Raw genomic sequence first — 69,249 nt, forward strand, 5'->3', positions numbered from 1 at the left:
GAGCCAGCAGCACTGTGCGTCTTCCATCCTGCTCCGAGACTGTGTCCTGACGTCTGGTGCCCAGAGCTGCGTGTGTCCTCATGCAGGACAAGCCTGGCCAGACGCAGCACGCTCCGGTGGTCGGGCTCAAGTCACCTGCGGGCTCCGTCCGCCTCCCCGACCCCACCCCAGGAAGCAGCTGTGTCGCCTCAGCCTGCTTCTCAGTCCCTGTTCTGTGCCACCTCCAGCCCCAGGGGACCTGAGACCCTCACGCACTTGGGGACACGCCCTGACCCTGTCCCTCAAGGGGACTCCATGTCCTGGTGGGGAGAGGGGCCGAGCCTCTGTGCAGCTCAACGGATGCCGTAATAGGATGGCCAGCATAATGCTGGGGCCCTGAGTGATGGGCTCTGCTCGGGTTTGCAAAAGGTCAAGGGGAAGTGAGAGGAGGCATCGTCTGGGCCTGGCAAATTAAGGGAGACACGGAGGTGACACCCTCAGACCCACCCAGCAGGGCTGGGCTGCGGAGGGAGAGGGGAGGGGCAGCTCATTTGCATAAGTTCATCTAAGGCCTTGTTCCCTCCTCCCCACAGATGGCTCTGAGCACCCTTTTTGTGCCAGGCATCCTGTTAGGTGGGGGAAACAACACTGAACCCTTCTTGCCTCGAAGGAGCTCACAGGTTGGTGAGTGGATAAACCACAGCTTCCTATAGGCCCTGGTCCCACAGTAGGGGAAGTGTCTTCAGGAGACATTCCCTAGACCCCAGGCCAGCATCCTGCTCGCCCCAGGCCACACAGCACCAAGCCCTGGGTCCATCTTGCAGTCCGGCGTCTGTCCCATCTTAGGGCTTGAAGAGGGCCTTTCAGTCCTCCGTGACCTGGAAGCTGGAGAATTTTCCTGCCCGAAGGCTGGAGACTGCACCTGCTCACCTCCTCTGCTCCGTAAATCCGGAGCGGGGAGGGGCACCCGAGGAAGCCCCTGCACAGGCCTTCGCCCCTCCCGGAGCCTCAGGGAGGGCGGGGGCGAAGACTCCCAGGCGGCCGAGCTGCACCTGCTCTCCTGCTCCTTAGAAGAGGTGACAGGGCTGGTCCCCCTCGGAGGACACACGCAGGGGCTGGGCGGTTCACAGAGAAGCCTGGGGTAGAATCCGTGGAGTGACAGCCCCGGTGGTGCTCGGAGGACACAGGCCGGGGCAGGTCAGCTCTGATCTACAGCTTTTACTGAGAGTCCCCCAGGGGGGCCTGGTGCTCCTGTGGGGAGCTGGCAGGGGACGGAAGACTCGTGAGAGAGGTAACCACCCTAGGGATGGGACGGGCGCCAGCAGAGCCCAGAAGTGGGCAGGAGCCAGGGAGATCAGAGAGGGGCGGCCAGTGCAGAGGTCACAGAATCCTGACCTCTGGGCCCCACGGGGGCTGGGTCTGCCTCTTGTGATGAGGAGGTCAGGGGTTGCGGGGTGTCTGGAAGGCACCCTCCGGCTCCCAGGCCCGCATCCTCCACCGGGTGAGTGGCCACTCCTCCCCCAGACATCTCACACGCAGGGAGGGGAGAAGCCAGACACACGTGCCAGCTCTGTCTCCTTCTTTCTTGTTTAAAAATGTAATAGTTTTCCAGTGTCATTGGCCAGGACTGTCACATCATCGCTGGAGCAATCGGGAGCCTGGAAAAGCAACAGCTCTGGAGGACGCCTTGGTCTCCACCTCCCAGACAACATCAGGTCCTGCAAACGAGGAAGCAGGACGGGACGAAGGGTGGGCAGCACGCGGCGAGTTGGGGCCCTGCAGAGCCAGCAGGACAGGCTCGGTGCCACGCAGGTGCGGAGCCTCCAGGGGGCCTGGGCCATGTGTGTCTGGGCAGCCCCACGCAGTCCCCTTCTGCAGGGGCTTCGGAGGGCAGGTGGGAGTGTTTCACGGCCGGGGGCTGGGGAACTGCCCCCCTTGTGCAAACACACGCCCTGCAGTCAGTGCCAGGGCAGAAATGCACGGCCTGGGGGAAGCTCACGTGCAGCTGGGAAAGGAGATGGCGACTGCACTTCAGAGAGGGGAAGCCTGGCCGTGACCGCCCTCGGACAGGCGCCTGCTGGGCTGGGCCCTCGGACAGACCCCGCCCCGCCCCGCCACAAAGATGACCTCCCTCACGTGCACCGAAGCCTGATGAGGGAATTGACGGGTAAGAATAACACAACAGGGTGGGCATTGTGGCAGAGCGGGTGAAGCCGGTGGTGTCGCACATACAGGCGCCGGCTCCACGTCTGATCCAGCTTTCGGCTAATGGCCTGGGAAAAGCAGTGGGGGATGGCCCAAGTGTTTAGGCCCCTGCTACCCAGGTGGAAGACCAGGATGAAGCTCTTGCCTCTTGGTGTGGGACCGGCACAGCCCTGGCCATTGTGGCCATTCAGGGAGTGAACCAGCGAATGGAAGAGCTCTCTTGTCTCTCTCTGTAGCTCTGACTTCCAAATCAATAAATTTTAAGACAAAAAACGGAACAGGTTTACAGAGGCATAAACCGTCATAAATCATTGCCCAAACGCAAAGGCCGGCTTTTAGTCCTCCTCTGTCTCCGTTTCGGCCTCCTCTCCCCCACCCCCGAGTCTTCCCCAAGCCACTCCAGAAAACTGGCTGAAAAAGAACCAAGATTGATGAGAGGCATGGGGGACAAGAGGGAGGGGGAGCCTTCCAGATTCCCCCCCACCCCGGCTGGGCAGCTGGCTCCCATGAGGGTTAATTTGTGAGCGGCCCTCCTAGTCATGTGCAAAGCTGCTTGTTAGGGAAATCTGAATTTTCTCAGAAATTATCCCCTGGAAAAATCTCTCCCCCATGCGCAGTGAACCAGGAGTGCTTTCACAGGAGAAGGCAGTTAGTGTCAGGCCTAGGGGGGTGCCCATCAGTCCCAGAACGTGGCACCATGGGCGGTGGTTGTGCCTGGCCTCCAGTGTGTCCCTCCACTCCTATCCTCTTGAGTCAGGGACTTCAGAATCAATGGGCCGTTGTGTCTCGGGGGCTTCCGGGCTTGACTGTCCCTGCGGTCTTAGCTAAATGCCAGTCAAGCTCTGGCCATGGACAGAGGCAGGTATTGGAGGGCAGGAGAACTGGGGGGACACAGGGAGCTGGGGAGAGGCACCCGCAGGAAGGCGGCTCCGTCATGCCTACTGTCCAAGGTTGCCATCGCAGCTGCGGGGCTGGGGACAGGGACGGTGGAAAGGTCAGAGGAGGGGCTGAAGGGGGCGGCTGTCTCCCTGGAACAGAAGCAGTGGGGGGGGGGGGGGGGTGCCGAGGGCCGGAGCACGGCACGCAGAGAGCTATGCGGAGCCACAGGGCAAGCCACGTTCTCCTGTGACCGGGGGCTCAGGGGATGTGACAGTGGTTTGGAAAGAAGTCAGATGGTAAAGTGACGGGACTGGTGCCGGCCAGTCCCCGAAGGGACTTTGAACAGGCTTCTCCAGTCCCAGGTCTCAGGCTCAGTGAGCACTGGACTTGGGAGAAGGGAACCAGGTCAGTTGTGACCAATGCCCTTTGGTCTAGGCAGAGTCAGGCTGTGTCCCTGGCCCCACCTTGCCCCAAGCCCACCCCTGCCTCCGCCCCCCTCCCCACCAGGAGGTAAATGAATGACAGAGGCACCGTCATGCTGTGTCTGTGACATCACCTGACCCCTCCCTCCCTCATCAAAATCAAAGGAAACTGGCAAGCGGCTGCATCTAACATGGGTAAATGTCACTCCCTGAACTTGAATTCAAAAACCCAACGGCTTGAGCAGACTGATGAAGGCAGGGCTTAGAGTGGCTGTGGGGTCTCAGGGGACGGTGGGACCCCAGGAGGCGGCGGAAGTGCCCTTGGCCCTCTGGCTATCTGAATGATGAGGCTGCGGGTGCAGGGTGGATGCCAACCTGCCGTCCCCATTTCGCAGAAGAAGAAAGTGAAGCTCTGAGTCGTGTAAGTAGCTTGCCCAAGATCCCGTGGCTAGGGAGCGGCGGAGCCGGAAGTAACCTGGACCCAGAGACCCTGAAGGCTTAGGAAGGGGAGTGTGGGATTTAGGACAGGGGGGCAACGGCCACTCCCCACCCTGTGCTCTAAAGAATCCCCCCTCAGGGGTCTCCCGTGGTGTGCCAGGTCTTCATGAGAGGCCAAATGGAGCGTACTCAAAAGCGGGCGCTTTGGGAGGTCGAGGCAAGGCAGCTCCTCCTTCTCCGACCTTGTCCATCCTCACAGACGCGGGTGCTCCAACATGGGGAGCCACCCTCGGTGCCACCTGCAGCTCCATGGCCCACAGCCACCGTCACTGTCCCACCACGCTCCACGGTGGAGAGCTCTCCTGCAGGTGGCGCTCCCAGGCCCTTCCCGCCACCTCCAATGCACATCTTAGCTTGCCCTGCCTCCCCCCACCCCGTGGCCTCACCCCTGCTCTAAGGCACCAGCGTCTCTCCCCCCACCGCTGCGGCCGCTCCTGACTACTCTCTTACCAAGTCACCCTGCCCCTGACGGCCCGGGAAGTCCCTCTCAACCAAATGGCTTGTGCCACACTGCTTCTCAAAGCCCTCCATCCCCACACTGTGCTGGGAATTCGCCCCAGGCCCTAAATCTGGCCCTCCCCACCTCTCTGGCCCCCTCCCTCAGAGCCCATGTCTGGGCCCCAGCCTCCTCCGGTGCCAGCCACCTGTCATGTTCCCGCCGACCTGAGGGCTCTGAGATAGGTGGTCCCGTGTCTGGAACGGCCTTCCCCAGTCACCAGCTCGTGGGTTCCCCCCGTAGCTCCTCCTGTCGTCTGTCCTGTTCTCTGACACAGCAGCCAGCACATTAGAAATCACGAATGCATTTCCACATTTACTGCAATTCTGTGTGCACAGGAGCCGTTCTGTTTTACTCACAGGGAAACCCAAGGCCAAGCGCTCAGACACATGCTACGTATTCAGCAAACATTTGTTGAGCAAATGAAAGTCTGGGAGAAGAGGACGCAGAGCCCAGGATGGCCCTGGCACCTGAGAGATGAGCTGTTGCCTGTGTGATGCCGGGTGGCGTCAGAGCTGGGAGGAATTCAGTATGCCAACACCAACATGACTCTCATTAGGCCCCGGCACTGCTCTAAGCACTTCTGGGACTGCCGGCGCTGTGGCTTCCAATCCAACCCACCACGGTGGAAAATAATCAGGAAAAAAAAACTCAGTCTGGGGGCTGGCGCTGTGGCACCGTTGGTCCATCAGTTGTCTGCGGTGCCGTTACCCATTCGGGCACCCCTTCATGTCCCGGCTGCTCCGCTTCTGATCCAGCTCCCTGCTAATGGCCTGAGAAAGCAGCAGTGGAAGATGGCCCAAATGTTTGGGCCCCCGCACCCATGTGGGAGACCCGGATGAAGCTCCTGACTCCTGGCTTCAGCCTGGCCCCAGCTGTTGCAGCCATGTGGGGAGTGAACCAGTGGATGGACGATTTCTCTCTGTATATACATAACTGCCTTTCAAATAAATCTTTTTTAAAAAATGGTCTGCCCTGAACATGTACAGACTTATTTTTCTCATCTATGTTCCCCAAACAGCACAACATAACACTACTTACACAGCTTTACACGGGGTCGGGTGCTGCAAGTACTCTGCAGGTGGATGTGCACAGCTTAACTGCAAATACTGCACAGATTTCGGGATCTGAGAGGGGTCCTGGAACCCATGCCCGCTGGATGCTGGAGACATTGTTCTATTGTTACCTCTGCTTTCTGGACGGGAAGCTGAGACCCAGAGAACTGTGGTCCTTTGCCCAAGCCAATGCTGGAAGCTTTGGAGAGCATCCTGCTAGGCCACGGGCAGGCTCCAGCGGCCTGGGGAGCCAAGGTGATAGGAAGGGTTTAGGACTGGACACAGTTGACTCCATGGTCCCTATGGCCCGTCCCTCACGGTAAGCCCTGTCTGGGACTGCTGGGGCATAAACAGGATGAATGGAAATGAAGCTGCCTGGCAGGGTCTTATCCTGCTCCCTGCCCGCAGTCTCCTTGCTGATCCCCCGGCTGGCAGGGACTGGAATACCAACGAGGCCCCCTAGACGAGCTGAAGGTCAAGGCCAGGCAGGCAGGAAGATGGTTCACTCCAGACCAACCGGCTGCCTCCCTTGCAGCCCTGCCTCCCCCACTTGGAAATTCCTCCCCAGCTCCAGGGGTGAGAGAGGGGAGCCAGCAGGGCTGAGAGGGAGCAAGGAGCCAGCGGCACCAGAAAGGATGAAGGCTCGAGACAACAACCGAATCCTTTCCTGATTTACGAGATTCCAGCCGTGCCGGGCGTCTGTGGATTCAAGCGGAATCCACTGGCCCACCCTGCGGTGGCTGGGCACCGGGTTTGTTTTCCAGAGAGATTGCTGCGGCCTGCTCTGGAATTCTTCTGGCAGAGGCCAGTGCAGCCCAGGAGAGGGGCCTGGGGTGAGGCGGGCTGGAGCGCCCCTCCACGGGTAGCGGGGAGGGCACTTGTCAGAGGAGCTAAGAGGCTACCTGAACTCTGCTTCCTCCCACCTCTGCTTCTCGAGGCAGGCAGGCAGCAGGCTCAGGTGGCGGGTGGGAGCACTCCCGGTTGGTCTCCAGCCCACCCAAGACTGCGGCAGGACAGTGGGGTGGAGGGCAGAGGTCAGCGGCCCCCAGAGCAGCACTGAGCCGGGCTGAGATGCCTGGGTCGGGATGAGACGGCTGTGGGAGGGGCTGTGTGTGGACAACATCAGCCACCTGCCCCTCTAAAGATGGAAGACGTGTGGATGTTTGCTGCGGTGGTTAAGACACTGGGACGCCCGCGTCCCATACCGGAGTGCGTGAGTTCAAGCCCCTGCTCTGCTCCTGATTCCAGCTCCCTGCTAACATACATCCCAGGAGGCTGGTGAGGCTCAAGTACCCAGGTCCCTGTCACTCAGGTGGAGGACCTGGGCTAAGTTCCTGATGCCTGGCACTTGGGGCGTGAACCAGGGGATGGAAAATCTCTCTTTCCCTCTGTCTCTCTCTTTCTCCCTTTGAAATAAAATGGAAATAAATAAATTAAAATCTATTTTAAAAAGAGACAAAAATGGTAACAGGAGGAAGGGTGGAGGTGGTTATGAAAGCCCTGGGGAAGGAGAAAAGGGGGAGGAATTAGGATCCTAGAAGGAAAAATAGGCACGTGGGAAAAGGAAACACAGAAGAAGGAAAAGGAAGGGAGAAGGGGAAGTTTGCGTCCTGGAAGGCAAAGCGGAGGAAATGCTCCGTCGCTGAACGCAGTGGGACGTGCTGGGCGGATCGGGGGAGGAAGGGAGACCCTGCTCTCCTCCTGTGCACCTGCACTTCAGAGCTCACGGGGCGCAGAGGGAGCTCTGGAGAGGAGGCGGGCTAGGACCTGAACAAACACGGGGGCAGAACGGAGGGGCCCCTGTGAGGCCTTTCTAAGTGGACGATTGGCTGCCTGGAAGGCACCAGGGTGAGGACAGAGAAGCAAGACTGAGTCTCAGGCCTGGGAGGAAGGGGGCAGATGTCAAGGCCTGCAGGAGTCAGCGCCGCGCACCCTGCACACACGGGCTCTGAGCACCCGGGAACCCTTACCCCGGCCCTCCTGGTAGCGGCCGAGTTTCTGGCACAAGCGAGTCACTTGAGAGCCGCTCAAGACCCTCTCGACTGAATGGCCATGAAGCAGCCACATCGGGACTTGAACTCCGTTCTGATACAAATGCCTGAGAGCTTCCCACCAGGCCACAGCTTGGGGAACAGCAGTGGGAGGAGGACGAGGCTGTGGCAGGGTGGACAGAACACCAAACCTCCAAGACCAATGTCAAAGCCGTCCGTGACCTTGACAAATAATCTTCACACGGAAGCCTCAGCTTTCCATGTCACAAAGCGAGGGTGTGGGCTAGGGGCCAGGAGCCTTTCCACCCCTAAGCACGTAAGGTTCATTTGTGTTTGCTACTGCTGTGTAGCCTGGGCAGGAACTCCACGGTGAGTACCCCCTGCCTGCAGCCCGTTCAAGACTGAGGCCAGGGACCAGGTCTTAACAATCACATTGTCTCCAAAAGAGCCTGATCAATTAATGCTTCATTAACCAAACGAAGAAGCAATTTCTTATTAAGCCTGCAGTGGTGTTTGACTGACTGTGCGAAGGAGAACGTGACTGATCGCAGCCGCCGGGAGCTTGCGCGCTCGCACAGGGTGCTTGCCAAGCGCGATCCAAAATCACTAATGCTTCCTGGAAGAGCTGTGTGGGCCATGCCCGCTGCAGCCCAGCCTCCTCCCCAGAGAGGACGCAACGGGAGGTTGAGGTGCTCTGTGTGGTGTCTGCTCTGCTGGAAGCTGGCTGCCTCGACACGTTGCTGAGGTCGTCTCTGACTGCGGTTGGCCAGCCTTGGGGTGTGTGAGTGTGAGTGTGTGAGTGTGAGTGTGTGTGTGAGTGTGTGTGAGCGTGAGTGTGTGTGAGTGTGTGAGTGCGTGTGAGTGTGTGTGAGTGAGTGTGTGAGAGTGTGAGTGTGAGTGTGTGTGAGTGTGTATGTGTGTGAGTGTGAGTGTGTGTGGATGTGTGTGAGTGTGAGTGAGTGTGTGAGTGTGAGTGTATGTGTGTGAGATCTGGTGGGGCTTGTGTGTGCCTGGTGTTACGAGGAGGTGGGTCAGGAATAGTGTTCATGGTGCTGACGGGGACCGGGGTGTGGCCACACTGAGAAGAGGCAGCCGAGCCAGCCGCAGGAAGAAGGACCCTCGGAGGAAGAGATGCTGCTCCCAGGAGCGGGAGCGACGGGCGGAGGGGATGAGGGCCACGGGCCGGGAGGAGAGGGCGCCGGGGCTCACTGCAGGGACCGCTGAGAAATAACCTGAGCAGCTGCCAGGCACCCGAGCTGCAGGTGCGAGCCTGTCCCGACGTGGTGAGAAGGGTCTTGTGGGAGACGCTAGGGCTCCTGGCTGTATTCAGAGAGTAAGGGAGGAGCCGTGCCTCCCTCCCGCCCGTGTCCCCAACAGCCCTTCTGGGGACATTCCCCTCTCACCCAGCTTTCCAGGGCTCCCAGTGCCTGGGACAGACTTCCTGCTGCTCCTCCTGCAGTGCCCTGCTCAGACTCCCTTTCTTCCAGGAAGCCTTCCAGGACAAACTCATTCAGCCCCAGGAAATCGAAACCCCTGGCCCCCAGCCCCGGCCGACACCTACCGCTTCCCCCAGCTCTCCCCAGTCCCAGTGCAGCTCCTCTGTGGAGAAGAGAGGGCAGCTCCGGCTGAACCTTTGGCCCCAGGATGCTGAAAGAGGACGGAGAGAGAGGGACAGGGAGGGGAGGAAGCGCCGGGCTGGTCGCCAGCCCCGGATACCTGGGGCCGGGCTGGGGCTCGTGGTCCTCTCTGTTCTGGAATGTGGCAGGGGCTTGCCAGGGCGTCTTGGAGCGGCTCCTCCCCAAGCCGCTCACTCCTCACCCTGGACAGAGCCACGCTGGCAGCTCCTCCTGGGCCTTCCTCACGGTGCACGGGTGCCCCACGGTGGACGGAGCTCTGAGGCTCCCGTCCCGTTCACCGTGAGGGCTCAGAAGCCGCACCCCCATGTGTGTTCCTTTGCATGGGGCCCTTTGCACGGGCAGGGTGGGCCCTGGGTGTGCCCTGAGACCCCTTGCTGGAGCCATTGTTCTCTGTGGAGCCTCGGGCTGCTTGGCCTTCTGGGGTCCTGCCTGCTGGCGCAGTGCACTCCTCGTCAGGGGACACGGACCCCCAAGCCACGTCAGCCCTGGTCTCCCGTGTCCTCCTCCTGGGGGGCACATCCCAGTGCGATCTTGAGGAGACAAATGGGCTCTTCTGAGCCCAGTCTAAATGTCCAGGGTGGATCTGGGCCCCCTTCAAAAGGGAGCATGCCAACAGGAACCAAGGCCTGAGCCCACCCCAGCTCCTGGTCCCCAGACCCAGGGTCTCTGCCCCAGCACAGGGCATGGAGACCGAGACCCTGCACGGAGGCTGGGGCAGAGCCCTGGAATACTGTGCAATGGAGGAGCGTCTGTTTACTTTTATTTTTATTATATTTTTTCCCCAAATAACAGCCTGTGCACAGCTGCTGGAAGGAGACCCGCGGAACACTTGGGAAACCCCCGGGGAGGGAAGCGCCGTCCCTTAGGGCTCACCGTGGGCTCTTGGCTAAGGGGGCTAGACTGGCGGTCAGGAGAGAAGTGCAGCAGGGCAGTGAGGGTGCCCTAACCCTCCATCTACAGGATTCGAGAAACAGCTCCAGCATTCTAGAAACGGGACTAACATCAGGCGCCGGCACACCAACTCTGCCTCCGGAGGAAACCGGGCAGCAGCCAGAACAATGTCACGTCTTAACCAGGCAGCCGGTGAACTCGGAGAGGAAGTCAGACCACCACCCAGCCTCCCTGCCCCCTCGCTCCCCAAACTGAGTCACGGAGCAATTACACCATCAGAACTGGGCTAACCCTGAAGAGAGAGCACCAGCCAGAGCTGGTCCCTGCCCTCCAGGAACTCGCAACCCCTTGGGAAATTCCAGGAAACTGAGGCAGCTCTTCACACACCCTTCTCTCTCAGCTCAGCTTCTCCCTTCCTGTCTCTGCTCCTCACTCCGAAGTTCATTGCCAGGCCCAGCAAACCCGCTTCTCCCAGCAGCCCCTGCTCTCTCCTGCCAAGCACAGGAGCAGACAGCAGACAGTGACAAACACACATGCCTCTAAGAGCCCCGAGGCGTGGGGTTCCTGTCTGCATCTGGACACAGCCGGGCAGGGGCAGCCCAAATTCCCCAGGTCATAAGTCACGCTGACCTCCAGCCCTGGAACAAATGGACAATTCCTTGGCTTCCAGCCGCTGACCCAACTGTCTCAGAGGCCTAGGATGACTGTCCACACTGCAGTCCCCTGTGCTGTGTCTTGCAGAGCAACACGCAGAGGGCAGAGGCTCTGGCTGCAGTCTCAGAGCCATTGCCATCAAAGAAACTCAGTCCAGCAAAATCGCAGAAGCCATCTGTCTGCAAAGTGTCCCGAGCTCTCTCTTTGTGTGCTTCCTCCAGTTCTGTAAAGAGGGTGGGGGATACCAGAACAGCAAAATCCTGTCCACCGCCACGTCCGATCCTCCACACACCTACTCCTACCTTCCTCTTCCGGCCTGTCTGCATATCCTCCCTCCCTCCCTCCCTCCTCCTTTCCTCCCTTCCTCCTCCCTTCCTTTCTCCCTTCCTCCCTTCCTTCCTTCCTTCCTTCCTTCCTTCCTTCCTTCCTCCCTCCCTCCCTTCCTTACTCCCTTCCTTCCTTCTTCCTTCCTTCCTTTTTAAAGATTTATTTATTTACTTGAAAGTCAGAGTTACACAGAGAGAGGAGAGGTAGAGAGAGAGGGGAGGAGAAAGAGAGAGAGAGAGAGGTCTTCCATCCGCTGGTTCACTCCCCAATTGGCCACAATGGCCAAAGCTGCGCCAATCCGAAGTCAGGAGCCAGGAGCTTCCTCCAGGTCTCCCACACACTTGGGCCATCTTCTACTGCTTTCCCAGGCCACAGCAGAGAGCTGGATTGGAAGTGGAGCAGCTGGGTCTCAAACCGACGCCCATATGGGATACCAGCACCGCAGGCTAGGGCTTTATCCGCTATGCCACAGTGCCGCCCTCTGTCTACATACTTTTTCTCCTTCCTCTTCTCCACTCTTTCCTCTTGCTTCTGCACACAAAACTCCGGACACGCAGGCCAGAAAACATCAAATGCTCCCTGGAGGCAGAAAGAAGATGAGGAGGAAGCAGCCTTGTGGCCTAGCAGTGAAGCGCACGGATGGGACCCTGGCACCCCGGGTTGGAGAAGTTTCCTGGGTTCAATACCTGATCCATCCCGATCCCAGCCTCCTGCTCAAGCACACCCTAGGAGGCAACGGTGACGGCTCGGGGAGTTGGGTCCCTGCCTCCAAATGTGAGACCTGGGTTGTGTTCCTGGCTCTTGGCTCCCACCAAGCTCAGCCCTGGCCGTTGCAAGCATCTGGGGAGTAAACCAGAAGATAGGAGCTCCCTGTTTGTCTCTGCCTCTCTCTTTCAAATAAAACAAAATATTTAAAGTTTTTTTTTTTTTTTTTAAAGAATAAGGGACAACATCTTCTTTCCTGGGCAGAGGAGAGGGGAGAGCCTGTTGCCCATCACAACAGCTGTCACTCCAGGGAGCCCCTCGCCCCAAGCCCCAGGTGGGCAGGACAATTTCCAGACAAAATGACCCTAGCTCCCAGGCTGCTGGTTCTAGAAGTTCTGTTCCAGTTCCAAGCTACAGTGGGCTACCACCCACCAACTGCCCCAATTTTGAGTTGTAAAAACAAGGTTGCTACGTCTCTGACATACCCTTTCTCATGGCAGCCTTGCTGTGTTCTGACCGTGGTCAACACTTGCTGCACTGTTCACTCCACTTGTGCCTGCTTGGTCACCTAGAGCATGCAGGTTCCAGAAGGTTCTAAACTCTACCTACTTTTGTCTTGTGCTAAAGCTCATGAATAGGTCTGTCGAGCTCAGCTAATGCTGTATAACAAATTGCCTTGAATGCAGAGACTTAAAACCAAAACAATGTCTCATGTCTCCTTGCTTCTGTGGGTCACAAGTGTGGGAGAGGCTTGGCTGGTCCTCATGGCTCAGGTCTCTCAGGATGCTGTGGGCACAAGATCTTCCAAGTGTCTGGAGCCTTGGCTGAGGCCATAGCATCTACTTCCAGGGCTGCCAAGTGGTGCTGGCTGTTGGGAGGAGGAGGCGGGTCGGGGGGAGGTCTTGGTTCAAGTGGGCCTCCCCGTGTGCTGTGGGGTCCCTTGCAACATGGCGGCTAGAAGTCACATGGTCTCACTCCTGCCTTGCACCATTGGTCAGAGTGACCCCAAGCCCCGCCCCCTTCTCCTGGTCAACCAACCAGCATAAGCCCCACCTCTCAGCAGGAGGAGTATCAGTTCCCTGGAAAAAAGCTAGTGAGGTGGGATAAATGCAAAGGTGGGGGTCACCTTCGGGAAACCCAGTGCACAAGGTCTCTGTCTTGTGAGCCCATCACAAATGCTCTTTGGTGAACTTAGTACCTTCTGTCACCTGGGCCTGAGACGGCCATAACCTGCAGAGCTGTAAGCTAGCTAACTGCTGGAGCCTTGACAGCCCTGCGTCTGGGGACGGATCTCCTATGCTATGCCTTTGAAGCTGTGCTAGCATAGAAAGCACTCCTGAGCGGGGAGCCGGGGCCCTGCGCTCCAGCTCTGCCTCAGTGTCTACATCCCTCAAAGGAACACGTCCCCATGCCCGGAACCTGTGCATGTGCCGCCTTCTGTGACAAAGGGGACACCACCAGTGTGTTAGGTGAAGGGTTCTGAGATGGAGCCATTGTGCTGGGTGATCCTGCTGGGCCCAGAGTCACCACAGGGTCTGCAGGAACTGGAGGAGACCGGGCCAGAGTCAGAGGGAAGCCAGAGGTTGGAGTGACGGCTCTGAGGATGGACAAAGGCTCTCCTAGAGTCCCCAGAGAAGACGTAGCTCCGTTGACAGCTTGGTCTCCCCTGTGAGACCCGTCTCAGACCTCCAACCACCTGGACAAAATGCTTTTGTGCTGTTTAAGCCTGTAAATGTGTGGTGTGTCGCTACAGCAGCACAAGAAGTTAATACATTATCTAACAGCTCTGTGACCCAGGCACAGTTCCCTCTGTGCCCTACTCCCTGGCTCCTCCAGGCAAACAGGGATATGTGGATGTTCAAAGATGGAGATCTTAAAAGGTTGATGGAGATCTTAAAAGGTTGGCCTTGGTGGCTGCCTTGAGCAGGCGAATGAGGCAGACATGATGTTCTAGAACTTTCAAGGCCAGCAATGAGAAAGCCTGCAGCTTCCTCCCGGGTGTCTATAAACACTCGGGGGGCTCTGGGCCTCCACGTGAGAACTCTGACCACGCTAGGATGGCCATGCCAGGGTGGGCACTCTGGGCACCAGTCTCCACTGAGCCCGCCCTTTCCACCACCCCCGCCAAGGGGCCAGACACCAGGGTGAAGCCCCCATCAGCCTGTCACTGGCCGGACGCTGGGGTGACCTCAGGCAAATGCAGATGAAAGAGAAGAACCCCCGGCCAAGCCCTCCCCCACTGCTGACCCACGCGCTGCTGATATAGCGTCTTGCAGTTGTTATGTGGCAAGAGCTAACCAGAGCCGCACACTAACACCTTCCTCCTGCCTTAGGGTGGTCACGAAGTCTAATGAAACAGCTTCGCAAAGGGAGAAGTTAAATTAAGAGCACGGCACGCAGAATAGCCACCATGAAGGAGGGAGGCAGAGCCCCTGACTAGGGGGTGCTGAGGACAGGACACGGGGAAACTGAGGCTCAGTAGGGGCGAGCTATGAACCCGGCTGTGTCCTCCAAATTCGCATGATCGGTCCCTAACTCCCAGTGTGACAGCATTGGGAGACACGGCTTGTAGGAGGTAGAAAATGCTAAATGATGTCATCAGGGTAGAATCCAATCCAGCGGGACTGGCGGCTGCAGAGAGGGGGCAATCTCTCTCCTGCTACACACACACACACACACACGTACAACGTGAGCACACGGTGGACGTGGGGCGGGCACTTCGCCTTCCTGACTCCTGATGCTTGCTCTTCTGCCCGCCCCCTGTCCTCTGGGTATCCCGTGGGCAGGCAAGTGCCATCTGCAGGAAGCTAGCTGGTTACCGTCCCTCAGTCGTCCATCAGAATTTCTATCCCACCCTTCACTCGCCCACCAGAGTCGCTGGACCCCTCGCGGTCCCCGCAGAGCCCTCTCAGAGGTCCCAGGAGCACTCGTTGGACAAACGCCCACAGAGGGGCTGCGCAGGGAGCCCAGCGCCCCACCCCGGCGGCAGCTTGACTGTCCTTTCCTCCGTCAGTCCTGCCGCTGGCCTCCAAGACAGAGCAGCCTTGGCAAGGCCCCTGGTGCTGTCTCCAGGCTCTGTCCCACCCTGCCCTTCCCCTGGCAGCGCTGGGTCCGGCCTGCAGTTTGGGGAGGGGTGGGGGCAGGTTCGGCTGGAGGTCCAGGGATTAGAGTGGAATCCGAGTTGGATGAGGATGAAGAGAAGGGAGTGAGTGAGCTCCCTTTATTCAGGGAGGCTGCTGGTGCTGCCCCGGTCTTCCAACGCATTTACCCAACTTCTCTTTTTTTCCATGAGCTCTTTGCAGCCACGGTCTCCGTGTCTGTCTTTGTCAAACATAGCAACAGCTGTGCTGTTTCCAACAATGGAATTGCCAGCCTTTCCCCAAAGATCACATTCGTAACTTTTTCTTAAAGATTTAGTCTATCTAAAAGGCAGAGTTACAAAATGAGAGAGACAGACAGACAGACAGACAGACAGAGACAGAGTGAGGGCTTCCATCTGCCGATTCCCTCCCCAATGGCCGTAACAGGAGCAGGAGCTTCCTCCAGGTCTCCCATGTGGGTGCAGGAGCCCAAGCACTTGGGCCATCTTCTGCTGCCCTCTCAGGCACATTAGCAAGGAGCTGGATCAGAAGTGGAGCAGCCGGGACACGAACCCGTGCCCACATGGAATGCCGGCACTGCAGGCAGCGGCTTCATCCACTATGCCACCGCGCCGGCTCCCCAATCATAATTCAAAAACAGATGCTGCACGCCCCTCTCATGCACTGGTCTAGCATCTGCTCAGCTTCATGTGTGTTGCACGCCTGCCTGCACGCGCACTGGGAAGTGCTGGGGTGTGTGTTAACACTGGAGACTCTGGGGCCCGGTGGGCGTGGGGCTCAGTCCAAACCCAGCCTGCACTCCACAGCTCCACGCCTGAGGTGAGCCACTCAGCCTCTTCTGAAAGATGGAGCCCGTCTGCACCCCAATCTCACAGGGCTGTTGGGGGAATTAGGGAAGGCAGACCGCATTGTGGAGGACAATGCATGCTGGGAAGTGTCACAAATGGTCACCGAGACGCCTACGGCTCGGTCTGCTCTGGCCGTGACACAGCTGAGACCTCTGCTTCTTTATCTAGAAAACAAGAAGCTGGGGAGATGGGGAGTGGGGTCAGAGGGCCGTGACCATGGCCTTTCGGTTCTCTGTTCCCACAGGGTCAGTGGGGGCGGGCTGACAAGTTCAGAAATGTTCCTGAGCCTGGGGAGAGCTGTCCCCTCTCTGTCCTGTCCCCTTCTCCACTCTGGAGAGAGGCCTTCCCGCCTTCGTCGCTGCCCCCGACTTGGAGACTACCCTTCAAGGCTGAGAGCGGAGGTGCCGACATGACACGCCGCCGTCCAGCAGAACAGGGGCAGGCGTGCGGAGCAGTGGGGAGCTGGCTGCCTGGGACACCGCATCCGAGAGCCTCGTTCAAGTCCTTTCTCCACTGCCCACACAGCTCCCTGCTCCTGTGCGCTCTGAGCAGCCCAAGCTCAAGTACCTGGTCTCTGTCCCACGTGGGGGACCTGGATGGGGTTCTTGGCTCTTGGCTTCAGTCCAGCTCAGCTCCAGCCATTGCAGGCATGGGGGGTGGGGTGGGGGTGGGGGAGGGCGGCAGTGAGCCAGAGGTGGAATGGAAGATTTCTCTCTCTCTCTCTCTCTCTGCAAGTGAATGTCCCTGGAGAAAAGGCAGAGCTGTGACAGCATTGACCAAGCCAGCCACCCCTGCTTCCAGGAAGCCTGACCTGACTCCTTCCATCCAGCAAGGGTCAGGCCGTGGCCAGTTTCCTTTTGGGACATGAACCAATGCTGTACGGTCCCGAGGCTCCGGAAATGCTCCCTCCACCCACGTCTGCAGCCCGAGCCCATTTCTCCCGTCTGAAGTGTCGAGATGAAACTCCCACAGCAGCGGCACCTCTTCCTGGGGCAGGAGGCTCTCAGCCTGTTCCCGTGGGCGTCATCTAATGGCACAAGGCTCACGGCTCCACCTCACAAACTGGCTGGGGGGAGGGGCGCCCAGGACTCCCAGGGCTCCCCACAGAGGAGCCGGGGCAAGGCAGGTATGCTGGACAGCACGGCGCTAGACACGCACAGTCAAGGGGGCCTGTGTCGGGTGTCCTTAGGGTTCCCCAGCCACGACCCAGTACGGCAGCAACGACCAGGTGGCAGCAGCTAGGACGTTGCAAAACATTTTCCACCCCAGCCCCTGTTCTGGTAACTTCTCTCTTCATTGCTCATGCTTCTAATTTTTCCGTTTGCCCGGGATGAATGAATGACTGGATTCAAGGGAAATTTTTTCCAGCGAAATGTTTGGAAAATGACTGCTACCTCCACAACGACTCCTTTGCTCCCGGTTTGTTTGGTTGGTTTTGAAGGGAGAAGGGGTTGGAACAATTTTTTTCATCTTTTGAAAGACACCTAAAGACTCGGGCTTATAGCACAGTGGCCACCTGTCTAATATTTTCTAAAAAGTCCTTATGTTTTTAAAACAATCCGTTTGTTAAATCTATTACACATACGAAGAGACTTCAGAAAGTTGGTGGAGATGGAATTAAAAGGTAAGTTTATTTTGGTGCAAAAAAAGATTGAACTCTGTGCAGTTTTTTCATAATATGTATTTTTCATGAACTTTGCAAAGACTCCTCTGATGCATGGATTTCCACTTTTTAACACCAAAATAGACTTATCTTCTAATTCCATTTCCACCAGGTTTGTGAGGTCCCTTCATAAACACAGAATTCCTAGCGCCTGACTCCTGCCTCACAAACTGACATATTCAAGAGATGCGCCTTTCTTTTATTTTCTTTAAGAAATTAAAATTTCATTCTGCCTTCCCAGTCGGCTGGGCCTGCAAACAGGCAGCCGGCGGCCCTGTCACAGAGTGGCGCCTGGTGGACAGCGCACGGCAGGCCCAGGCCCTGCTTCTCTGTTCTGTTTGCAGGCAGACCCCCCACCGCCATCACTGCCCCCCACCCCTGTGGTGGGGGTTGGGCCTCTCAGGTGGGGGCAGCTGCCTCCTGGCCTGGCCTGGCCGCCTCGGTGTCACCCAGTGATGACTGGGACTCCATCTCACACCAGAAGCAGAGACTGTGGACCAAGACGTCCCTAACCCTCCCAGAGCATGCTACCCACCAGACAGATGTGCAGCCCCCCACCCCAGGGCGGGGGCGTTAGCCTCCTGGAGCTGTCCTCCTGTTCCGGGGGTCCTCTCTCAAGCTCAGCATGGCCACTCGGTGAAGACATGGGCATGGGACCCATTTCTCCTGCGTTCCCTGGACCCCGTCCCACTCCCACTCCGTCTCACACCCAAGCTGTCAGAGGTGTCAGGCAGGTGTCTGGGGAGGGAAGCTGACACAGTCCTGGGGCTCTGGGGGAAGGGCAGAGGGGCCGCCTGGGCCAGAGGGTGGGCAGTGGTGGGAAAGAACACAGTCTCTCCTGCGGTGACCCCGTGGGTGGCTCTCTGCCGCAGTCCCCAATTCCAGTCATTCTGTTCTTAAAAAGGCGACCCTCTGTTGGCTCTCCAGCTACATATGCTTTCAATTGCATCTTTGGGCGGGGCCTCTCGCATAGACTGTGAGGTGGGGAGGGGAGGGGAGGGGAGGGGAGGGGCCCTGGGCTCTGTGTGTGGCAGGGGTGTGGGGATGCCTGCTCCCATCCCTTGGTGCTGCTCACAGGAAGGGGAGTGCGCCCGACACTTCCAGCTCCTGGGGGACCCTGGACATGCTGCCTGGCCCACCCCGGCCCACCAGGGCAGCTGGCCCCCCGCCAGAGAGGACCCTGTTGGCTTCATGGCCTCTCCAAAGTGACCACAGCGCTGGGACTCACGGGGCCTCACCCTAGCAAAGCAACCCCAGGCGAGACTCGAAATTCAGTCCATCCACAGCAGGCTGTTTTAATTGGTCACTAATGATGTAATAACTATTCACACCCCTGCTGGTCCCTGCCGAGGGCCCTACACACACGTCCTGGCTCAGCCAGTCCCCTCACAACCTCCCACGAGGCCTGCCAGGACCCCAGTTACGCGTGACGGACTGTCCGGTGAGTGCGTGACGTGGTTTCCAGTGACATTCAATACGATCAGTTTCGTAACACAGCTTTATCTTTGCAGCAAGTGAGCGTAGCACAGGCTAGGAGCGGAGTCCTGGATGTGCCTTCCCCACCTTCTCAGAACGACAGGTGCACCTGCCTGCATGGCCGGCGTGGGCCTTGGCACCAGCAGCCGACGGGACATACGTGGTGCAGGTCCTGCGTGGTGTCTGCCACGCCTGCCATGCAGGCCTTGCCCATCCCCCCCGGAAGAGAATCCGGGAACAGGTGTGATTGTCTTCTGGGAGGGACCCACGGAAGAGGGGCCGACCAGACAGGAGCTTCCAGAGTGGCGGCACAGCCCGGGCGGGGCACGGCCCCGCGGGACAGACGTGGCCTTTCTGTTGCCCACGTCCTTTCTGCCAGCGCCAAGGCCCAGCCCCCAGCGGCCTTGTGCACTCTTGAGAGGAAAGTGATCAGAGAGGGTTTTAAATCAGGATGATCACTGAAATCCTTAACTCCTGTTCGAACGCCCAGGAGGCTGGGGCTGTGGAAACAGTGCATAAAGATCGGCAGGAAGGACCCCACATCGCATGGCCGCCTTGCTCCTTCTCAGGGACCGCCTCCCCCCGGAAGCCTTCCGGGCATTGCTCCCCTCCGAGCTTCCATGCCCTGCGGGACCCCCGTCTCTTCCCAGGCTGCCACTCTGAGCTGCCCCCAAGGAACCTGAGCCGCACACACCTCCATCTCCACGTGGGAGCAGGCACGGGGTGGGGAGGGGGAGCAAGACACCATCCCACTGCCTGGACAATCCTAAATCTCCTCCCCCACCTGGTGCAATAACCCCCGGGGCACCTGAGGAAATGCCTTAAAAAACAACAAAAAAAAAAGCAGTGCATTGTACATGCACACATATGTTTAATCCAAGAGGCAAGCACTCTGATGCAGGAGCCGGGAGTCTTAATCAGAGGCCAGATGGCTGCCCTGGGTAAATCATTTGCCCTTACATTCTCCCTGAAGTTTAGGGTTGACCCAGCGCTGCTTTCTAAAGAAGTGGCATTGCGACAGCTTAAAAGGGTCCTGAACTCTTTCCTAGGCTTTTCACGTTCAAATCCCAGCTCTGCCTCTTCCCGACTGTCACTTGATCGGCAGGTGCCTTAACCTCCGTGCCTCCTGTCCTCCTCCGTGCTCAGAGGCTGCCGCGCAGAGTGAGCGCGCGTGTACACTGTTTGGAGCAGCGTCCGCTGCATCATTGCGCTAGTTAGTGCGGTTCTCACCGTCTCCTCCTGCAACACAGCTATAGATGACAGCAGTTACTCAAAGCCGGGACTCTGAGCCCCTCTCTGTGCCGTCAACTCCACCCCCAGCCCCTCTCCACCTCGCCTGGTCTCCCATTCATTCCTGAAGCTCCCCGGTAACTTGGGTGTCCCCACCACGGGGCGGGGAGGCGCCAGGAGCCACTCGGGCTCCAGGGGCGGGGCCGTGGGGCGGGCACAGGCAGGGGCCACCTGCACAGGACCTGTCCATCATCTCCCGGCCCCCTCCTGGAGAGGTGAGGGTGCGCCCCGTGTGCCATGGCTGCCATCCCGCCACAGGTGTCTCCTGAGTGCCCGCCCCCACCCTCCCAGGGAGGGTGTTACCTCTGTTCACAGGTGAGGAACCACACTGGCAGAGCACAGACACAGCCCAGGCCAAGGGGCGTGGCCGGGGCAGCTGCTCCCGGGCTGCTGATTGCTCCCGGGTGGGAATGCAGCCTTGGGGTTGCGAGATCTTTGGATTTTTCCAGAGAAGCTGGAAATCTGGAATTTTAAAATGTGAAATCTCCCATTTTTTAATGTTGACAACTAATCTGATTTCTTTTGAAACTACTCGTGGGCTAAAAACAAAACACATTCTTGGGCTGAACTCGGCTGCGGGCTGCCAGTGTGCAGACGGGGCCCACACGTTGCCAGTAAGGCTGGGGTGAGCCCTACCCCCAGTGGGCCGCGGCCACTGAGGTGGGTCAAATAAAAGTCAGCACAAAGGAATTACCGGCTGCGGCCTCTCTGCCAGTTTCTGGGACAGGAGGCATAACGCGGCGAACAGAGTCATGTTCTGACTGCGGGCATGGACACAAAAACATTTCTAGAATGTTCCGTGTGCTCATAGCTGCTAGGAGAAAACCAGAGCCAGAAGGGGGCTCGGAAGGTCTGGTGTGGGTGCTGCAAATTCAGAGACAGCCTCTCGAGAACACAGGTGTGAAAAATGAGAAGACCTGCTGGGGAAGAGAGGAGGAGTCAGGGAGATGTCTGGAGGAAGGGTGTGCAGGAAGAGGCCACGGCAGGTGCAAAGGCCCTGGAGCCCAAAGAAGGGTACTCTGTCTCCTCTGTTCCCCGCCCCCCCGCCCCGCAACTCTGCATGTCAAATAAATAAAATAAATCTTTGTAAAAGAGAAAATCCATGAGGTACAAAGGTGAAAATTTTCCACTTAATGAGAAAAAAACCTTGTGTGAGAGTGAATCTTGTGTGAAATCGTAAAGAAGGGAAAAGAGATTCATGCTAGTCTTACTGTCGCACTTCCAACTGCAGAAGCTGCCGCCACGATGCCCAGTGCGTGTCTGGTTCGGGTGGGAAAGGCATGAAATTCTGGGGTGTGGCCCGGTGCACGGTGTCAGGCGCCCACGCGGGTCTTGGAGGGGACTCTGCCTCTCCGACAAGAGGCGACTGTTGTCATCTCCAGTGCTTTAGAGTCTGCGTCTGGCAGTCGCAGGACCGGGAGGTTTTCTGGCTTAGTTCCCCTTGCTGCTGTTTGTGGGTCCTTACGCGCCGTGTCTGTTTCCCCGGGTATTTGGGTCTTTTCGTCTGTTTGCTGCTCATCTCTCTTGAAAAGTAATTCGGTGGACTATTTTGAGACCCAGGGGGTGAGGGCGCCCTTCTCCAGAGAGGAATTTTTGTTCCTTTGCTTTGTTTTGCTTTTGGCTGAAGCCAAGTACTTGTGGGCTGCACTGATCATAAGCCACCTTCAATCAAGTTCAAGGGCCTGAGGCTCCAGGGGCCTTGCAGTGATGAGAGCTGCCATACTGTGGCCAGCTGGCTTGATTTCCCCTTTCTTTTTCTTTTTCTTTTTTTTTTCTTTTTTTTTTTTTTTTTTTGACAGGCAGAGTGGACAGTGAGAGAGAGACAGAGAGAAAGGTCTTCCTTTTGCCGTTGGTTCACCCTCCAATGGCCGCCGCGGTAGGCGCGCTGCGGCCGGCGCACCACGCTGATCCGATGGCAGGAGCCAGGTGCTAATCCTGGTCTCCCATGGGGTGCAGGGCCCAAGGACTTGGGCCATCCTCCACTGCACTCCCTGGCCACAGCAGAGAGCTGGCCTGGAAGAGGGGCAACCGGGACAGGATCGGTGCCCCGACCGGGACTAGAACCCGGTGTGCCAGCGCCGCAAAGCGAAGGATTAGCCTAGTGAGCCGCGGTGCCGGCTCTTTCTTTTTTTTTTTTTTTAAGATTTATTTATTTATTTGAAAGTCAGAGTTACACACAGAGAGGAGAGGCAGAGAGAGAGAGAGAGAGATCTTCCATCTGCTGGTTCACTCCCCAACTGGCCACAGTGAACGGAACTGTGCCGATCCGAAGCCAGGAGCCAGGAGCTTCTTCCAGGTCTCCCATGTGGGTGCAGGGGTCCAAACCAGGGCCATCCTCCACTGCTTTCCCAGGCCATAGAGAGCTGGGTCGGAAGTGGAGCAGCCGGGACTCGAACCAGCGCCCATATGGGATGCCCGTACTGCAGGTGGCGGCTTTACCCACTGCACCACAGCGCCGGCCCCTTTTCTCCACGCTGTGCTCCTCTGTGATCCTTGCCTGCGGAGGGACCCCATCCCCACCTTCTCCGCTTCCTCCCTGCCTGCCCTGGCAGGAGTCAGACTTGCTGGGATCCCAAAATTTCTATCTCTGTCCCTGGGGTTTCCATTGTCCGCTTTAGTTCTGCCCCGTCCCTTCTTTCATTCTGACTGGCTCTTATTAGCTCTTGGTTTTTCATATTTTTGCTTTTAGAAAATAAGAATGTATATTTTATTTATCATTTCATTTGTTTTCAAGAATTGTTTTGGCCCAAATAATCTAGTCCATGGTTACTGGAAACTAGAGATCTCACTGAAAATTTTTTTTTAGTTTTTTTATTATTATTATTTATTTGACAGGTAGAGTTATAGACAATGAGAGAGACAGACAGAGAGAAAGGCCTTGGTTCGCTCCCCAAATGGCCGCTACAGCCAGTGCTGCAAAAATCCAAAGCCAGGAGCCAGGTGCTTCCTCCTGGTCTCCCATGCGGGTGCAGGCGCCCAAGCACTTGGGCCATCCTCCACTGCCTTCCCGGGCCACAGCAGAGAGCTGGACTAGAAGAGGAGCAACCGGGACTAGAACCCTGCACCCTATGGGATGCCGGCGCCACAGGCGGAGGATTAACCAAGTGAGCCACAGTGCTGGCCCACTGAATGGTTTTGATGTGGGGGAAGTGGCGTGACATAAAATTTTTCATGATTATATGAATATTTTACACCTGATTGGGGCATAAAAAATGTCCAGGAGTAGGCGCTGTGGTGCAGCAAGTTAAGCTGCCCCTTGAGACACCCACATCCCATATCAGAGTGGAAGTTCAACTCCTAGCTACTCTGCTTCTGATCCAGCTTCCTGCCCATGCGCCTGGGAAGGCAGTGGGTGATGGCCCAAGTGCTTGGGCCCCTGCCACCCACGTGGGAGACCGGAAAGAAGCTCCTGGCTCCTGCCTTCAGCCTGGCCCAGCCCCTCCTATTGCAGCCATCTGAGGAGTGAAACATGGATGGAAGATCTCGCTCTCCCTCTCTGTCTCTCCCTCTCTCTATAATTCTGACTTTCAAATAAATAAATCTTATAAAAGAGGATACATTGTATACTGCAAAATCCTAAGAGTAGATTTTAAATGTTTTCATCACAAAAAGAATTACACATACGTGAGTTGCCTCGGTTTAGCCATTCGTAGTGCCTACACCCATCGCAGCGGAGCGTCTGGGGTGGGCACTTGGCCTAGTGGTTCAGACACTGCAAACACCTCCATCCCCCGCCGGAGATCCTGGGCTTTGTGCCTGGCTTGGGCTCCTGCCCCCGCCGCCTGCTGATGAAGACCCTGGGAGACAGCAGTGGCGGCGCCAGAGGTCGGGCCTCTGCCACCCCCACGGGAGGCCTGTGCCGAGCTCCTGGCTCCTGGCTTCAGCCCCACTTCCTGTCATTTAGAGAGAGCACCAGTGGATGAAAGCTCGCTCGCTCGCTCTCTTTCTCTCTCTCTCTCTCACTCTGCCTCGCTTTCAAATAAATAAATAATTTTAATTGTAAAGGTCATATTAGTGCCATATATACATATACACAGTTTATGTCAACTGAATTTTTTTTTTCAGTACATCTGATTGGGGCAGTTGCAAGATCTCTGTCTCTGTGTCAGTCTGCCTTTCAAATAAATAAGTCTTTTAAAATTTAAATGAGGTAATACATTAAGGTTCTCTTTTTAAAAATATTTATTTATTTGAAAGGCAGGGTTACCGAGAGGGAGACACACACTCACACACACACAAAGAGAGAGAGAGACATCTTCCACCCCTGGTTCACTCCCCAGATGGCCACAATGGCCAAAGCTGGCCAGTCTGAAACCAGGAGCCAGGAGCTTCTTCCGGGTCTCCTACATGGGTGCAGGGGCCCAAGCACTTGGCCTCTGCTGTTTTCCATTAGCTGCGAGCTGGATCAGAGGTGGAGCATCCAGGACTGGAACCGGCACCTATGGGATGCCGGCGCTGCAAGCGATGGCTTTACCTGCTACGCCACAGCGCCAGCCCTTCAAGGTTCTGGACACATGACCTGGCACATAGTGACTCTTCAATGCGTGGAACTCCATTGCTATTACAGGGAGCCAGGACTAGCACAAGGGGAACAAACGGCAGAACCATTTAGGACCGGTTGTAACTAAGGATAGTAATTAAGGATATTTTTCAGTGGCGCAGACCAGACTAGCCTTCAGATGTGGAAACAGTAAGAAATGAAATGGGAAAAAAATTAATGAGGAGCTAACTCACGGCTCATGCCAGCTAGAAACAGGCATCGGGGACCCACTGTGGGCTCCTTCTGCCTTCACGGCTTCACCACGCCAGGGTTTCTTCTTGTGTTTGTTTATTTCTGCATTCTTCCCCAGGCTGAACCCCAGGAGGGCAGGAGCGTGGTCTGTTCTATGCACAGCCGTGTCCTCAGAGCCTAGCCTGCAGCCAGTCATGTCGTGGGCACTCGGTGAACATTGGCCGAATGGATGGCAGTCCAGTGCAGCACATACGGTGGATGCACAGGGGCCCTGGGGGCCAGCCCTGTGGTGCAGGGGCTTAAGCCTTGCAACACCGGCATCCCATATGGGAGCGCCAGTTCGAGTCCCAGCTGCTGCTTCACTTCCAATCCAGCTCCCGGCTAAGGCGCCTGGGGGGCAGCAGAGGATGGCCCAAGTGCTTGGGTCCCTGCCACCCACGTGGGAAACATGGATGAGTTCACGGGTCCCGGCTTCAGCCTAGCCCAGCCCTGGAACCAGCCGATGGAAGATCTCTCTCTGTTTCCCTCTCTCTCTAGTTCTGCCTTTCAAATAAATTAATAAACCTCCCAAACCATCAGGGAGGAGAGCAGGGAGGGAAGAGGCAAGGCTATCAGAGGGCATCGGCGGGGCCGGCAAGGGGACCGGAAGATGGGGTGAAGGGAGAACATGGGTGCCTTCCCCTGGCCAAGGAGCCCAAGGCCCAGTGTCACGCTTAGGGGCTGGGAAGGAAACTCCCAAGAGGGAAGCAGGGACGTGAGGAGGCAGCAGGCACCTGTAGCTCCTGGACTGGGGGAAGGGCCCAGCAGGTGCGTCCCGCCCAGAGCCCAGAGCAGGCCACGGGAACAGCCCCAGCCTGCAGGAGAGAGGAAGAGGCTAGGAAGGGGAGAGACGCAGGGGAAGGGGAGGACAAGGAGGGAGAGGTGAGATGGGAAAGGTGGGGAGGAGAGGCAGGGAGGTTGGAGAGGGAGGGGCTGGGCAGGGACCCTGGCAGCGGCCTCCTGTCCCCAGCAGTCGGCGTGTGACAGGCCCTCCAGCCCAGCTCCCCCCAGCCCACCCCAGAGCCCTGGGCAGAGAGGGGGGAGGCAGCCATCCTCACGTTGGTCTGGGGTTGGCTGCCCCCGGCCCCCGCCTGCCTCTGTCTTTCTCCTCCACTGCTCCCCAGGCCTGGCCTCCCCACCACAGCACAAACAGGAGGGAGGGTGGCTGCCTGCCCAGAGCGCTCCTGCATTCAGAAGCCGACAGATGAGTAATGCTAACGATGTAAGAGGCTAATGACAACGCCTGCTGTGTGTACCCGGCACCTGTCTCCAAGGAGCCCAAAGCCTCCTCCAACCCCAGTGACAACCTGGGTTACAGCACGAGAGAGGCGAGGTAGACGGAAGGAAAACTGCCCTTCCCGACAAGGTCATTTCCTCCTCAGATGCTGGGCTGACAGTGATGGGTGGGGGGCGAAGGCATGGCGGGGGGAGGGGAGGGCCTCCACATCCGAGGGTGTCTGTCCCAGGCTGCCTTCCCCTGCGCCTCGCAACACTGCAAAGAGCCACAGCCTTGCGCTGAGCCCTGGCGCGTGGAGCAGACAGTCGGGGCTGCCAGCCACTTCCAAAACATGTTTTGCCTTTTTGCCTTCGTTCTGCGGCTTGGCTCCACCGGGCCTGAAAATTGCCCACACCTGGGGTGGGCCAAGATGGGCGGCCCCTCACTCGCCTCACTCTTTCCAGCCTGGAGGCCCGGCCCAGCCTGACGGGATGGGACAGCTTGGCCCCAAGGCCCCAAGCTGAGCGGACCAAGGACCTGGGCTTCCAGGGACCGACCTGGGGCAGGGGCTTCGGGCGGGATGCCACGGTGGCCTGGAGGGGCTGCTCTTGCTGCCGAGCCCCCTGCCCCACCCCCAGAGCACCTGCTAAGAGAGGAAGCCAGGAGGGGCTTCCCACGGCCTGGCTGGGGCAGCCGCATGTGTTCGCAGCTGCTGATGGCGCTGGTGCCCAGTGAGCAACTTTCCCCGCTCACGGCCCTGAGTCTGGTGCTCTCTCGGTGACACCCCCTGCTGATGCAGGCCAAGGGCAGCATAAACACCACAAGCAAACGTGGTGTCGCTTGGCGCAGATGCCACGTGACAATGCTCCCCTGTGCTCTTCTGCGAGCCACAGCCAGAATATCACTTCTCCCTCACCTCCGGGGTCAGTGGACACGGGCCCTGCGTCCTCGGGGGTCCCGTCTGTGCACCGCCCACTCTCAGAGTAGCAGGCAAGGAGCTGCCTCGTGTGCTCCGTGCAGCCCCCAAGGCCCCCTGCCACCCTCCCTGGGCACCTGCTGGGGAGGAAGAGCAAGGGTGAAACCGGGCGTGGCTTCTCTGCCCGCTCCACCAGCCAGGAGTGGTCCTTCTCTCACTGTCCCCGGGACCAAGCCTGGGCGCGAGCAGGCCTGACTGTTGCAGGGCGCCTGTGGTCTCTCCTGCTCTGCCTCAGCATGGGCCCAGGGTCACCAGTCCCGGGGGCACAGAGGCCTACACTGGAAGCAGAGCACAGCCTGGAGGCGGGCGAGGACAAAACCCACCAGGCGCATTCCTGGTTTCGCTCTGGGCCTGGCTGGGTCCTCACCCCTTGGCAGCGCAGGAGTCGGGAGCCTCAGAAGGGAGCCAGGGTGGGCAGCCACGTGGCTCGGCCCCTGAGCTCTGTGGCTTGGCACCGAACAAGGCCAGGGCTGTGCATGGGGTTAGGAAGAGGGGGTCCAGGGCGGCCAAAAGGGAGAGGAGCCCCCACCCCCGCTCCCTAAGCTGCTGGCCAGACGGAGCAAGCTGAGCAAAATCAAGCGGAAGCACAAGGAGAGGAGGGTGGACCCGGAGTGACGAGAGGACTGCGCGAGGGTCAGGGACACACGCGAGGCGAGATGCCAGGCTGTCACTCACGGAAGCCACAGCAGGCCTCGGAAGACCAGGTTTCCAGTGCAGCCTGACACAGGGACAGGGCGGGCAAGGACTGAGGCATATCATGTTCTGAACACACACACACAGGCATGTACACGATGCATACACACACATGCACACACGTGTGTGCACACACAGGCATGAACACACACAGGCATGTACATGCACATAGGCATGTACACACAGGCATGAACACACACAGGCATGTACACGCACATAGGCATGTACACACACACAGGCATGTACACACACAGGCATACACACACAGGCATGTACACACACAGGCATGAACACACACAGGCATGTACACGCACATAGGCATGTACACACACACAGGCATACACACACAGGCATGTACACACACAGGCATACACACACAGGCATACACACACACAGGCATGTACACACACACAGGCATGAACACACAGGCATGTACACGCACATAGGCATGTACACACACAGGCATACACACACAGGCATGTACACACACAGGCATGAACACACACAGGCATGTACACACACAGGCATACACACACAGGCATGTACACACACACAGGCATGTACACACACACAGGCATACACACACACACAGGCATACACACTGGCATACACACACAGGCATGTACACACCCAGGCATGAACACACACAGGCATGTACACACACAGGCATGTACACACACAGGCATGTACACACACACAGGCATACACACACACGCACATAGGCATGTACACACACAGGCATGTACACACACAGGCATACACACACGCACACTTGCTCAGAGCCTACGCATTGCCATTCACTCTGTGAGTGCTTCTCAGTACAGTGCAAGCAGCGAGGGCCCCGGAGCCAGGCTGCCTGGGTTCAAATCCTGCCTTTGACATCGTACTCTGCGTCTTAATATCCCCATCTGTACGGGGCGTGAGAGTAGCAGCACCTGCCGCCCCCGGGGCTGTTGTGAGGATTCAACGTGCTGCTGTTCTGTCCTGCCCACGAATGCACGCAGGGAGCATCCACAAGTGCACCCCTTCTGACCGCCATTAGTTGCGTGCCAGGAGCTGGCTGTCTGCCTTGGAGACTTTCGATCCTGCGAAGGCAGCAGAGGTACCATCCGGCAGTCACCGCGGTAGGCAGCAAGCACAGGAACGGAGCCGGGTGGGTGCAGGCGGGAGTGCACACGCTGTGCCCGTGGGAACCGAGGTGAGTGCCACACGAGAGGGGACATTTGACTGGGGCCTTGCAGGGAGAATAGGAGTTCCTCAAGCAGGGAATGAGAGGAAAGAGGACACGTGCACCTGGCGAAGGCCTGGAGACACGAAACCATCGTGGAAGCAGATGAGGACGGCAGACCAGCCTGCGGCGGTCACGGCGTTTCCATTTCACGGCGTGAGCAGCGGAGGGATGCCACACGATCGATAGGTTTTGTGCGTGGGAAATAACGCGAGCGCTGGGTCATGGGTAAGAGGAAGTGAGGAGACTGCAGGAAACCAGGAGAGGGGGGTGGGGTTCTGCAGTGTGGTGGGCAGACACACAGGAGAAGCTGTGCCCGGCCGTCTGGGCTCCGAGCGGGATCCTGATCGCCGGCTGTGCGGGAGACAGGCCGAGGGGAGGCAGGGAGCACAGCCCGCGGGAGCTGGTGGACAGGAGGGAGGAGGGCAGAACGCGGGAGGAGTCCGCACCCTGGAGGGAAGGCGGGCCGGGGAGGAAGGCAAGGCCAGGAGCCGGCAGAAGGGGACGCACTTGGGGAGTCCACCATGGGGATCGGAGGACTCCTTATTTTAAGGAGGAGAAACCGAAACCCAGGTGCTTGTTCAGTTTCCCAGTGTGAAGATTTCTCTTCAACATTTAAAAAGCACGTGGGGTGGGCCTTATAGCGCAGCGGGTAAAGCCACTCCTACCAATGCCTGATCCCATAGCAGAGTGCCTGGTTCGAGTCCCGGGTGCTCTGCTTCCAATCCAGCTCCCTACTAATTCACCTGGGAAAGCAGTGGAGGGTGACTCAACATACCTGGGCCCCTGCACCCACATGGGAGACCCGGATGGAGCTCCTGGATCCCAGCTTCGGCGTGGCCCAGCCCCAGCTGTTGCAGGCATTTGGGGAGTGAACCAGCAGATAGAAGATCTCTCTCTTTTTGTCTCTCCCTCTCTCTCTGTCATTTTGCCTTTCAAATAAATATGTAAAGCTTTAACAAAAAGTATATAATGATGGTTGGACTTGGATGAATAGAAAATATTGAAAGACACAAAGCTGCATGGGGTTGGCAATTTTAAAGAACTTGCATTTCTGGGGCCAGCGCTGTGGCATAGCTAGTAAAGCCACCGTCTGCAGTGCCAGCATCCCATATGGGCACTGGTTCGAGTCCCAGCTGCTCCACTTCCCATCCAGCTCTCTGCTATGGCCTGGGATAGCAGTAGAAGATGGCCCAAGTCCTTGGGCCCCTGAACCCATGTGGGAGACCTGGAGGAAGCTCCTGGCTCCTGGCTTCAGATCAGTGAAGCTCCAACCGTTTCGGCCATGTGGCGATTGAACCAGTGCATGGAAGACCTCTCTCTCTCTCTCTCTCTCTCTCTCTCTCTCTCTCTCTCTCTCCCTCTCCCTCTCCCTCTCCCTCTCCCTCTCTCACCCTCTACCTCTCTGTAATTTGCCTTTCAAACAAACAAATAAATCTTTAAAAAAAAGAATCCGCGTTTCCTTCATCACCGCGATATAGACACACACACACACACACACACACAAGAGCGCTGGAGGCGGGGGGCTGGGATTCACATCTTAGATGTGTGCTCTCGGGCACGTGAACCGTCTGTGCCTCACTCTCTCACCTGTGAAATGGGCACAGTAGCACCTGTCTCCTAGGGCTGTGTGACGACTAAGGAGCTGGTACGTGGGGAGGCCTCCCAGGGGGCTTGGCCCACAGTGGCCCTCAGGTGGCTCTGCTGTTATTCAGCTTGAAGATGCCGCCAGTGCACAGGTGGACGTGGGGAGCCCCAAGGTCAGGTGTGCTGCTCCTTGCTTGCTCCTGCCCTCCTAGACCCGGCGACATGGGGCACAACGGACCACATGCGTCCACAGCCTGGCCGTCCTCACAGGGCGGCAATGCGGTTGGGCCTGTGACGCGGTGCCCTCATCCAATAAGCCTGGGCATGGAGCAGGTGGCCCCAGAGGCCTGGGACTGGCTGTGCCTCTGCCGTGACAACACAGTGAAGGTAGAAGGGGTTTTAGGATGACGTGATTGGATTGGGACATCCCGGTACCCAGGAGGACCTCGCCTGGGAGGCCTCTCACCTGAGCCTGGCTCCTCGGGAACTGGGGGACCCCGGAAGTGATGCTTTCCGAGCACCCCCAGGGCTCACAGCCGTGGTGGGGTAGCCTTGGCACGTACAGCCCAAACGCTAGGTCTGTAGGACTTGGTTCCATGCCATCACTTCCACCAGGGTCCGACCCAGCCGTCCCCTGCCAGACCGCAGGATGCCCACATGTGCACGGCTGCCGGCAGGATCGTGGACAGTGAGCACAGCGAGGCCGGGGGCTCCCCAACAACTGCGCCCACAGCACAGCTCCAGCTCGACGGACACGGAGTCCCCCTCGCCGGCCGGCACCCGCCCCGGGCCTCTTGCAGGAGGAAGCCATGCCTTCGCTTCCCATCGGGAGCCGCGAGGGCTTCTGGGCGTCGAAACGGTGCCTTGGCCAGAAGTGCAGGGCACAAGGTAACTTCTTTTGCCTGAGAAGAAAGGGCCCCTTTGCTGGGGCCGGCTCACGGGGGAGCGAGGGCGCCCTGTGGGGCCTGCCCCGGCACAGCGCCAGGCCGCCAACCCGTCTCCGGAGCAGTCGCAGCCCCATGCAAGCTTCCTGTCCCCTGCGTGCAGCTGCCCGGACAGGAGAGGCCCCACAGGCGGCAGCACATGGCCAGCAGCGCCGTTAACCAGGAGCCGTGAGCTTGACCTCCCTCAGACTCTCCCCCAACTCTGCCTCAGGCTGCGCATGACTCCAGAGGGGGCAGGGACACCAGGGCGGGCTGGGACTGCGTGGAGATTTCCACCATCCCAGGGAAGGGCCCCTCCGGGCCGGAGACTGGAGAAGAAAGCGAAGGGAGAGGAGACCGGGTCTTTCCCTGCACAGCCGAGCGGATGCACTGCAGCTGACGGTGGAGAAATCGATGCTCAGAGAGGGCCAGGCTTGGGAAATGCCCAGCCCAGCGCTGTCCACCTTCAAAACACAGGGAGACGGGGAGCAGACAGGGTGGGGGGAGGCGGTGCCCTGCGTGCCAGTGCGGGGTGGCCGTCCTGATCCCCTGCTCAGAGGACAGCAGAGCACGCGGCTGCTGACTTATCGCTCACCGGGCATGAAATAGACCAGGCGGGACACGAGCCACCGGTCCAAGGGAATGGGTGATGGGAGGCGGGCAGGGAGGCAGACCGTCCGCCGATCCTTTTGTGTCTTTGTGATTTTCAATCAACAGAAGGTGTTACCTGTCCAAAGACAGGAACAGAGACTGTCCTTGTTCAACCCCTGCCTCTGGTGAAGCAGACCCCTCCTGGCCCCCAGGGAGTGCCAAGCCCTCGGTGGGTGCTGTGGGCTAAGCCACGAAGCCCACCAGGCGCCCACTCACCCCAGGCAACCTGGGCCCCCCAGGCTGACCGGTGGGCTGGGCGGCCACAGGGCGGCCGCAGCGTCTCCCCTGCCGTGAGTTCGCCCAGCCCCCCCAGCTACCCCAGGCCTGGATCCTCTGCTGGAAGGGGTGGGGGCCCATCCAGGGCCAGCCTCTGCAGGGAGGATGAGCGCTGGGCCCAGGCCCCCAGGGCACCTTCCCGGCAGAGTCAGGGCCAGGGCCGTGGGGCGGGAGGGGCTGAGCCCCTGCCCGGGTTGCCAAAGCAGGGGCTTGGTACAATCGTGCCCTTTCTTCTGCTGTCAGCGCTCACAGCTGGTGGCCAAGGCAGCCGTTACTGTGCGCCCCGACGAGGGCTTCAGTTGAGGAGGGAAGGGCGGCCAGGCCCAGCGGCGAAAGGAGCCCAAATTGCCAACAAGAGTTGCAGGATCCCTGCCCGGCCTCCCGCCCGAGCCTGCCTCTGCGTGCTGCCCCCAACCAGCAGCCTTGGCCCTCTCCCCATAAGCAGCACAGGGCAGCAGCTGCCTGGACTCCCGGCTTCCCACTATGGCCACAGCACTCCCATCAAATGTCCCTGAGTGTCCCCAGAACACATCGCTGGCGCCTGAGCCTGGGGCGGCCGGGGGGGTCTGGAGGAGCCACAGAGAACTGCAGAATGCCCTCCCCCAGGCTTCCCTAGAAGAGGGGTGGGATGGAGGGGAAACTTAGGTTCCCAGGAGGAGCGAGCAAGGCGGTGCAGGCGCCTCGGCCCTGGTCCCCTGTCTCCAAGTCTCGGACTCTCCTCACCACGTGGGGGTCACACAGCAGGACCTCGTGTTTCACAGGGCGGAGAGAGACAGCTCCAAGGTCACGACACAGCCGGGTCTCAGGAGCCGGGTCTTCTGTCTCCAGTGCCGGCCGTTTAGTCCCTGTCAGAGGCTGAGAAGGACAGATGGGTGGAGCCGATCTGACAGTGTCCCCAGTTCATCCCCTCTCACATGTCGCATCTAGACGGTGGCCGTGAACGTGACTCTTCAAGGACAGGCGGGGAGGTGGGTCAGCCGGGACCCCCGGCTCCAGGCCCGGGGAGCAGTGAGGGCTGGCCACCATGTGCACTGGGAGCTGCTCGCCCTGCCTAAGGTCACTCGGATCCAATTTAAAATTGCTTCTGATGTAGCAGTCGGGTCTGTGGGAGATGGGACAAGACGAAACCAGGCTGGCTGTGTCGGTAATTGTCGCGGTTGCACGGTCAGACAGTGAGGTTACAGTTCTGGGGCAATATGGCGATGGTTAAAATTCCCCACAGGGAAACATCTTGGTGGCTGGCACTGTGGTGCAGCGGGTCGAGCCGCCGCTGGTGCTGCCGGCACCCAAAATGAGTGGACCAGTTAGGGTGTTAGCTGCTCTGCTTCCCATCCAGCTCCCTGCTAACGTGCCTGAGAAGGCAGCGGAAGACAGTCCAACAACCTGCACCCCTGCACCCACGTGGGAGACCCAGCTGGAGCTCCGGGCTCCTGGCTTTGGCCTGGCCCAGACCCGGCCATTGCGGCCATTCAGCGAGTGAACCAACAGTGGGAGATCTCTCTCTACATATATCTCTTTCTGTTGCTCTGCCTTTCATAAATACTTATTTTTTAAAAAATTTTAAATTAATTTGTTTCAAGCAAACATGCTGGGCCTTGGAGCCATGCCAGGTGCACAGACCACCGGTAAGCACCACCGGCTTGGGAAGGGCTAGGAGGTTGGTCACCATCACACCCCAGAGCAGAGACTCGTGGGTTTGAGTGGACCCCTCACACATGGGTGTAGGTGACACCCTGCCCACCTCCCTTGCCCCTGCACCCTGCCCAAGCTCCCTCACCACACTCGACCACACTCCCCTTTCTTATACACCTGCCACACCCCCATGCCAGCAGAAACAAGCTGAGCTGAGGCCAGATGTCCTCAGCCTGCAGAGCGGGCAGTACCCCCTCAGGAGTGGCCTGGCACACCCAGGGTTAATGAACCTGGATTTGGGGTGGGGTGGGGGGCTGCAAGGTGAGGGCTTTCTTCTTCCTTCTCCTTTCCTTAGACTGATCGCCACTCATAGCAACTCCTTCCCTAAGCCCGAACAGCTCCCCAGTTTATGAAGCACTCCACATTTATAACATGGTTTCTTTAAAAAAATATTCATTTATTTATTTGAAAGTCAGAGTTACAGAGAGGCAGAGGCAGAAGCAGAAAAAGAGAGAGAGGTCTTCCATCTGCTGGTTCACTCCCCAGTTGGCCACAACGGCCAGAGCTGTGCCAATCTGAAGCCAGGAGCCAGAAGCATCTTCTGGGTCTCCCATTGGGTGCAGGGGCCCAAGGACTTGGGCCATCTTCCACGCTTTCCCAGGCCATAGCAGAGAGCTGGGTGAGAAATGGAGCAGCCGGGTCTTGAACCGGCACTGCAGGTGGCGGCTTTACCCACTATGCCACAGCGCCGGCCCCTATAACATGGTTTCATCTTCACAACTCTGGCGCTGTCATCCTGTTTTTATGAACAAGGGACTGAGGCTGCCTGTGACGTAGTGACCTTGCCCGAGACGCACAGCTTGCAAGGAGGCTGCTGGCCCTAAGGTTAGCGCTCCCTGCTCGGCCCTGGGTTGGCGCAGGTGAGGAAGGAGTGCTTTCCTCTGGCTGCCCGAGGAGCCCACAGGGAGGGCAGGCACCTGAGCTGCAGGTGTGCTGAGGTTCTTCGCTGGGGGCCACATGAGAGGTCGCCATGGTACTCGAATGGGCCTCCTGGGATGGTGACACACACATGGGGGGACTGGGACTTCCCTAGCACCTTGTGCCGAGACTACACAGCCCCCGGATGTCACTACATGTGACACGGAGAAGCTGAGAAAGATGCTGACATTGTCCACGTGAGCTGAGGGTCATGGCTTTAGCTCTTACATCCAACCTCCATTCCGCCCCAGCTTTGCTGTGTGTCCCCAGGTCAGACTTCCCTCTCTGGTCCTCAACCCCTGGGCAGCCAAACCACAGTCACCTCCCACAGCAGCTCACAACTCGGGGAGGCTGCACCCCGTATGTGAGCACCTGGGGAAGGTGACTGGGCACAGGACCTGCCTGCTCGGGAGAACCATCCAAACCCCACACTGGGTAGCAGCAGGCAATGCTGTCCAGCCCAGCCCCAGGCCTGCATGGGGCTTGCTCTTTCAGGCCATTTCCTGTTAATTTGGCTTGTTTTCCAAACATGGGTTGAACAATCCCCCTCAGAAGCGGCCACGGCAGAAGGAAATGTTATTAAAAGCGAGCCCGTTAGTGGGCATGGTGTGTAGACGAAGACTTTGGGAGTGCTGGCTGCCAAAGAAAGACTGTATTGTTGTCATTCCTCCTTTCCCAAGCTCCCTCCCTCCCTCCCGGCCTCCCTCCTTCCCTCCCTTCTCTCCTCCCTCCCTTGGACCTGCCCCTCCCTCCCCCTAACCTAACCTCCCCACCCCAATAGGATCTGGTGGAAGAAAATCAGGCAAACACTTGCAGGCACGCACCACTGGGAGATCAGAACTTCTAGCTGGCTCGCGGCTGCCCCGGCTCCACCGAAGGGTGGGGGAGGAAGAGGAGGGCTAGCCCCAGCACTGAGAGAAGAGGCAGGTGTGTGCAGGTAAGCCCAGGTCGGAGAGGGGTCGGGGATGTGGAAGATTCCTCCCCGCAGAGAGCGTCCTCCTGCGCTGTCCAACCTGGGCGCCGATGGCCTCTCTCCCTGCTCCCTCCTCCCCGCCTTCCACCTCTGCCTCCGGTCTGCGGGCCTCACAGCCTCGCTCTTTCTGCTCCTCTGTACTGGCTTGCTACAGGAGTTAAACTTCCTTGGTCCCGATGCGTGTTGTAGCACAGAGAGAGGACGGCGTGCAGAATCGCGGCAGAGCAGGTGTTTCCATAGAAACCGGACACTGGGACCCAGCTCCCCACACCTCTCCTGTATTGTCGCACGTTGTCAAAGACACACACGCGCGGGCTCTGCCTGCGTCTCTCGCCTCCCCAGCTGTAAGAGGAAGAGAGAACGTCTCTTCCCGCTGAGACGGAAGAGCCAAGAGCCGGGAGGAAAGCTTGCGTCCCAGTCCAGGCCGAGCAGGGAGGAGGGAGCCAGGAGGCCAGGAGCTGGAAGAACTTCGTTCTTGTGAGCTTAGCTGGGGAGGAGGCAGGGCAAGCGGCTTCCGACGGGCGCAGAGTCTCCTCAGCTGCCTGGGTCTCGGCCTCACTGGCCCAAGCCCCTCAGCTTTCGGAAAGAAAAGGGAAGCAGCCCAGCTCCCGAGCCTTGGAGGTCCTAATCCCCACTAGGAAGACAATGAATTCCATTTTTCTCCTTGCAGGAGTCAGGAACAAAACTAAATTGAGTTGTTCAGAAACTGCCCCAGCCATTCAGCTTGGCCAGGGGTCCTTGTGGTGGAGAGAAAGAGGGACAATAAATAAAGGCAGCAGTTCCCTAAGCTAAGCGAGGGAGGAAGCGAAGGGACCCTCTCCATCTCCCAGCTCCTGCAGCTCCTGGGCCGGGCACCCAGGCAGAGCTGGCCTCAGCATCACGGGGGCCAGGGGAGGGGTATGCAGGGCTTGCTGTGAACACGGGAGTCCGGCTCCTCCCTGCAGACCCAGGAGTCCACTGCTGCTGCAGTAGCCAGGAATTCTGGTGGTCAGCCGGGCCTGCAGAAGCCGAAGTAGGGCCCTGCGAGGGGTCTCGGCACTCACGTACGAGCCAGGACTTGTGGCAGCATTGGCTGGGCGTGAGGGCTGTGCGGCTCTCTGGGAAAGGGACCCCTTTACTGGGAACGGAAGTGGGCACCTGAGGGCCCAGGGAGCATCTCCTGCGACCTGCAATGTCCCTCCCTCTTCCTTGCAGGCACAGGTAGCCATGTCTCAGAGGAACATTCTAGAAGGACCGGTCCCTGAAGATAGCTTCAAAGCGCTTCTGTTTGCTCTCACCTGCTGCTCTGCCTGCCCCAAGACCCCCAGGAGCCCCGTGCTGGGCCCCTCCCCTGTCCCTCCCAGCAGCCTTCCCAGGGAAGGGCAAAATGATTTCTTACCACCACCACCCCCAACCCCCAACCTCACCTACTGGGAATGTGTGTGAAGCATTTCAAGGCTGGAAGGGGCAAAAAAAGCCAGGTGCAACAGGTTGGGGGAAGTCTCACACTTGATCTGCCTTGCTCCCCTCTCCTACCCCCCTCGCCAAAGCCTCAGGGGACAGCGAGCCCCCCCCCCCCAGGTGGCTGGGGGCTTCTCCAACCTAGTAGATCTTGAGCCCCAAGTGTGGCCTCACGAGTCCCCAAGGGCAGGAAGTTGCTCCGTGTGGAAGAGCCAGTAGCCAGACTGCCAGCGCCCCTGAGTGGAGGGAAGGAGACCCCAGTACTCTGAAATGATCCGGACCATCCCTTAATAGTCGCTCCTTCCTCACTCTGCACACAGCGACTCAGCCCGCAGAACAATGCCATCAGAAGGGGTCAGCACGCCCATTTAACAGAGAGGAGACTGAGGCTTGCTCAAAGGCACCAAGCTAGGCAGCTGGAGAGTTTGCAGGGTTAGACCCAGGTCTGTAGCCCACCGCGGCCTCATCCGGGCCTTCTTCAGGGGTCGGGTGGGGGGTGGGGCAGAGCTGGCACGCCCTCACAGTGGAAAACTTGCTCTGCTGGCCTCCTGCTGTTTACACTTCGCCCGGTGGTGGCCGCCGGGACACAGACGGTTTCTCCGATGGTGCAATGCTTATTTTTAGCATTTTCTGATCTGCAGCACATTTGAAAGTCGCTGATCACACCTGCCTTGGATGACGACGGGGGCGCGGGATGCACACACAGGGAAGGCTTTGCTCTCCCCAGGTGCAGATCAGGAAGCTGAGGTTCAGAACAGTCACATCACCGGGTGGGATGGAGGGGCCGAGACGTGCTCCCCACGACCCCGGCAGGCTCAGCCTTACGCCCTTACCCCCGGGCAGGAGGCGCAGCTGCACGGCGGGATGTGGAGTCCCTCAGGCCCCCACACCAGCCCCTCGGCCACCCCAGCACTTTGAGAGGGTCTTCCGGAAGCCAGGGTGGGCCTGGCCAACTCCACTGCTAACACATAGACAGAGCTCACCTGCCTCTCCTCTCCTCACCTCCACCTCTCCCCACTCCCACTGCAGGAAGAGAAAGTGGGAGTGAGGCGGGGGGAGCTCAGAAGTCTGGGTTTAGAACAGAAAGAAGGGAAGCGAGAGAGGGCCTTCTGCTGTCCGTGGGCATGGCTCTGGGCGGGGCGGCTGTCCGGGGTAAGCCATGGAGGCTTAGGGGTGACCAACCAGACAGGAAGTCTGCCCGGACTGGAGAATGCCAGCACATGCAAGGGAGGGACCCTGATTCGAATCCTGCCTGCCCTGGGAGACAAGCCCCGCCTCCCTCCCAGCCCAGCCCCAACCTCCCCATGTGAAGCCAATTACCCTTCAACCTCTCCTCATAACTTGGCAAACCCATGGGGACCTCAACCCAGCCCTGCCCTGAGCCTAGGGCTTGCACCAGCCCTGGGGGCTAACCGAGAAGGGACGGGCAGGGTAGGGAAGAGGGCGCTCTCACTTTAAGAATCCACGAGTCTCTGGAGCAGCTGCTATTTTCGAAAGTCCGGCTCTCTGCAGAGATTTGCGCTCTATAACATGCCTGCGAGGCATGAGCTCATCTGACCCGCACAGATGAGGACCTGGGGTGGAGAACCAGGGCCAGGACTCCAGCCAGAACTACCATAGTTGGAACTGAAGTCTGGACTTAGAACTCTCTTAGGAAATGTTCTTACACGTAGCAGTGAATTTGGGGTGGGGCGGACCACTGCCCCCTCCCCGCCCCCAGGCAGCGGCAGCTTTGTGAGAGGCCATGTTGGGGCTCAGGGTGCAGAGCTGGTGACCCAGGCAATCAACAAGCACCCGCAGACAGGTGAGCAGAGCCCAGCAGAAAGTTGGGGGCCGGAGGCGCGCTTGTCAAGGCATAAGAAAAAAAAAATCGTCAAAACACACACGGATGACCTACCCTAAGCGAGCTGAGGACTGGGCAGAAGGTTCTGGAAGGCGGGAGTGCAGAGTGTGCGGCTTTTGAGCTTGGAGGCCATCACACAGCCTCCCAAGAAAGCAGGCTTTGCCCTCAGACTCCCTCGCCCCAGGCAGCCAAGCTGCAGCAGGAAGGGGCGTGGCCCCCTGAGAAAAGCTTAGAAACCAACCGATTTGCTTCTGAGAGCACAGAACGGGTCTGAGGGAGGGCTGGGCTCCGGCACGGGGAGGGGCACATCCAGTCTCCACACGGAGCCCGCCCCGCGCCCCAGGGAGCATGTCCTAGGGAGCTGGCACAGGCTCTGGGAGGCAGGCGCTTGGCCAGCCCTGGGGTGTGGAATGTGAAAGGGTCGGAGGCCAAGTGGGAAGATACGACCATTTCCCACAGGCTCCTGCTCTGGGCATGGGGACCAGGAAGGCCTGGGCTCCCTGTGGATGAGCAGGGCGCTGGGCTGCCAGCTGACCAGGTAGAGCTGTGACCATTGGCTGCTCCTGTCACTCCCGCCATCAGAGGCCTGGGCTACCTGGCACAGGGCCTCGAGACACCCACCCACAGCAGGCTCCTGCAGGAAGCTCTGGGCAGGTTTGACCCCCTTAACTTGGCGTCCAGGACCTGGAATGAGCTTTTGGTGATGGGAAAGAGGGAGGCCCCAGCCAGAGCTGGGAACCAGCCTGTGGCCAGGCACCTCCCAAGGTGAGCCAGTCCATTTCCAGGCCTGGGTGATTAGGAAACAAATTCACAAAGAAGCCAAAAGATTAAGGAAATGAACACTGAGACTTAAACAAATTATATATCTGAAAGGCAAAGAGACAGAAATCTCCCACCCACCGGTTCAGTTCCCAAATGCCTACAACAAACAGGGCTGGGCCAGGCCGAAGCCAGAAGCTCAGTCCGAGTCTCCCACTTGGGTAGCTGGGACCGAAGCACTTGAGCCATCACCTGCTGCCTCCTGGGAGGTGCCTGGCCACGGGCTGGTTCCCAGGTCTGGCTGGGGCCTCCCTCTTTCCCATCACCAGAAGCTCATTCCGGGTCTTGGACACCAAGTTAAGGGGATCAGACCTGCCCAGAGCTTCCTGCAGGGTGCACACTGATGGGAACCCCAACAACCCAGTGTGGGATGTGGGTCCCCCAAGTGGCATCTTAACAGTGCACCAAAGGCCTCCCCCAGCCAAGGCTTTTTAAAGTGCTTGTTTTTTAAAATACAAAAGTTTTAATCACTTCCTTAATTTATATGTAACCTGGCTGCACTATTGTCAATAAAATTACAGTATAATTAATATAAATATATAAATACTAATATAAATATATACAGTATAATTAATAAAATATATAATATAAATAATAAAATTATTATTAAAACAACTTATAAAATGTTACCCCATGGTTCACCATGACGGGTGACGGAGGGTCCAGCCACAAGACAAACGCTTGAACTTTTGCAATGAACATGTTCACACTTTAGTCCTTTCAGTGTATTCCCAAGACTGGAGGGAAAGCCAAGAATCTAAGCGGGCAGTGCCTTGAGATAGGAGGAGCAGAGAAATGGCCCCCTGGACCCCCTTGGAGAGGCCTGCCTGGGACAGGACCACCTTGGACGAAGGTGGAGGGACAGCACAGGCGTGGACGCTGCCTGCTTGCCCTCCCTCCCACACCCAGCGCCCTGCAGAAGGGCTCACACGCACACAGGCAGCGGTGCCTGTGACTCTGCTCACCTATGCGTGAGTGAGCAGGCCCTGGTCAAGGCTGTGTTGGTGAGCCGCAGTCCCTGCCCAGCCAGGCCAAGCTCCGCCCTCTGTTTCCGGCAGCCCCCAGCAGGACCAGCGCAGGACTGCGCTACCCTGCTGCTCGACTTTGATCCCAGCCAGCAGGAAGCTGGGTGCTGGGCAAGCAAGGGAAGAGTCTCAACCCACGTGGGCTAGGAGAGGGGGAGAGGGCAGGGGGTCTGGATCAGAGGTGAGCTGGGGACACACCCCAGGCCCCTCTAGCTACAGAAGCCCAAGAGGCTGCACGCCCAACCTGTCCCAGTCCCCAGGGTGAGGGGTGGCTCACTACAAGTGTGAGCAAGAGGCACAGAGGGTGGAGGTAGCCACGTGGCAACGGGGACCCTGGCCGGAGAGCAGGAGGGCTGTCACAGGAATGGCGGCCCCGGGGAACAGGAAGGCCAGGCACCCCTCCCTGGAGGACCCCGGAAAGCTGCTGCTTCCCCTCTGTGACCCCGAGCCTACGGATATTCCCCAAGGCCCAGTGCAACTCAGACCACATGGCCCAGTCTGAGAGGTCACCAGGGCCAGGAGGGAGGGAACCCCAAAACATCCTCCAGCTTCCTCTTCCAAAGGCACAGGAAGTTCTCCCTGACACCCCCCCTTATCTCCACCCCCAAAGGATACGGGGAGCCTTGACACCAGGTCAAAAAAAAAAGGGAAAGTGTTTTCCCCACGTCCTCCCTTCCCCGCCTGTTTATTTTCCCAGGAGCCTCCACATCTGGGGAGAAATTCTTGGCATGTCTTGTGCTGGCAGAGAGCAGCGTTCTCTGAGCCAAGTGCAGGGGCTGAGAGGGGAGGCCCAGAGCACGGGTGAGCGGCCCGAGCCCTTCCCTCCCTGCCTTGAGCTCGGCCCTGGGTTCAGGGGGCCCGGGGTCTGCACCCAGCCTGCCTCGCGCCAGTGTCTGTCCTGGGCAAAGCGGCTCCTCCCCGCCAGGCCCCCGAATCTGTAAACAGCGGGTCTGCACTTGCTGGTGGATTGTAATCCATTGTTAGCAATGAAACTCCATTTCCTCAGATGAATGGTTCGACCAAACAGTCTATCAAATGAATTTTTTTTAAAGACCAAGCAGATCGGGTCAGCGTGGGTGTGGGTTGGGGATGCTCCAGGGGCACCCAGGACCCTTTGCAGGGATGGCGTTCTCAGGCCACAGGTGATGGGGCAGCTGCGCCCGGCCTCAGGGCCTCTGATCCACAGCCCAGCGAGCCTGCTGCCAGGCTCCTGGGCAGGGAGTCCACAGCCACAAGCCCTTGTTGCTTCCTCCCCAGCTCTGCAGCCCCTGAGCCCTGCACCCACACCCCACCGGGAGCCTGACTGGCAGCACAGACCCGGCACCCAGTGACCAAGCCCAAAGGCTGATGCCCTCCTGTGTCTCCTCTCTGCAGGTGCCTCACCTGGACCATGAGGTCAGCCCTCCGCTGGCTCCTCCCACTGCTCATTTTGGCCTCAGTGGCCCACGGCCAGTCAACAAGACGACCAAGACCCGGCCCCGGGCGCAGGCCCAGGCCCAGGCCCAGGCCCACACCCAGCTTTCCTCAGCCCCATGAGCCGTCAGAGCCCACAGACCTGCCTCCCCCACTGCCCCCAGGGCCCCCGTCCGTCTTCCCTGACTGCCCCCGGGAGTGCTACTGCCCCGCAGACTTCCCCTCCGCCCTCTACTGTGACAGCCGCAACCTGCGCAAGGTGCCCGTCATCCCGCCGCGCATCCATTACCTCTACCTGCAGAACAACTTCATCTCCGAGCTCCCGGTGGAGTCGTTCAGGAACGCCACGGGCCTGAGGTGGGTCAACCTGGACAACAACCGCATCCGCAAGGTGGAGCAGAGGGTGCTGCAGCAGCTGCCCAGCCTGGCCTACCTCTACCTGGAGAAGAACCAGCTGGAGGAGGTCCCGTCGGCCCTGCCCCAGAGCCTGGAGCAGCTCAGGCTGAGCCAGAACCAGATCTCCAGGATCCCGCCGGGCGTCTTCAGCAAGCTGGAGAACCTGCTGCTGCTGGACCTGCAGCACAACAAGCTGAGCGACGGCGTGTTCAAGCCCGACACCTTCCAGGGCCTCAAGAGCCTCATGCAGCTCAACCTGGCCCACAACATCCTGCGAAAGATGCCGCCCAAGGTGCCGCCGGCCATCCACCAGCTCTACCTGGACAGCAACAAGATCGAGACCATCCCCAACGGCTACTTCAAGGGCTTCCCCAACCTGGCCTTCATCCGGCTGAACTACAACAAGCTGTCCGACAGGGGCCTCCCCAAGAACTCCTTCAACATCTCCAACCTGCTGGTGCTCCACCTGTCGCACAACAAGATCAGCAACGTGCCCGCCATCAGCAACAGGCTGGAGCACCTGTATCTCAACAACAACAGCATTGAGAGTGAGTGGGGGCGGGGCGGGGGCGGGGCCTGGGGTGGGAGGGGCTCCGGGGGCAGGGGAGGGGCCCCCAGTGCCCCCGCCCATCTTCAGGAGTCTCGGGGAGGGGTGGTGCCAGCATCTTGGCCACGCTGCTGGCTGCCTGTGTGCCCTTGAAAAGACCCCTGACCTCTCTGGGAAGCGCCCTCTTCTGCCCAGGAGGATGGTGGTGATACTGCGTAGCCCGGATGGTGAGGATACTGCCCAATGGGGAGCAGGGGCATTGGAGAGTTCAGTAAGCACGTAGTGTTCAGAGAACCAAGCTGGGGGCGGGGCGGGGGCTTCTTCCTCCGCCCCAGCTTCTCTGGCCCCCAGACCTCCCCTGGACATTCGCCTCAAAGCAGAACTGCCTGTCCCCGCTGAAATGTCCTGGGCCTGCAGCTGCGGTGGGAGCTTCTCCCCAGATCCTGACCGAGGTTTTGAAGCGTGTGCGACAGGGACCCAGAGAGGCAGCCGGTACACAGCCGGTAGAAGCGTGACAGCTGGAAAACTGTGTGTGTACACTGGTGCTGTCCCGCTCCATCCAGACACTGCGTGTTTACCTGCGCTCCTGTGACACGGGACATGTGAGGGCAAGCGTCCCTACGCTGCACTTACAGAGGCCTGGGGTCAGGGCGCTGCCGCCCTCAGCCCGGGACAGGAGGTTGGGAGCTGCAGGTTCGCTTCGATCAAAACTGTCAGCTCTGGGCAGAGCCCCCGGGGAAGCTTTAGAAACAAAAGAGGGAGCGTTATCTGAGCCTTGAACAAAGCCAGGTACATTCACACAGGGAAGGCAGCAGCTAAGGGCTGAAGGGGATCGAAGAGGGAAAAGCACTCGGAAAACCACGGTAGGGGCGCCTTCGGCTCCGTTCCCAAGCTGAGGAGTGAGAGGCAGGCTGTTGTCTTGAAAGAACTGGATAGGGCCTGTTCTGATCTGGGGAGTTATAAGAAGTGAGGGAGGATTCTTTTAAATCTTGCGAGAAACAAGTTCGGGAAAATAGAAAAACTGTCTAATTTTACCCTGCAGGCAGCACATTACAGCGGAACGCACTACCCCCAGGAAGCCGTGTAGGCTGGAAATACAGACACGGCTGGCAGGTCTCCACCAGGTTGTGGAAGTACAGCTGCCCTGAGTCTGCAGTCAGAAAACTCTCACCCCCATCCACACACGCCCTCCCCCACGCAGCCCGCCCCCGGGGCCACGGGCAGACGGAGCGGAACCCCGGCCGTGTGAGCCACGTGCTGCCAGGGACTACGGCGGCCACCTGCAGCCTGCTTTACAGTTTGCAAACTGCCTTTGCCAGCACCCTGCCATGTGGCGTGCAGGGCAGGCCCACTCTCGCCACTTCACGGCGGGGACGGGGCCCCAGGGGAGGTAGGGCGACAGCCGACGTCACCAGGCCCCCGTAAGGGAACATTCAGCTCTGCCAGGGCCCTCCTGCTACCCCCACGAGGAAGGAAGAAGTGGAGAGAGAGGAAGATCCTCCTCCTGCACAGGGGGTAAAGGAGGCAAAGCTTCAGAGAGCGAGAGCTTCATTTAGAAGATGACAGCCTGGCGTCATCTAAGAGGAGGGGATGGGACCTGGCCGCGCGCGCGAGCCAGAATCAATAGGCTCATCACATCCTTGGGCCCCCCCCCAGCACTTCCTGCCATTGCTACTTCCGCCCCGCCCATCCGCGTGCTGGCTTCAGCTCTCGCCTCGGCCCTGCTTCTCCACACCATAGCCACATTCAGCCTTCTACAGTGTCACCCTAACCACAGGGGGCCCCGAGGGACCCTTCTAGGTTTAACACCCGGCATGCTATGCGTCCTACACACCGTCATGTCCCTGTCACAAAGGCAGTCCTACTCTACGCTACTCCTCCAACTGGGGATCAAAGCTCTCCGCGGGGCCACGCGGCAGCATCAGGCCCCCCCAGCTCCCTCAGAGCACTCCCCAGTCCCAGCCTGCGTAACCCTCCCCCTACCTCCCCTGGGAGGCCCGGCGCAGTGCCTGCTTCGGGGTCCCCAGAGCAAACCTGCAACAACTCCGAAGAATTCCAGCCGACCGCGTTTTCCAAAGGCGCACCCGGAGCCGGGGGGGTTGTGGGGACTCATCCGCGGCCTCGCATCCCCCGTCACCCGGGCTCAGAGCACAGGGTCCTCCCTCTGCCTGTCCCCCGCCCCAGCTGTCTGCCGACTCCTCGCCTTCTCTCTCCACAGAAATCAACGGGACCCAGATTTGCCCCAGCAACCTGGTCGCCTTCCACGACTTCTCCTCGGACCTGGAGAACGTGCCACACCTGCGCTACCTGCGCCTGGACGGGAACTACCTGAAGCCGCCCATCCCGCTGGACCTCATGATGTGCTTCCGCCTCCTGCAGTCTGTGGTCATCTAGGCCGCGCCCTGCTGCCCGGCCTCCTCTGAGCGCACCTGCAGGCAGGCGGCCCAGGCGCCTGTGCCCCCCGCGCACCCGCGCCCTCCACCTCTCGCCCCAGCTTCGCCCCCCAGCCCACCTTTTTGAGGCTCGGGCAAGCTCCGGCTCCCCTGCTGCCTCTGGAGCAGGGCTTCCAAGGGCTTGTGTCAGCCCCGCCCAGTTCAGAGACACCCACCGCACACCCAAACTTGTGGCCCCCCGGGGTCTCCCTCTGCTCCAGAAACGCGAGAGAGGCCCCTTCGCCCTCCTCTGCCTGTCACTCCCGGGTCGGGCTGGGCCAGGGGCAGCGGGCTGAAAGTCCCCGGTCTCCTCGACCATGAACCCGAACCCGAGCCCCGCAGCCCAGCAGGGGCGTCACCATGGAGGGAAGGGGGAGGTGAGGCCTGCGTCCAGTCCCAGCCCTGCCTGCCCCTGTGAGGACCAAGGGCCCCCGCCCTCCCGGCTGGCCTCGGAGAGGAGCGGTAAGGAGCAGATGACTCAAGGAGCCAGGAATTCGCTAGCGGCCGAGCAGCCGCGGAGGCCCTCGGAGGGGCCCACGGGGGTGTAGTGTACATGGGTCCTGCAGCTCCCCAGGCCAACACAGACCGGAGGCCCAAGGCCCTGGGGAACGCAGTGTTCACAGCGGAGGATCAAGAGGTAGCAGCCTGCCCCCGCCGGCTGCTGTCCACTAGCGTCGAGGCCCAGCTGCTTCCACCCCGGAAGGAACAGGGAGGAAGGGGCAGGGCACCCAGAAGCCCCTTCCAGGGCCTCCGCCTGCGAGGCCTGCGAGGCCTGCTCCGCAGCGACACCTGGTGGCGAGGGGCGTTCACGGCGGGCCCCTGTAGGCCTCCTCACCTTGACCCTGGCCTTGAGCTCCAATCAGAAAGGGGTGGATGAAGCCCAGGGCGCCCCTCTCCTCCCAGGTCCAGAGGCCGGGCTCAGCCCTGTCGTGAGCGAGTGCAGACGGGGAGCCTTGGAGGCCCACGTGATGCCACCGTTTGTTGACTTTGCTGGGTCCCTCTGGCCCTCGGCTCCCCCACGGATGGAATGGGACAGGTTCAAGTCTGCACACCACACCTGAAATGACACCCGGCAGAAGGGCACACCCTGTTACCACGCGTTCCCCGCAGTAACTTATTCCCCCAGCTGACTCCCTGACCACCTGGCTCGACCCAGGCGAGCGGCTTGGCAGGTCCCCAAGTGGAACCCACCCCTACCGGGCTGCCGCCAGATCACCTCCCCCCTAACTTCTTATATAAGGGATCCTGCCCTCCACCTCCATGGCCCCCTGAGTGCCTGTGTTGGGAGGGGATGGAGGATGAATATTCTAGAAACGAGTAAGACGCTGTGCCCACCCTCAAATTAGGATCAGAAAACTTCCAGAGGATTTTAAGAAATTGGGCTAAGCTGGGTGCCTCACTTGAAGAAATCCCCATTATCCTCTCTCACCTTCCTCTTTGGCTCGCTACAGAAAACAGGGCTCCTTCCATCTCGGGCGCACGCACCTGCCTCCCCCCCTCCCTCCCTGCTGTAGCTGGTTTTCCAAGGCTCCCGCTGAAAGTCATTGTATCACTGTGGCCGTAAGCAACCTGGTGCTATGGCCTGGATAAGCCCCCTCTGCAACTGTTCACATCTCAGCCCCCAGGAATGGGGCCCTCCGCCCTCCCCAGGGGAGCAGAGCTTCTGCGGCTCCTGGGCGGGGAGCTCACTCCCTTCGTCCTGCAAACATGGAATGGCCTGGGCTTGGCACCAGCCTCCCAGCGCCTGCTCCCCCACTGCCCTCTGGAGCCGTAGAGCAGCTGTGTGGGACATCTGCCCCCACACACCCCGCCACCTGCTGGTTCCCCTTGGAGTTCAGGAAGCCGGTTCATTCCCCAGTGCTGTGGGCATCGGCATATGCAGGCACATGGGGCGGTGTGTACGCGTTCTCGGCACGTGTATCGTCTCTCTCCTGAAGACCATGCTAACTCGGCGAGACAGCCTTTGCCTTCCAACACGCTTCCCAGCAGAGGAAATAAAATCATAAAGGAACTCTCTGTTGGATTTGGCAACATGAACAGGCTAAGACACTTTGGAGTCATCGTGTCGCCCTCCCCTTGCTCCCGGAGAACGTGGGTGGAAAAAAATCCTGTTCTTAAGAAACTCCTAGGAAAACTATCCCACAGTCTTCCTTTGGGCCAATTTCCCCAAAGTCACAATCCTCACACACACACACAAATTATACCTAAAGTCAGGAAAATCTGACGGCTACATCTGAAGCCCAAACCCCACGTGCTTTCAACACAGAGACACTAAGTTGTTGGGGGTCTTCCCAGGTGCTCAGCACTGAGGCTGACACGGAAGGTCACAGGAGGCCGCACGCTGGGGGGATGCGTGGGCACACCACGTGCAGCTGGCCACGGGGATGGTCACAGACGGGCAGGGACAGGCCGGCCAGAGTCCGTCCTCAGAGGGACCCTGCTTCTGGAAGTGGGGTGCGTGCTCCTCCAGCCCAGCCGTCTGCTCTGGGGTGAAAGCTGCTGCCCAGCCTTGCCCTCCCCTCCCACCCGCTGCTCACCTTCAAGTCCGCAGGGGTGCAGCTAGGAACTCAGGCTTGGGTCCTGCACACCCCACGCCCTTGAAGAAGTCATGATTCTGCAAAGGGGAAAAGCCCGTGGGCTGGTGCCACCATGTCCCAGGTGTGCGCCAACAGCACGGGGGAGGGGGCTCGACTCTGCCACCTGAGCTGGCTCCCAAGGGGTAAACCGGGTGCTGTCAGCAGAGAGAAGGGGAGGGGGAACACATAACCAGCAGGGGAGAGGTTGGCACCATGGGGGGGTGTGCCCCAGACAGAGGGTCATGTTCCGGTCATGGTCACGGCTCAGGTGCCAAAAGCTCTCAGCAGGGAATAATACCCCGTCCTCCAAAAAGCAAGAGGACTCCTGAACTTGCTGCTTCCCCAGGGGCAGCCATGGGGCTGGCTGGCCAGACTTCTGTCCACACCGCCTGCCACCTCCGGTCCATCAGCACGCCTCGTGCCTCTCCTAATGACGGATTAGCCGGAGCTCAGCTCCCCACCTGCCAAGCTCCCCCTGAGCTGGGCCGTCCCTCGAATGTCCACGGACTCTCCCTGAAGCCATGGGAGTGAGAGCAGAGAGCCCTTCCTCAAGTTTGCCTGAGCTTCCCTGGCCCTGGGGGCGGGAGCCGGCTGTGTGGGGATGAATGGCGAGGGGCCGGCTGTGGGGAGAGACTGAGGGGGCACAGCCCGTCAGACCTGCTGGGCAGAAGAGCCCCTGAAGAAGAACCCCAGGGCAGGGCAGCTGGGGGCACAGGTGCCTGCATTGCTCTAGTGCCCGGGGTTCCCAGGCTGGGGGAAACCCTGTCCACACCAGCTGGTGCCAGGACCACGACCCACCCCCCACTCCCCACCCCGGTGCCCAGCTGTTAGATCTGCCGCCACCCAGTGCAGCGGGGCAGAGCGCCTTCTGCCTGGGCCATCTGTTCCCTGGGCTCCTTGGTGAGGGTCACACAAACAAAGGAAGAGCCAGGCTAGGGATTTGTTTGGAGCGGGGGATTTTAATCACAGCTGGGTTCAGGATCCGGTCCATTAGGACGAGCATCTGGCCGAAGGAGGGGTGCTGGCTGGCAGAGTCTGGGGGAGACATCCCAGCCTGCCTGGGGTGCCAGCAAAAAGAGAGGCCCCCCAATAAACACATCACCTTGGGACGAGGGCTGCCCCCAGCCCCAGAGCACCCTGCACAGCCCTCCTGGCCTTCTCCTGGCTCCTGGGGGGTGTAGGGAATTCCCTGCATCCTCCTGGTGACGTCATCTGGGAACCTGAAGCTGGCTTTCAGGTCCTACCCCGTCCCCCACTCTCCTTCTTTTTGAGCCCCCAGGCCTCCCCGCAGTGATTCTGCTCGGGACAGTCTCCAGCTGGGGCTCAGGGTGGGTGTGGGGGGCTGGCTGGGCGCCTGAGGCAGGCTTGGCATGGACTGCGTCTGTGCACAGAAGCCTCTTTTGCCCTCCCCACCCTGGAAGGACAAGCCCGCCCCTCCGCACTCAGCACCAGCCCACCCTCCCAGTGCAGACTGCAAGGGGCGGGGCCTTCCTGGGGGCAGTGGGCACAGCCTGCCCCTCAAAGACAGGGCTTTGTTAGGGGGGTGAGCCAGAGAGGAGGCGAGGAGGGAGGGAGGGAGGGCGAATTCCCTGCTGCCACGCAAAGGAGCAAGCTGGGGGCAGGCCTGGGACCGAGGAGGGTGCACGGCTGGATGTCGGGAGGAGTGGAGCTCTGATCATCTCTCGCCTGGCCGGGCCTGGCTGGAGGCCCCGCTCCCATCCACCTGCCATCAGAGGCCCTCCTGTCTGGAAGCTGTGAGGCCACGGTCAGGTACCAAAGGCTACAAGGGGCAAGTTCAAGGTTGGAGGCCTTAGGCCCATCAGCGGGCAAATGAGAAGGAAGAGGATGGGGCTGGGGGGAGGGGGAGGGGCTGGGGCCTGGAAGAGGCAGAGGGAGAGAAGGGAGTTCTGGCCCCAGAGCAGAGGAGGCTTTCCTCTGGGAATGGTCTGAGGTTGTGTGACTTGGTTTGGAGTGAGGTACAGGCGGGACAGGGAAGGGGCACCTGTTGCTGTGGTGGGGTTGAGGCGGGGGGATTTGCCCCCTTACCCATGAGAAAGTCTCCTGGAAACCCATGCAGCTGGCGCCGGGGAGGGCTGCGTGGTGGGGCCCCCGGGGCTGGGCGTGACAGTGTGCACCTGCCTGCACTGCCACCCACACACCCTTCTGCTCCGGGACCTCGTGCCTGTCACCCACGCGTGATAAGCAAGGCACACACACGGGGACCTGCACTGTGCTAAGGAGCATCTCAGGTGTGTACACGCAAAGGACTCTCTTGCATTGGTGAGAATCTTCTATCAGCTACCACGCTTTGTCACGTCTGTCACACTGCAAGTCCCTGTCTCCCAAATGGCCTGGGAAGGGCTGAGCCTGCGTCATCTCTGTACCGCCGGAGCCCAGCCCAGCGCCTGTAACTCGGCAGACGCCCACCCAGGTCCTCTGAGCAATGCACGCGTGAATGATCTTTTTAAGAATCACGAGGCTCCTTGGTATTGAATCTGTCAGGTTTATTGGCTCACGGTCAGATCCCGGGTAAACAGTGTGTAAGAGAGAGAACACTTGCACTCTCGCAAGTGCACCTGTGCCCCAGTTGTGTGCACATGCCATGGGAGCCAATGTCACTGTGTTGGTGGGCACGCAGAGCCCAAGTTGGGGGGAGGCAGGAGGGGCTCGCTGCAGATACCCCCAGACCGAGCCCCAGCCTGGTGGAGTGACAGATGGCCTGCAACAGCATATGTCGGTGGGAGTGGCTAAGTCTGTAAGCCCCTCCCTGTCCGCTCCGCCCTGGTGAGGGACCCCCCCCCCCCCATCCCCTCATTTCCTCTCCCAGGCTCCCATGAGGCTGCCGGCTTTGCTGAGTCTGCTGGCCCTGGTGCTGCAGGAAGGGGACCCTCACACGGCTCTGCCTCTGGATGACTATGGCCTGAGCCCAGACGACTACGGCGAGGTCCTTGACCTGGGCAACTACGAGGAGCCCACAGACTACGGGGAGCAGCCGCCCGAGGTGAGGGCCAGACAGCCACTGTGTGTCTTGCAGGAGGCTGGGCGTCGGGAGCCCAGCAGGTGCCTCAAGCCTCTGTCCTTTCTCTGAAGAGGAAATCCCTGTCCCTCCAGAGGAACTCGTCCCTTAGATGACACTAAGGAAGAGGACTCACAGCCTCCATTGTGTGGCCGTTTGTGGCAAGCTTGGTGGGGCGCCCCCCTTAGGAGTTTCCATCCCCCCCCTGCCATCAGGCAGGTCCCACGAGACCTCCTTGGGCTGGGGGCCTGCAGAGTCCTCACATTGTCCCCTGTCTCTTAGCCCGGCCCCGTCTCGAGTTCTGTCCCAGCTCCGCTGGCGTTCACGGGGGCTCGCCTGGAAAGCCCGGGGTGGGAGACAAGCCCGGAAGCCTCCCCTTGGTGCTGCACGAGTTTGGCACCAGCCTGGGAGCCCTGAGCCTCCTCTGGCTCTGCCTCAGCCCCTGGCAGTCCCATGGGCCTCGCCCCCCCCCCCCCCCGCATTGGATGAAGATGAGGAAGATGCTGGACCTGGATGCTGTCTAAGGTCCCTCCCCCCTCCCTCTCCACGGTGACCCTTTGCAAGTTTGGAATCGGTTGCTGACATTCCCACAGGCCAAAGTGAAGTGTCTCCCAGGCTGACCTGCTGTATGCTACATCTCCAGGTTAAGGAGACCAGCCCGGCTCCTCCAACCAGGGGCAGCCCCACCCAGAGTGCTAAGGCTCCGAGGACATCCTCACCAAGCCCCACCATGCCAGGCCCACCAACCAACCACAGTGAGTACATGGCTATGTTGCCATGAGGTCCAGAGGTCACAGGCCAAGGAGCCACGACCCAGGGCCACGGGCTGCCCACGTGGAGCGTCAGGGCTGGCCCTTGCCCACAGGGAGAGGAGGGGAGACAGCCACCCTGGGAACAGCAGAAATCCAAGGAGGGGCCGGCCGTCCCCAGGACTTGCACCTGAACGTGCAGATCAGTGGGAAGCAGAGCAGTGCGAGGACTCCCCTCTGCGCTGGCACAGCCACCCTCCCTTAATTAACAGCGTCTCTCGGGGAGCAGGTGGAGTGGTAATTAGATTAGAGACAATTAAAGGCCTGCAGAGCAGAATAAGTAACCTTGTGACTGTCACTTGGCATGGGGCAAAGGAGTTAATCACTGCGTTCCGGCTTCAGACTGCGTGGCAGCTCCCGTTCCTTCCAGGGCCCTAGTGAGACAGGGAAGCTGGTGTCCCTGGCTTAGGAAGGGGTCAGGGGGTGGGGGCTCAGCACGGTGCTGAGGATCATACGGGGGCCAAGGAGGGAGGAAGCTCACCCGGAGCCGTTTGCCCCTCGGCTTCCCTGTTTTCCTCTTGGGATGTCTGCCTTGGGTGGGCCGGGGGCACGGGGACATCAGCAGAGAAGTGGTTCCATTGGAGACCCATCACCTTGCAGTCCACACACAGTCAGGCTTCAGGGGCCCACACAGGCCCGCAGAGGGACCTGCCAGGCCAGGCCTGGGCGTGGGAGGGTGCTGGGCCCCCTCTGCTCCACCTGTCCCTACTGGGCCACGCCTGGGTCAGAAGAGCTGCCCTGCATCTTGGGGCTGTGTCAGTGCCAGCAGGGTGCTTCCTGGACATTGATCTTGACCTCCCAGGCCCCTCTGTGCCCTGTGACAGTGGGTGACGGAGGACACCTGCCCTGCTCAGTTGCATGAGCCGCCACCGTCTTGCCAGCCCGAGCTGGGTGGCCCTGTCCCCACGACAGCTGGGCACAGAGGTGGGGCCACAGACCGAGGACGGGGAAGGGCCATTTCCCGGAGGACAACTGGGAGGCGGGGGCCACGAGAAGCAGAGGTGAATGCGTGGCAGGCGTCGTCCACTCGTCCTTGGCTCCATCTGTGACGCTTCTTGGAGCCACCCAGGACAGACCGCACCCTGTCCCCCAGGGCAGTTGGCGGGGGCTGCTCTGCTTTGTTTCCTCTTCTGGGTACTTTAGGGGTCTGAGAGGAGCCCTATGGAAAAGAGACCAACAAAGGTGCTAGAAACACCCACACAGACCCAGGGCAACCCTCCAGGACTGGGCTATGCTGGAAGCAGGAAGGGGCTTGCGCTGGGCCGTGATGGACGTGGGCCTGCTGCTCTGAGGTCACGCTGGGTACCAGCCTGGCAGTGGCCTGTCTGGGCAGGTCGTGTTGGACGGTTCTTATGGTGTCAAGAGAGCATACAGCCACGCTCGTGATCTGAAGGGAGTCTGACCGGGGAATCTTCCCTTGCTCCGTCTTCCGCCTGGGGCAGGCCTGCCCACCTGCCTGGTGTGCGTGTGCCTGGGGTCGTCCGTGTACTGCGATGACGCCGACCTGGAGAGCATCCCTCCTCTGCCGAGGACAACCACCTACCTGTACGCCCGCTTCAACCGCATCCGCCGCGTGCGGGCCGGGGACTTCCAAGGACTGGGTATGCTAAGGCCTGGGGCGGGGAGAGGGCCCAGCACAGCAACCACCAGGGGCCTTTGTCTTGCCACCCAGCCCCAGGACGGAGCCTCCCGCTCCCGGCTCTCAGCGTCTCTGGCTGCAGAGGGGAAACAGCCCCGAGCCTCTGATTCCTTTCAGCCGGCGGCCCTGCCCCCAGAGTGCCGGGAAGGGAAGGTTTGATCAGGCGGTGTCTTCAGGCTCTCCCAGCGGCTCCAGACCGGCCACCAGCTGGCCCCCAGGACCGGCCATTCCACACGTGCTCACCATGGCGCTGGCGCTGTTGGCGTGGCGGTTCCTTTGTTTGTTTTGCTGCTTTATGGCTGTGCCCTGCTTGAGACAGGCGGCCTGGGCTGCGATCCAGATTTCACCACTAATTACCCAGCGCCTTCCGGGCCTGGGTGCCCTTCTGCGTAAACCAACGTGTGCAGGTGGAATGGCTGGAGGGGCTCCCAGCCTTGTCAGTTCTCTTCCACACCCTCCCGGGGGTGGGGGGTGGGGGGTGGCAGCAGCCCACAGGACAGGGCCCCAGGGGAAGGTGTCACAGGGAGCCCGGATGTATGTCTTGGTGTCTCCTGGTGTGGCTGGTGCAGGTGGGAATGGGGAGAAGTCCCTCCCTTGAGAAGGAAGGGGCAGGCTAGGGAGAGAGACCCGAGGCGGCGTGTCCTGGCATCTCTCTCTCTCTCTCTCTCTCTCTCTTTGCTGTCTCCCCACGACCCTCAGCAAAACTGAAGAGGATCGACCTCTCCAGCAACGTCATCTCCTGCATCGAGAGCGACGCCCTCCGCGCGCTGCCCGCCCTGCAGGACCTGCTTCTCCCGGAGAACCAGCTGGCAGCCCTGCCCGCGTTGCCCAGCAGCATCGAGTTGCTGGACGCCCGCCTGAATCGGCTCCAGAGCTCTGGGATTCAGCCGGGGGCCTTCAGGGTGAGTCAGCAACCCCAGGTCACCACCTGCCACCTGCCACCTGCCACCTGCCACCACGCATGCGCCAGGCCCTCTTGGGGCATCCCTGCGCCACCCCTACTCTGGCTGTAATCACCCATGCCTGTTGTTTTCATCTTTTCCATTTGCTAGCTTTAAAAAATATTTATTTATTTGAAAGAGTTAGAGAGAGGGGGAGACAGAGAGAGAGAAAGATCTTTCATCTGCTGGTTCACTCCCCAAGATGGCCACAATGGCCAGCGCTGGGCCAGGCCAAAGCCAGGAGCCAAGAGCCAGGAGCTTCTTCCAGATCTCCCACGTGGATGGCAGGGACTCAAACACTTGGGCCATCTTCTACTATGCCACACGCCAGCCCCTTGCTGGCTTTTTTTTTTTAAAGATTTATTTGAAGGCAGAATGAGAGAGAGAGAGAGAGATTCTATCTGCTGGTTCATTCCCCAAATGGCTACAATGGTCAGGGGTGGGCCAGGACGAAGGCAGAGCTAGGAACTCCATCTGGGTCTCTCCATAGGTAGCAGGGACCCAAGCACGCAGGCCATCGTCTGATGCTTTCCTAGGCACATTAGCAGGGAGCTGGATTGGAAGTAGAGCCGCTGTGGCTCAAGCCAGCACTCTGATATGGGATGCTGGCAGGGCAAGTGACAAGTTAACCTGCTGTGCCACAAGGCCAGCCCCACTTTGCTGTTTACTAAAGGTTCTCTTGGTTGCAAAGACAGATTCTGACCCAAGAAAAGGGTGCTTGGCAGCTTGCTCTTCCCAAGAAGCCCCGTGAATGGGAAACAGGGCACCAGCGGGCCTCATGGGCCTGTTTCAAGGATGGGGACTCGGCGACCAGGGTCAGCAGCGCTCCCTCTCCTCCGCGGGGTGCACAGTGTCGGGTTCTTGCTTCCTTCCATGCATCTGCTCTGTGCAGCGCCTGTGTCTTCTGCACACTCGTGGTCCGCCCCCGAGACCTACAGCTTCCACGTGGCTGTAGCGTGCAGCCGCGCTGACGCCGGCCCACGCCGGCCCGCACGGCACCTCCTTTATTGCCAGCACTCACCAGCAAATGACTGATCATCATCTTTACGATTTGCCATCTGATGAGTCATTGGCTGATGGGCTTGGATGGGAAGGGCTAAGTACTGAGACACAAATTCAGGCCCCTGGGGCTGCCCGTTGGACAGGGCTAGCAGAAGCCCGGGACGCACGCCCAGGGAAGGAGCGTGGCCGGGATGGACATCTGCAGGCGTGCGGCTGCCCAACTGCTCACTCACCTGCAGCCCGCTCTCCTCCACCTGAGTCACCTTGAAGCTCATCCTGTGTGTCTCTCCCGAAGTGCAGTGGAGAGCCGCGTGCCGACGCCTCGGCCAGTGACTGGCCGCGTGTCCAGCAGCGGTCTGATACGATCACACCACCCCGGAGGTTCTAGCCGCCTCAGTGCGGGTAGGTACACTCCATGATGTTCACGCCGGGGTGGAATCATCTAATTGCATATTTCCCAGAACATATCCGCGTTGTTAAGCAACGCATGACTGTAGTAGAATCTGTTTTGCAAACGAATGCATATTTAGAAGCATCAAATCAATCAAATCCAAGCTGCCTTTTTGGAACAGGGTGAGGGCGCAGGGACCTGCCTGCTCGCTCCCCTCCTGCTCTCCCCACCCTCTCAGTCTCCGGCTGTCTGCAGCGATCCTGCAGGGGTTTCACGCGGCGCCCTGTCAACAGCACTGTGTGAAGGTCAGAAATCCGGGGCTGGTGTGGCGGTGCAGCGGCTTAATCCGCTGTGACACCCGCATCCCGTGTCAGCGCTGGTTCCTGTCCCGGCCGCCTCACTGCCAATCCAGCTCCCTGCTAATGCACCTGGGAAAGCAGCAGAGGATGGCCAAGTGCGTGTGCCCCTGACGCCTGGATGGAATTCCATGCTCCTGGCTGCTGCCCAGCCTAGAAAAAAAGAAGAGGCAGAAGCCCTACACAGGACCTTGGGCCTGAGTTTCCCATCTGTGGTGGGGAACAGGGATTGCGCGCCGCCCGCTCCGGCCTCGGAGTCATCCTGGCTGTCTGCAGTAGCGGGAGGCTCTTCCTCGCCTGCCTGCTCAGCCCAGGTTAACGCGGGGGTTCAGGGCAAGCCCTCCAGCTCCTGGTCTTGTTTTCTTACCTACAAGATGAGCATGGGGATACCTAGCAGGCCCAGCTGCTGGGGGGCTGGATAAGCATTTACACAGCGCACAGGGAGGTCACTGGCTCTGGACGGTCCTCACTGTTCTCTGACCCCCCCGAAGGCTGATCGCTCCCCCAAGCCTGCTCCGATTAGCCCGCCTCGCCCTGAGGGTGCTGGCGCACTCACACACTCCGCTCACCTCTGTGTCCCCGGCGTGCTCGCCGCACCTGCTCCAGGTTCAGCATCTGGAGACTTTTCCCTGGGGAAAACCCATCTGCGAGCAGAGATGTGGAGGCTGAGCTGAGGCGTCCCTGGTCCTCCCTGTGCGCCGTCCCTGCCCGTCCCCGTCATCACGCAGCTGGCAGCTCCTCGCACTGCCCACATCCGATTGGGCTCGGTGTCTGGAAGCTCCTTGGAGAACCAGCCGTCTGGGACAAGCATTTGCCCAAGCAGCTGAGACACCTGCGTCCTGTGCACCCTAGAGGGCAGCTGGGTTTGGTGTCTCCCTGCAGCTCCAGCCTCCTGCTTCTGCAGACCACGGAGGCCGCGGTGATGGCTCAAGCGGCTGGGCTCCTGGCACCATGGGAAACCAGGGTTGAGTTCCTGGCTCCTGGCTTCAGCCTGGCCCAGCCTGGGCTGTTGCAGGCATTTGGAGAGTGAACCAATGGATGGGAGTGAGCTCCCTTGCTCTCTCTCTCTCAAAACAATTTAAACTAAAAAGACCAGCAAAGCCTGAGGGCAGGCATGGGACCACTGGACTCTGCCTGCCCAGGAACCAGCACCAGGGCCCCGGGGGACCCCTCCCCCTCCACGGCTCTCCTCCTCCACAGGCGCTGGAGAAGCTGCAGTTCCTCTACCTGGCCGACAACCTGCTGGATTCCGTGCCCAGGCCTCTGCCCATGAGCCTGCGCTCGCTACACCTGCAGGTGAGGAGCTGGCTCGTGGCTGTGAGAGCTGGGGGCTGGGGCTGGGGCGGGCGTGTGGGGGGGGTGGGGAACTGGTGGGCCTTGCACGAGGGAGGGCGGGGCTCGCGGGGACAGCCAGTGAGGGCGGAGCCTCCGGGCGAGGCTCGCTGTGCTCTTTCCAGAACAACGCCATAGCGACCCTGCAGGGAGACGAGTTCTGCGACGCGGCGGAGCACAGGCACACGCGCCGGCCCCTGGAGGACGTCCGCCTGGACGGCAACCCCGTCAACCTGAGCCTCTTCCCTGACGCCTACTTCTGCCTGCCGCGGCTGCCCACCGGCCGCATGGTCTAGCCCCGAGCCTGTGTAACCCGCCCGGGGAAGAGCGCTGGCGGATCCCCTGACCCCCATCTGCCCCCACCGAGGGCTCGGTGAAAGTCCAGGCCCCTGCGTCCGCACCTCTCCATCCTGTTGCAAAAATCCCTCCACCCCCCCACCCCCACCCCGCCGCTCCCACACACGTGCACACATTTGCCTGTCTCCTTCAAACCCCCCAGCTCCCCAAGTTCCCAAAGCTACTCTCGCTGTTCCCCAGGGAATGCCAGGAAAGAGGAAGAGGAGCAGGAGGAAGAGGAGCAAGGGAGCCCAGGCTGGGGGGGGGGGGGCAGGGAGGAGAAACACTGGTGTGCTGGAGCCAGGAGTAAACTTTCTAGAAATTTCCAAGTCAGTTGTCAAACACGGTCATTGAGTTATATAACCTGGGAATTAAGATGTCATATTGAGAGCAAATGTAATAAAGACACAGCCAGCACTCACCACCTGCCAGCGGTGTGTCTAGGTCCTGCTGTGCCCCGTGCTCTTGAGGGTACCACGCCCCTGGGTGGTGTCTCTGTCCCGAGAGTCCCTGCCCAGCTCCCGCCTCGAGTGACATCACGTCGGTGGTTCGGCACTGGCCGAGGTGGGAGAATTTACACCATGGGAATGGGTGAATGCTGCCACTTGCGTAAGATGTGAAAGCTGGTGGTTAAGTGGTTTCCAGCACAGTCCTGGAGAGAAAGAAGAGCTCCTAAAACTGGCCCTGGCGCCCGGCGGGGGCCTTCTGTAACCTCTGCTCTTCCTGGGACAAGGCTGCCTGTGAGATTCCTGCTACAGATCATCCCGGAGACGACCCCCTGCAGTGCTGACTGATCCCCTGGCTCCCTGATTCGCTGGCCATCGGGGTTCCAACCTTCCTACACGCTCCTGCCTGTTTAACCACCAGAGGGCAGCCTTGTGCAAAGAGAAATAAATAAATATAGCAATTACTCACCTGCGGCCTCTTGGATCCTGGCCTGGGCCGGTGCAGCTGGAAGCGTAAGAAGGATGACCGATACCCAGCCGACTTGCTCCTTGAATTATAAGACAGGAGAGGGACCCACTTCCCCTGTTTTCTTTTTCTAAAAATTTATTTATTTACTTGAAAGGCAGAGTTATAAAGAGAGCTTCCATCCACTGGTTCATGCTTCAAATGACTGCCATAACCAGGACCGAAGCCAGGAGCCTGGAGCTTTCTCTGGGTCTCCCACATGGGTGCAGGGGCCCAGGGACATGGGCCATCCTCTGCTGTTTCCCAGGTGCATCAGCAGGGAGCTGGGTCGGAAGTGGAGCAGCCGGGACTTGAACCGGCGCCCATATGGGATGCCGGCACTGCAGGCAGCATCTTAACCCACTGTGCCACAGCGCCAGCCCCTTCCCCTGGTGCTTCTGGGGAGACCCGGGCGAGGGGCAGGTCACGACTGGGTGCTTAGCGTCGGGTGTTGATTGAAGAGGGCAGTAAGGAGGCAGGAAGTTCCCTGTCTCCTGCAGCCAGGGCTCGGGGCGCCTGCCTGCCCTGTGCCAGACATGGTGTCACGTGCCGAGGGGCCACGGTGCAGCAGAGGTTCCTTCCTCTTCCTCGTGGCTGGAGCCTGGTGCAGGAGGAGCTGTCAGTCACACGAGTCTCCACAGTGTCCAGCTCGTGACGAGAGCTGAAAAAGGGGGTGCACAGCACAGCGGGTGCCGAGGCTGACATTCACCCGGAACCCCGGAGATGGAGTAGGCGTGCGCCGAGCAAGGAGTTGCCAAGGCAACCAGTTGAGGTCTCAAACGGTGCCCGAGTCGAGAGGGACAGGTGTTTTCATGGCCCACGTGCAGGGGAGCCCCTTCAGGAACTTTGCCTGGAACCTCCCCATGCGCATTAGATCTTCCAAGCAGGGAAGTCAGAACTTCACCTTTGATTAAGGATTGATTGGAAAGGCAGAGTGACGGGGAGGGAGGGAGGGAGACAGACAGAGATCTCTATCCCCTGCTCACTCCCCAAATGGCCACAACAGCCATGGCTGGACCAGGCCGAAGCCCGGAGCCAGGAACTCCATCCGGTCTTTCCTGTGCATGGCAAGGGCCCAAGTTTTGGGGCCGTCAGCAAAGGCCTTCCCAGGCGCATCAGTAGGGGGCACCACAAGCAGCCACTTCGCCCACTGTACCCCAGCATCGCCCCTTCTGTTTCAAGACTGACTTGTGTAAAAGGCAGAGGGAGAGAGGAGTTTGCTCCCATTCTTCAGATGAGGAAGTTGAGAACCAGGGAAGAGAAATCTCCCACCTGCTCGTGTAGCCGTTGAAGGCTGGACCAGCGCTGCACACACAGGCTACAGACGCAGCGGGGAGTCTTGACGGCGGTGAGGGGCGCCCTAGGGCCATTGCTAGGGTGCCTGCCCTTTCACCTGGGGACCCAAGGCCCTGGGGACAGCAAGGATGGCAGCAGCTGCTCGGCTCTCAGAACAGTGGTGCAGCCCTTGCTGGCTCCCAAGGAGTCTGTTAGAGCAGGAAGCAGGATCTCTCTCTCCCTCTCTCTCTCCTCTCTCTCATCCACCCATCTCTCCTGCTTGCAGCCCTCACCCCCTCCCACGTCCTGCTTCGCTGGGTTATGACCACGCGTCCCTGCACGAAAGCTGAAGGCCGCAAGGGCTCCAGCTCAGGAGGCCCTTGGTGGCCGGACTCCCGTGGGAAGCACCTCCAGGCAGCGCGTAGAGCGGAGGCTGCTGCAGGCCGGACGCCCAGGGTGCCCTGCGCTGGGTGCAGAGTCTCTGGCCTCGGCTCCCTTGTGGGGCAGGGGGACCAGCAATCCCGGGACTCCTGGAGATTGCCAGACACTGAGACAGACGCTTTCACCGCCGTCAGCCCGTTTCATCCCGACAGGAACCCCGGACGGGGAGATGCCCACTGCAGGCCAAGTGCTGATGAGGGCAGAGCCAGGAGTCAAACCCAGGTCCGGGCCCTTTCTTCCCGCCACTGTGCTCCTGGGAGGGTTCCCCCCACGGGCCGCTGCCCCTGCCAGTCTCCTAAGGAATTCCCCAGTTTGGGTTTGGGCAGCCCGAGGAATACACAGGCTTCCCTGAAGAATTTGTAAACAGAGCATCAGTCCCCAGCCCCAGGGAGGCAGCCTCAGCCACGACAGGGCGACAGGGCCGGGGCTCCCATCTCTCAGGGATGGAGGTGTCGGGGAGGTGGGGTGCAGTGACAACGGCAGGGGGCCGTGGAGAGGAGGAGGTCGGGGGCAGGGCTGGATGCCAGAGCACCAGGCCTGAGACGGGAGGGGTGCAGGGAGGGGGCCGGGGGGCCACAGCCCTGTAGCCAGCCGAGTGCCAGCCCCGGCCTGGGGGAACATCCGCCTCCTCCCAGAGCCAGCCTTTCCCAGCCTCGGTCATCCGGGCCTTCGGAGGCCCTTGCTCCACGCTCTGGGGTCTCCGGTGGCCTTGCTGGCAGCCCCATAGGCAGCAGAGCGCCACCCGCAGCAGGCACTCCAGGGCCTTCGGATGGTTCCTGGCCAGGAAGACTGCCCTGGCCTGCTCTGAGAGGGCCAGGGTCCTCTTCCCTGTGGCAGAGGAAGGCAGAGGCTGCCCCTCCCCCGCCAGGAGGGACCCGGAGAGGCCCAGGGCCAGAGGGGGCTGGGGGCGGGGCGGGAGGGGGGGCGCTGGTGTTTCCTCACTGGGGCTTCCTTCCTGCTTCCTGCCAGCCCCCTCCTGGGAACAGCAGCCTCTCCCCCTTGTGCTGTGGTTCTGCACTTAAAGCTCCAAGCCTGCCTGTGCGGCTGAGGCCGGGGAGGCCGAGGGCTGGGACCCAGCGGTGCTGATCGACCTCGCCCCCACCCAGGTGGGGAATCCCCAGCACCCCCCACACCCAAAGTGCCTTGCTGAACAGGCAGCGGGGAGGGCGTTTCCCAGGCTGGAAGGAGGGAGCCTCCCCCGGAGGAGCCCCAAGTCGGGGCCTGTGTCCTCAGCGGGGAAAGTGGGCTCAAGGACAGGCGTCCCTGTTCCCCCCTCAACGGGCTCTGTCTGAGGAAGGCAGGCGGAGGTGGCACAGCCACCCGCCCCCTCCCCCACACCAGACACCAGCTCAGTCCTGCCTCTCTTCTCTGTCAAGGTCATCTCTCGGCCTGGCCGGCAGACTCCCTATCCCCGTCTCCCAGCCTCCCTCCTGTGTCAGCTGGACACCGGTCTCCATGGGGAGGGGGTGCCTGCTCCTTCCCCCACAGCCCTGGGCATCCCCCTCCCCACATCCCCGCCCCCAGCCAAAGAAGCCCAGACACACACAGCACAGACACCTGCTCCTCTTCCTCTCCTCTGCTCCCCTCCCCCAACCCTGTGTCCTTCTCCGAGTGCCCCAGGCCCCAGGGCAAACAGCTTTAAGCCTCTTCCTGGCATCAGGTGCGTGCCCAAGACACAGACGAGAGAGAGGAGAGGGTGGATGTGTTTCCAGCTGTAGCCCTTGCAGAGGACCTGGGGTTCGAGGGACTGAGCCCGGGAATGAGAGGCTCGAGACCTGAGCGTGGCCCCCCTCCCTGGCTCTGGACAATCCTGAGACACCAGCCCAGGCTGGGCGTGCTCTGCACGCTGGGGAGGGGACGTGTTACCCGGATGTGGGGGGGGGGCTGCACAGGAAGGAGACAATGTGGTCTTTGGGGACTGGAGTCTCCCCAGCAGCCGGGTACTTGGGGTGAAGTCACCCTGCCAGTGTCCATGCTGCGTCTTTGAAGCAGCCAGGTCCTTGGTGAGGCCAGTGGAGGTTAGGGCAGGTGGGGAAGCTACCAGAAGCACACGGGAGCCCCGAGGCCGCCTTTCCCCAGTGCAGGCCGGAGCTCCTCCCTGGTCTGAGCCACAGAGCTATGCCAGCTCCCTCAGTAAGATGCCGAGCCAGGCCGTGAGCTGACTTGATCCCCGGGGGAGCTCCATGGAGAGGGCAAGGCCTCAGTGTGCAGCACGCGGGGCCGTGAAGCTCCTTGTCCAAGGTCATGGAGCAAGGAAGAGGCAGAATGCAATGCCAGTGGGGCTGCTGCCTGCAAAGCCCTTCTGGGTTGGACTGGGGCTGTGGTATCTGCTGACCCACATCAGGCCTCTCACCGCCTGCGGGAACCTCGCTCAGCGCATACCCCATACGCACGGTGCCAGAGCGACGCGGGAGGCAGCCCCTCTCCAGACACCCTACTGCAAGCGGCCCCTTCTCCACCCCACTGCTCCGAGCGTCTCCCAGGGGTGGCCCGCCACACCTGCACTTCTCCTTCCCACACCACCCCTCCCTTCCTGTCTATTGTCTCCAGCCCAATTTCTTGGCTCCTGGGCTTCTGTTCCCCGATTTCTTTCCGCTTCTCTAACCTGGAGGACAATGGGCTCCTTCCTGTTTGTTGGTAAACAGAGGCACCGCCAGCCAGCCGGGGAGGGACGTGGTAGCTCCCCAAGGACCTCTCTCCACGAACTCCGGCCACCCTGCCTCTCTGCTGCCCCCTCCCACCATGCGTGCACACTGCAGCTAGAGAGGCCCCCAGGTGCGATGCCTGCCTCTCTGCCTCCATCGTCCCTCAGAGCCCAGGAAGTGCCCACTCCCCTCCTGACTGGAGAAAGCATGGGCAGGGTGCACTGTGCAAGAGCCAGGGCTGGGCCAGGTGAAGCCAGGAGCCAGGAGCTCCATCCGGGTCTTCCATGTGGGTGGCAGGGACCCTGCTACGTGGGCCCTCACCTGCTGCCTCCCGGGGTGTGCACTAGCAGGGAGCTGGGGGCAGGAGGGCAGCCTGCATTCCAGCCCAGGCACTCCACTGTGGCACATGGGCATCCTAAGGAATGTCAGGGTAAACAGAGAACGAGAGTAACCCATAGTGTCATCCAGAAAGGACCAGATCTGGAAGGAATGTGGCAGAGGCTGGGGCAGAAGCTGGTGGCCTTGGCTGTAGAGGCCAAGGAAGGCCTCTGGGGTGGGGCCAGCTGGGCTGAGCCCTCTGAGCCAGAAGGACAGAAGTGGCGCAGGTGTGGGGTGGAAACCAGCTGGACAGGTTTGAACAAAGAGGGAAGGCCCGGGAGGGGTGAGGTGGAGTCAGGGGAGGCAGGGCCTGGAGCAGAAGGTCTTGTAGGATTTTTGTTTGGGTTGCAGGAGCTCCTTCTCCCGGAACTCAACACTGGAGGGTGGCAGGGACCGGAGCAAGCCTGATCTCCCAAGGAGGCTGGGAGTGGGAAATGGGGCTGGGCTGGAGCCCCAGGAGGGGACGCCTGGGAGCAGCCCCCAGGAGGAGTGGGGCTGGGAGGAGAGGGCGCAGAGAGCACGGTGAGGGGCGGCTTGGGCTGAGGGCAGTGTCAGTGCCTCCGTCCCCCTCCCATGGGGAGTCAGTGGGGGCCTTGAGGGTCAGCCCCCCCCCATCAGAGAAGCGCCTCCTGGAGGGAGCAGGCCCAGGGGACTGGGATTTGCATGCTGGACCCTGAGCTGCCCCGTGGGCTCTGGCAAGGCCTTTCCCTTTATTTTCTGCTCCAAGGGACAAACAGCCAGGGCCCCCAGGGCATGCGGGAAGGACATTCAAGAAGATGGGGCTCAGACACCAGAGGATCAAGGCCTCCCCGGTGGCTGGGGCTCTGCCCCCCTCCAGGGGTGGAAAGTCCCAGGGGCTGCCCGCCCACTCCTGACAGCTGCTCCCAGCTCCCACCCAGCCTCCTCCAAGGAATCGCCCCCACCCCGGGGACAGGGCACCCATCTCGGGTGGAGGCAGGGACCTCATCACGGGACCTCGGTGGATGCAGTACCCCTGGAACCAGAGGGGCCCCTCCGCTGCTGCAGAGGCCTGGGGGTGACCGTGACCCTGGACTAGCCCCTCTCTCCCTGGGCCTGGGGGCGGAGCCCTCTGCAGAGCACTCCGGCCCTTGGCTCGCTCCCACTCCGCGGCCGGGGCCTGTGGATGGCTGTTCTCACACACCGCCTGCTTATGCACAAAAACTGCCTCCCCACAGCGCCTGCTGAGTCCTCCCGCACATTAGTAATCAGCCCGCAGAAGAAGCTTCCGCCGGCCCTCTGCCTCCCCCGCCTCCTGTCTCGCTCCTCCCCCCCCTTCCCTTACCTACTCCTTCTGCCACCTCCCCACCTAACAGTCACCCCCACCTCCCGGGAGGCACAGAGGATTTGTCATCAAATCAGGCTTTGTCATAGAAAAACAGGTTTTCTTTCTCACTGATGGGAGGCAGAAAGACTGTTCTGTATCTTCAAAGCTTTTTCCTCCCCAGAGCCAACCCGGCACTGTTCTCTAATTCAACCTGGGACGATGACCTGCCTCCGGGTCTCCTGCCTCACAAGCCTGAGCTCTGGTCTTCCATCACATCGTCCACTCAGTCAGTGACCTAGGGGATTCCCCGTAAGTGCCAGGAACCGCAGGTGCCGCGGCCACGAGACACATGGGAGGGCGTGCAGGCACCCGAACAAGCCACCGACCTGCACAACAGTCACCAGCACACGGTGAGCTCAGCTCACAGCAGCCCGGAACTCAAGGACGGGATCCTGATGGCTGGGAGGCCAGTGCAGAAACCTAGGGCTGGGGAGCTCGTGGCATCCAGGCCAGGGCTCTCCTGGACTGGGCGGAGTGGGGGGCGCAAGGTGGAGGGTGTGGCTGGAGCCGGGGTGGGCAGGGCGTGAAGGACCCACTGCTGTTGGGAAGCCAGGTGGCTGCTTGCTGGCAGGTGCCAGTGCCCCGTGAGTTGCAGCAGAGAATGGGGCCGTGGGGCTGGACGGGAGGAGAGGGAAGGGGGAGGAGGTGTCTGGGGTCCTGGCCCACAGAGGGGACAGCTGCGTCCACGGGAGGGTGTGAGAGGGCCCCCTGAGCACACCTGCTGGCCGGCAGATGAGAAAGGCAGCAATGGGGCCAGGGGCAGAGAGAACACAGCTTGGGAAGAGCACCTGGCCAGGTCAGGCCTGGGGACGCGGCCGGAGCTCAGCAGGAGACAAGCAGAGTGAGAGCAGCCGGAGACCTGCAGCCCGGAAGGAGGGAAGGACAGGAGGCTGCAGCGGAGCACACCGTGGCACTGCCGTCCTGTGTGGGGCGACCCTGTGTCCAGGGCTGCCTTCACGGGCTGGGGACGACCTCCCACGCCCGTCTCCTGGGTCTTCCTTCTCACACGCAGGACACACTTGATCCTGAGTGTCCCCAGCAGCCGGGAGAGGCACAGCCCGCGAGCTCAGCCAGCTCCCCGGCTTCTGGGGAGGGTGTGCACAGAGTCCCCGGCCAGCAGAAGCAGCAGCCAGGGGCAGGCCCCCATGTCCGAGTATTGGTTAGCGTCCCACACGCTCTGCTTCCCACCCAGCTCCCTGCTAACGCACTGGGAAGGACACAGCGGACAGCTCAATGGCCTGGGCCCCTATGAGAGACCAGGAGGGAGCTCCTGGCTCCTGGCTTCCGCTTGGCCCAGCCCTGGCTGTTGCGGCCATTTGGGGAGTGAACCAGCAGATGGAAGATCTCTCTCTCTCTCTCTCTCTCTCTGTTTCCCTCCCCCCTCTCTATTGCTCTGCCTTTCAAATAAGTAAATAAATATTTTTTTTAAAAAAAAGCAGCCAAAAATAGTGCACCTGCTGTGAACCGAGCACTTGCTAAAGGAACTCAGAGGAGAGGCTGCCTCGGGGGAGGGAGGGGGGACACTCTGTCGGCCTCTGGGCCGGGGGCCTGCCCGGGATGCCACATCCATCATTCACAGTCCGTCCTGGAGCGCCGGCCCTCTGACCCCTCTGCCAGCTGCTCTCTCCTCTGACAGCTGAGCCCTTCTCCTCGGAGACCCAGGGCAGACGCTTTCCCTGAAGCCAGCATGATGGATGACGAGGCCAGAGCGGCTGGGCAGCCGAGGCCAGAGGGGCTGAGCAGGGAGAGAAATACGATGGCAGAGCAATGCAGAAGCAAGAGGAAGTGCCGGGCGCTGGGTGACGATGGGACGGCCGGCCCCCTCTCTCTGCCTTCTGCACTGGCCCCTCTGCCTCTCCAACCAGGTCCTCAGCTCTGTGACACAGATGTGAGGTGGGGACAGGGAGGAGAGGAAGGTGAACGATGGCAGGTCCACAGGGTCTTCTCCTCCCTCCCTTCAGCACTATTTGGGGAGCTCTTGGGGTACACAGAAGCCTGACTTATCCAGCAGCCAGCCCTGTCCCCTGTCCCAGTGCCCCAGTGCCCCAGAAACAGGCCCAGCCCGGGCTCCTCTGCCACGGACACGGGCTTCTGTCCAACCCTGCTCCACTCAGGCGTAGGAGGTACTGGGCCAGCAGCTAGCAGAGGGAAAGGGACATCTCCTGGGATCCGGTCCAAGCAGGACTGCATCCCAGGCCCCAAGGTAGAGGAGGACCGCAGCCCAGCAGGCTGCACGGCCCGTCTGCAGGTGCATGGCCTCTCTCCTCCCAGCCCTGCCCTTCCACTTGTCCAGGTCCAGGCTGCACGGCAAGCACTCCCAGTGCACCCGGGGCGGCAGGGCAGCTCGTGGGTTGCCTGTGTCCTCCTCCTCCTCTCTCTGTGACAGCTGCCGGGGCAGGAGGAAGATGCTGTAAGCAATCGTGGGAGCCTGCTGCCCTTCGCTGCCTTTGCTCAGCGGCTAATGGGACAGCACGCTGGGCACAGGGGAGGGTCTCGGAGCTGGGTCAGCTGCTACCACTGGTCTCATCTGCCTGATCAACAGAAAATGGCTGCATTACTGGTTGGTGGCTGCACCCCTGGCTTTCAGAAGAGGAACCTGGGAGGTGGGGCTGGCAGAGCCCCTGGGAGCCTGAGCTGCCACACCTTTATTCCCAGGGGTATAATTAGCCATGTGCCCTGTCCGGGGGAGTTTATGTCCTAGGGGTGATTGCTGTATTCAGAGACCCAGAGGCTCTGAAGGAGGGGTGAGCTGGAAGGCTGCCTGGAGGTGGCGGCAGGTGCACTGGCCTTGGCCCTCCTCACCACCCAGAGAGCCAGTTCTCACTAGCCAGCCTAGCCCTGGCCACACACACAAGCGTCTGCATGGCAGGGATGGGGACACAGCCAGGGCCTGGGGACTCGGCGTGATACAGATTTGCAGAAAGGACAAGAGGCCGAGGACGGCTCCGTGAGACACAGGAAGGCGGCTCCTCCTGGGTGGCCCGCCTTAGCTCCTCCCACCCGTCCATCTGCACACCATCGCTGTTCAAGTCTGAGTGTCCTCTGGGTCCCTGAGGGGAAGAACAGGGCGCCTCCCCTGGGCCTCCTGGAGGTCAGGTGGCAGTCAGAGGACCCAGAGGGAAGCAGCTGCCCGGGCCACAGGTAGAATGGCTCCGTGTGCTCTCTTGGCCCCCTCCTTCTCAGTGCCCGGGGCATCCTCACCCCTCCTCCATGCTCCACCCTGCCCCAGCCCACCCTGTGCCCTGGGCCTGGAGCACCATCCCCCAGGACTGCTGGACCTCTGGCCTGGTGGGACCCACCAACAGAGTCCTGCCTGTGGAGCAGAAAGCCCACGGCGGTGGTCACTCACACACTCGCACTCCCTGTAGGCCTGGGGTGCCGCTCCCCTGCTCCTGCGCCAAGGCCCAGCCCCTGCTCTAGCTGCTTCTCGCTCTCCTCTGCTTCCCTGCAGGTGCTCCCACCTGCCCTGGCTGGTTCCCCCTAACCCACCTGGCTGTGCAGATGCCCTCCCGCACTCTGACCGAGCCCCCCCTCACCCCTGCTCTCCCAACCAGCACAAGGAAATAGAGCAAAGGTGCCTTAGGCTACAGCCCCTCCCCAAACAAGGCCAGATCTTGGACATGAACTTGGGTTTAATCTGAGTTCTGCCCACTAGGTAAGTTACCTGTGGGTAACTGTCAAACAGGAACAGCATCTCCCTGGCCTGTTAGGAAGATTGAATTAACACGGTGCTCACAGAGAAGTCTACTCAGCTGTAGTTGCTCTACGTCCTGAACTCAACCCCTTGGAGCCCTTTTGGGGCACAGCCAGCAGTCCTGGGACTGAGGTGTGGGCTGCTCTGGGGCCTCTGGGAGATGGCAGGAAGATTCCTAAATGTGGG

At 60.1% G+C, this 69,249-nt stretch overlaps 2 protein-coding genes across 2 annotated transcripts; both read left to right on the forward strand.

Moving 5' to 3' along the window:
- The first annotated feature begins 35,823 nt into the window (after window positions 1-35,823).
- On the forward strand, window positions 35,824-47,948 carry PRELP (proline and arginine rich end leucine rich repeat protein). Its single transcript, XM_062211626.1, has 3 exons — window positions 35,824-35,985; window positions 42,523-43,505; window positions 45,723-47,948. The coding sequence occupies exons 2-3, from the start codon at window positions 42,539-42,541 to the stop codon at window positions 45,896-45,898; spliced, it is 1,143 nt and encodes a 380-aa protein (XP_062067610.1). The 5' UTR covers window positions 35,824-35,985; window positions 42,523-42,538; the 3' UTR covers window positions 45,899-47,948.
- On the forward strand, window positions 46,254-58,294 carry OPTC (opticin). Its single transcript, XM_062210751.1, is given in 7 exon segments — window positions 46,254-46,313; window positions 51,340-51,513; window positions 52,172-52,283; window positions 53,735-53,938; window positions 54,676-54,878; window positions 57,867-57,962; window positions 58,124-58,294. Coding segments are annotated over 7 exon segments (1,020 nt in total).
- The last annotated feature ends 10,955 nt before the right edge of the window (window positions 58,295-69,249 follow it).

The sequence above is a fragment of the Lepus europaeus genome, chromosome 14 (genome assembly GCF_033115175.1).
Source record: "Lepus europaeus isolate LE1 chromosome 14, mLepTim1.pri, whole genome shotgun sequence".
NCBI lineage: Eukaryota > Metazoa > Chordata > Mammalia > Lagomorpha > Leporidae > Lepus > Lepus europaeus.

Excerpts from the sequence above, each read along its gene's own strand:
- PRELP (XM_062211626.1), top strand. The coding sequence starts at position 42,539 with ATGAGGTCAGCCCTCCGCTGGCTCCTCCCACTGCTCATTTTGGCCTCA. Across the intron at positions 43,506-45,722 it reads CAACAACAACAGCATTGAGA|AAATCAACGGGACCCAGATT; the intron begins GTGAGTGGGGGC and ends CTCTCTCCACAG.